We start from the raw sequence: 70,677 nt of genomic DNA, 5'->3' as shown, positions 1-70,677 counted from the left end.
CTTGCTTGCTTATTTTTTTAAAGTTTTATTTATTTGAAAGACAAAGTGATGCAGAGAGAGGGAGAGACAGAGAGTGTAACACACACACACAGATCTTCCATCTGCTGGGTTATTCCCCAAATGGCTGCAATGGCCAGGGCTGGCCTGGCAGAAACCAGCTTCATTTGGGTCTCATGTGAGTACAGTCTGGGTCTCATGTGGTCTTCATGTGAGTGCAGGGGCCCAAGCACTATGGTCACACACCACTGTCTTCCCAGGCCAATAGCAGAGAACTGGATTAAAAGTATATCATCAGGCCTGGCATGGTAGCCTAGCAGCTAAAGTCCTCATCTTGCAAGCTCCAGGATCCCATATGGGCGCCAGTTTGTGTTATGGATGCTCTACTTCCCATCCTGGTCCCTGCTTGTGGCCTGGGAAAGCAGTGGAGGACAGCCCAAAGCCTTGGAACCCTGCACCCATGTGAGATACCCAGAAGAAGCTCCTGGCTCCTAACTTTGGATCAGCTCAGCTCCGGCCATTGTGGCCACTTGGGAAGTGAACCAGTGGACAGAATATCTTTCTCTCTGTCTCCCTTTCTCCCTTTCTCTCTGTTTATCTGCCTTTCCAATTAAAATAAAAAAATGAATCTTTTTTTTAAAGCACATCATCTGGGACTCAAATAGATGCCCATATGGGATGCTGGCACTGCAGACGGCCTCTTGACCCAATATGCTGCAATGCAGCACCACTACCTCTGCCAAGTGAAATTTAAACTTACAAAATAAATTGAAGTCACCATGGAAATGAGTATAATAGAGAAGAATCTCAAGGATGTCTTGGCTTCTACCAAAATTAAGAGGTTGGCTGGAGGTGGGAATGTGAAATGAAATGGGGCCACAGAAGACTCAAAGGAAGCCATGACTGGTAGTAGGAGAGAAAACAAGAAAGTGAAGTGTCCTAGGAAGTAAGAGAAAGATGTTTCCAGAAGGACAGAGAGATGTCCTGTAAAATGTGAATTAAAAATCAGCCATTGGATTTAGCAACATAGAGCACATTGGCAAACTTGACAAGAGCCTTCCCTAGCAGTGGTGAGAGTGAACCAGAGAAGGAAAGAGAAGGAATCAGAGATGGCGAGTATGGATAATTCCCTCAAGGATTGTTACTATAGAAGGACAAAAAGAAACCAATGGGGAGTACCTGGCAAGGAAGATGGAGCCAACAGAAAGTTGTTCCTTTGTTGATTTGTTTCTGGTGAGAAAAATTAGAGTGCTTGCTCGGTGACCATAATGATCCACTTGACTGGAACAATTAATGTCTGAACAAAAAAGGAGAGATGTCAATGAGTTGTCCATGAGATGACAAAAAGTGGGGTCTAGAATAATAAGCAGAGAACCTTACATTTGAGTCACAATAGGCCAGTCCCAAGCACAGAGGTTAGAATGACTCTTCTCTGCAGTAGACAGCTCTTTATATGCATCACAGTGTATTATTATATATGTATGCATACCCATATATCAGTTAAGAGAATTTTTAAACGTTGGTATTGTAGGATCAAAGGAAGCCTTCATCATCCATTAGGTGGCATATTTCTCAGATTGGTGCCCCAGAAGACCACACTGAGGTATACACCCACTCCTAAGGCCCTTGGGCTATGAGAGTGCCCATTTTCCCACAGCTGAGGGAACTCACTCCTCTGCAGATGGTTTTCACTTGACTGAACCTGAGCCTGGGGTGCAAGCAATTGCCTTCATTTGCATTTCCATTCTATTGTTAATTGGTGACTCCAGAATCTTCCTTTTTGATTGTCTATTCCTATTCCCTACTGTTCCATTTTACTACTGGGTTTATTTTAGGAAGATTAATGGTGGACTTTGCCATACAGAAGTTTTTAATTTCTTCATCTTTTATGGTTTTTGGTTTTCATGACATTCTTAGTAAGGCCGTACCCACCCCAGGATTACTTTTAATACTTTTAGGGTTTCTTTCTTTCTTTCTTTCTTCCTTCCTTCCTTCCTTTCTTTCTTTCTTTCTTTCTCTCTCTCTCTCTCTCTCTCTCTCTCTCTCTCTCTCTTTCTTTCCATTACATTTCTGAGCCATCTGGAGTTTATTTCAGTGTAGAGAGGTAGGAAATCCATCCTGTTTTTCCAAATGGCCAGTATTCCATCATCTCTTGAATGATATACTTTTAATTAACCAATAAGAAATATCACCCTGATGGTACGCTGTATTTGCAATGAACTTTTATCCCTTCCTTCATGCACCCAGCAGATGTATCCTGGGTGCTTGCTCAGGCACTGCACCAGGTGCTTTGGTGGGAGAGTGAATGTGAGGTATGCTTCTAGCACCCAGAAGACAAGCAGGAGACAATTACTAAGTGCTGTGGAGGAAAGAGGTGGAAGAGACACTGTGTTGGGTCTCGGTAGTTAGGGACAACTCCCAATGTCTAAACTGGGATGAAGTGTAGTCAACCAGGGCAGGGGGATCTTGGTCAGCACTGAGATCCGGAGACAGAATGAGGCTCAAGTGGCAATCAGCAGCAGGTCCAATGTGGTTTCAGTATGATAGGAGCTTGGTGCCTGAAGAAAACGGAGCTAAGACAAGAGGGGAAAAAGAAGGAGCTTCAAACGGTATCCACATTCTCTATCCCAGAGAAGCTAGAGATAGCCTTGGCTGCTTTGCAGAAAGCAGGTGCATAGCAGCAAGAGTAGCCCTTGGGAGACCAGGAAGGAGGTGTCAGGGGAAGGGGATCAGGTTCCAAGTATATTCTGGAGATAGAGCTACAATAAGCACTCATTGAATGGTTGGATGTGGGAGGTATACTTTGATAAGAGAATATAAAGAACAAGGGAAGAGTAGGTTTACAGGGTGTCCAGTGGGGAAACAAGAATTGTGTTTCGACAGTTTTAGTTTGAACTAACTCTCAGTATTCCATGTGGTGCTTTCATGTAATAAGAGTTGCAACAGCAAACATTTGTTGAGCATATACCTTTCTATTCTATGCACTTGTCATGCCCTATCCTATATAATCTTGACACTAATCCATGAAGGCAAATGTTGGTAGATTCTCTTGTATTACATAAATGGTATTCTTTCCTGTACAGAAACCCAGACAAGGCAAGTATATTGCCTAAAGTTGTTCATCATCACAGCTAGAGCTTGCACCCAGATAATCCAGTACCAGAGTCTGTGCTCCTAACTGATAAATAGAGTGTCAGAGAAGCCAGTTTTTCCAGAAGGAGAGAGTGATTGACTAAGAGGTGAGTGAGTGCAGAGATGTCAACACTGGGTTAGGTAACATGGAGATCAGTGACAGGAGTGATTTTCAGGGAGTGGTAGTATTGAGGTTCTGATGGGTATGAGTTTATGGGAGATAAGAGTATGCATAGTGTGTCTGAACAACTCCTTAAGGAGTTTTGCTCAGTAGAGGGGCAGATAAATGGGAGATAACTGGAGAGGGTGGTGGGGTCAAGTGAGATTAATTTTTTAATGTTGATGGGAGTGCACCAAATGAAGAGAAATGGATAATTACAAAAATAGGACTACTTATGATGGGAAGAAGGAGCAGGAATTCATGTTGGTGCCATTATGCACATTTGAATTGTCTGGATTTGATACTGTGTCAGGTGGAGGTGACAGAGGACAAAGGGAGATCAGGATGCTGATAAGATAGTGGCTGCAGTGATGGGCTTTAATCTGAGCAGTGTGAAAAACAAAGAAAGGAAAGGGCAACTGGATGGAAAGAGAGTGGAGGAGTTGATAGCTAAGACAACCTCAAGACTGAGGAGCAGGTGTTGTTGAAGTAGTTGAGGAAGCCTGCTGGACAAAGAGGAGGTTACTGTGGAAAGAAATAGACTGTATTAGAGACGCTGAAGGTGATGGCAGAGTACAAGCTCTGTGTGTTGTAAAGAGGCAGATGCAGTGTAACTGACAGGATATTTGAAGAAGTCAAGGAGAAAAACCTGGGAAGCCTGATTCCCAGCCACGGATGCTGAAGTTACATACTCACTAGCCCACTCCACTACTATCATCCCATCTTCTCTATGATCTTCTCACACCCAGTGCAAAACCTGCCTATGTGGTGAATGGTGAGTATCAGAAGCCAGTTGGTACTTGAGTCTCAGAGGAGACAAAGTTTCTGTTCAATAGCAGACTAGTCTCTCCAGAGATAAGTGGATGTGGGTAAAGGAAAAGCCTTTCCTGGACAAGCCTGCAGCGGGGGTCGGGAAGGAGCATCCTTGGCGGAGGGAGTTTGGTCCCAACAAAGGTTGATGTGGAGAACTCCTTGGAACAAACTGAGCCCACACAGTAGCACTATCAACATGAGTAGAGTATATCTTCCTATGATGATGGATGCGTTCTATCTGTGCTGTTCAACACAGTAGCCACTAGACATATGGGGTAACTGAAACTTTGAAATGTGGCCAGTGTGACTAAGAAACTGAATTTCCAATATTATTTCATTAGGATCCATTAAATTTAAATAGCCACATGTGGCCAGAGGTACCTGCTTTAAACCAGTGTTAGTTCTGGGTTATGGAGGTGCAGTCCCCAAGGAATGAGATGAGACAGGTATGAACAGAAGAGGGAGTAAGAGCACCTGGCCCAATTCCAGAAAGTTGACAGCCATCTGAATCCACGGGTCTCTAAGTATAGGTTATCGGGGCCAAGTACAAATGAATAGGGGCCAACTGCCTCCTCCAGGCTAATCCAATCCTTTCTGATGGGAGCCAACCCCTCCTTCCTCACCGCCCCTCCCCCCATTGTGCTGAGAAGATGTAAATTTCAATCAAGGGGTACTTTTTGGCAATAGCAACTGGGGCAGAAGGTAAAGACAAAAGTAGCAGGTCTGACCTTGGAAGGTTAGAAACCCCAGTGTTACTCAGAGGATTGGGAGGGCAGCCCCTGAACTCTTTTCTGCTGTAGTCCATCAAGGGATGCCCCCTCCCCCTTGAGAAAAAAGACTTCTGGGAAAGACTAAAAAGAAACATACAGCGCAGCAGAGGTGAGTCGCAACAACCTGGTATGTCCCAGGTGAAGACGATATGGATTTGTATGTCAGCTTCCATGGTGGAGTATTTCCCAAGTGCAAGGACAAAGCTTGACCTAAAGGAGCAAAGTCACAACTCTGGGCACCCGACAGCCTCTCAGGTTGTTGCATTCAGCAAGGCCTTGTGTCCAAGTTCCTCTCCCTCAAAGCTTCACTTGCAGCCACACCTCCCTGCCAGTTCTCATAGGAGACCTCCCAGAACCCAGCAGCGACTGCAACCTCCCCATTTCTTGGGCAGACAACAGCTAGCACAGTGCCCTCTTAAGGGCCATGCTCACAATGCCCACTGGGCATCTGTCCTGTCAGAGAATCCAAGAGTCTGGACTGCTTCTGGGGCGGCAGCAGGGTCCTTAGCGAAAGGCCCCACTCAGGGGAGGCGCTCCCAGCTGAGGCCAGACAGTCTCTGGCTTCCCCTTACTGAGGACAGGCTCAGCTTTCTGTGCACCCCCTCATGGGCCAGCTGTGGCTGAGCTGAGCTCGGGGGATGAGGGGGCGCTGGGCAGAGAGCCCACTGTCTCCTCCTTATGACTTCCCTTCCTCCTCATCCCAGGAGCCTCCTTGCCGGCCAACTGTACTAAAACTCCGGAAAACCATGGCGGGGAGGTTTTCCAATTAGAACATTCTTTTTCCGATCTGTGGATGATTCTTAAAGCAGCAAAAAGCCATTCTTCAAGGCCTGTGGGGATCATCTGCCAGCAAGGCCTTGGCTCCACGTATACACCCGTGCTCTGCAGGCCTGCCTGAGATTGCCTCCCAGCCAAAGACAGAAGGCAGAGTGCGTGTTCTGGGGCATCAGGTCACACATAGCCAGACTGATAGCAAACAGCAGCAGATTCAAACATCTCCCATCCCCGCGCCCAGACTCCTGCAGCCCTTTATATCCAGCTGGGAATTGGCCCTTTGTGTGGGACAGGTATGTCCTCCACCAGACTGAGAGCCCGGTGCAGCACAAGGGGTCTGACTGGTGTCTGGGCAGGGTGAGGGTGACAGCATTTAGCAAGTGGGGAGGAGGTTTCTCAACAGACAAGGCTCACTGCCTAAGGGACTTGCTGTATATGCTGAGATGAAGCTGGCTGCCAGTGCAGAGGCCAAGCCAGGCTTGGCACTAGGTACAGCCTATCCTCGAGGCAGCCCCACCTGAGCCTTCTGCCCTCCGGAGGTCCACAAGGTGAGATAGCAGAACAGGCCCCTGGAGGGAGAGAAGGAAGGATGGGACAATGGTTTAAGCAAGAGACCAGCCCTCTCCACGCATGAATCTGAGCATGGGGCGCTCTCTCTCTTTCTCTCTCGGTATCCTTTTGGCCATTGGCTCAAGTGCGAAGTGAAAGGTGGGTTCTGGCGGGAGCTCATTGCCTGTGTCAGCTTTGGGGCTTCCAGCTTTCAGGGATGCCCCATGCTCTCCCCCTACCCTGGGAACACTTCAGCCACAGAAGCTCATCTGAGTCCCAGTCTCAGGCCTGCAGATGGCAAGGAGGCCTCCCCTGGAATTTGGAGCATTGCTAACCACTTTCTTTTCGATTGGTCATTTGTCTTCCTCCTGCTGCTTGCACCAATGTGGCCCCCTCAGCCCACAATCAGCACCTGCCACTCACTGCCTTTACATTCCCGGCCTCCATGTACTTTGAGTTCACCCAACTGAGAGTCAGCATCTGCACCCTCAGATAAGGGCCACGCTGAGTGCCTGCTTGTCAGGGGCGGATAAGACTTCCCAGTGCCTCAGGTGGAGGGCTTCAGAGAGCTTTGCTATAGCCAAGGAGGCTGACCAGCTGCAGCAGGGGAGATGAGAGAAAGACACGATCAGGTATGAGTAGAGCTCTGTTTGGAGGCAGCCTAGAACATAAGGGCTGTCACGGCGTGGGGGGCAGGAGAAGAGAGACATACGGTGGACAGTGCAGCAGCAGCTGAGAGTGAATGGGAGGTCACAGGGTGTTCCTAGGGAGGAAATGTCATTCCAAAGGGCTCGTGTTGTGCAGTATGCCACAGGGATTAGAGCACTTGGTGTATCTTGGCCCATGTGACTTGGGCATTTCTGATGCTAGAGGAAGCTGAAGAAGCAGCTTCAGGCAGGAGCCTAAATGCCCAACTGGAACGACTGGCTGCAGTCCTGGCAGCAAGTGGGCGTGGAAAGCATCGCGGGAAGATTCTGTTGGATCAGTGGGTAGGGTAGGGCAGGGCAGGGCAGTTACCGTTCAAGTTAAACTCGTTTGCAGGCAAGATCAGCTGCAGGGCCTGGCAGCTTGGCAGGGAGGGAGGAGCTGAGGAGCAGCTAGTCTCTTTGGCTACACAGCTGTCATGAAAGATCTGGTCTAGGCAGGGACTGAGTCACCTGGAACATGAGAAGAGCTGCAGGCCTGGGGCAGCCTGGCCCAGGGCAGCTCTCTCTGGCTGGCTGTGGCCTTGAATTCTCGCCCATGTTCCCTAGCTTCCCCCTGCTCCCAATGTAAAGCTGTGAAGCAAGCTTGCCGCAGCTCACTGGCGACCTTGCATGAGAAGTGCCCTCTGCTTGCTCACATGTGCATCTGATCCTTCACCATGGCCTCGACATCCTACCTGCTGAATGAAGCTAGGGAATATTGGCAGGAGCAGGAACTCAGAAAGGGAGTAGCACATGGCCTAGGTCACATAGTGACTATATTCAGGAACTCAGATGCCAAACCAAATCCATGGCTACCACTAGATACGCCTCTAAAATGGGTATTCACTGTCAGAAGCAGGAACATGTTTGGTGTGACAAAGACAAAGCAAAGCAACTTTATATGTAGCCTGTCTCCTAAGAATTCCCCTCATTGACAAATACCAAGAAGACAAGGATTCGGACAGATTCCTCTGATTGCTTGTGCTGCTTACTGTGCCCTTGCCACAGGTCAACAGCTACAATGTCAGATAGATGTCCTCTCTGGGAACTCCAGGCATGCACAGAAGGAAGTGCTTAACTCAACTGGGTGGTGGGGGAGTCCCAGGGACAAGCACCCCAAGGCGATGGGACCTGTGATGTATTCAGAAGGCAGGAGCAGCCAATGTGACTGTGATATGAACAGAGTGGCTGGACCTGCACAAACGGAGAGAGCGCACGTTAAGGACTTTGGCTTTTCTTCTGGACAGTGGACAGCCATGGCAGAGTTGGAGGCATGTCTTCACACTCATGCAAGTCAGCTGTTAAACTGTCCTGTGTGTGGAGACAGAGTGGGAAGGAAGGCAGACAAGAGGCAGGGAAGCCGGGTCTGCAGGATGTACAAAAGCACATGGATTTGAGGGCCACTGGACACGGGCAGGACTTTGAAGGAAGAGGACCCGGTGGCCCTTTTGTGCCAATCACGCTATCAGGCCTTTGCTGGTGGTGGTCCTTCGATGTTAAGAGGCTTGGGGACTGCTTGGTGCTGTTTGTATCCTAGCCCAATGCCTCGTACGCAGCAAGCAATGAAAAACCATGAATGCATGACAGGGCACAACCCGCATTGCCCTCGCAAGTCTGGTTGTGTTCACTTGCCCAGGAGTCGAGCCGGCAGCATTTGCCGTGCACGGTGGGCGCCCCAGATCCCACCGGGCTGACTTTCTCAGGGTGAGAGTTTTTCCTGCGCTCTTTCTTCTCCTTCCTCCCTGCTTCGGGGACTTCCTTGCATGATCTCAGCCGCCAGCCCCCCAGCCCCTCCCCGTCCCTGTCCCTGTCTGGGATCTCCATTTGTAAAATGGATCTAGGAACAGTAGTTCTCAACAGAATTAACCTAACAGCATCTGTGGAAGTCGTTGGCCGGGAGCCTGGGCCAGATCGCGTCCGGCGCGGGCAGGAACGCAACTAGGCAGTGGGGGCCTTCACGTGGCAGACGCGTCCCGGCCTGAGGCCCGCGAGCCCAGAAGAATTTGGAAGTGTTCCGCGGAGGCTGAGCTTAGTGGAGCTCGTGAGGGGAGCCCCGGCCTTGATTTCTCCCGCAGCCCCGCGGGGCGGAGTCGGGAAGGGGCGGGCGGGCTGAGGACACTGGCGGGAGAATGTGCGGAATGTGCCAGGCGCATCTACCTACTCTAGGAGAGGGCAGAGGAAAGGGGCCGGCCAAGGGGAGGGGCGAGGGGCGAGGCTCCGGGCGGCCGGAGAAAACCTGTTTGTTCTCCTGCGGGCGGAGCCCAGTCCGCGCCTTCTTGCCTCCCTGAGAGCTCCCCACTGAGCCTTGCGCCCTACGCCCGCCGCCCGGCCCGGCCGGGCGCTGCCCACCCGAGGGAGTCCGCAACCCGCACCCACCAGACCCTCTGCCTACCCCCACGAACCAGGCACCTGTGCCAGGTAGGGCTGTCGAGTCGCCGTCGAACGTGGTCAGGAGGGGAGGCATGGGGTGGGGGGGCTGGTGTGGGAAGCACCAGCTCTATGCCCAGCTGGGGACAAGTCAGGGTATCAGTTTCCCAAGCCTTAACTTTGAACCTGCTGCAAGCATCCCAGCTGGGGTGCCCCCAGGAAGGCAATGAGTGACATTTTCTGACTTTCATTGTGGGAAAAGACTAAGAGAGGCAGACAGAAGAGGCTAGCTGGCTCACTCAGGAGAGTGGCTTCTTGCTGGCTTGGTCCCCTTGTCCTTGCCCTTTCTATATTAATCCCCTTGGTTGCAGACCGGAAAGAATCGGGGAACCTAGATGCCTTGGCTTTCTCAGGCCCATCGTAGAGATGAGGAAGTTGAGGAACTGGCTCACCCTGAGGAGGCCCCGGGTGGCTTTGCCTCAGGCATGTGCTGGGCATCCGGCACTGTTTGGAAGGCTGGAGCAGCAGCTGCTCACACTCAGACAGAAGGCGCCGAATCAAGTGTCACTGTGGTGTTATCGCCCAGATCTGCAGTGTACCAGCTCTGTGGCTGGATTGTTTGGATGGGGGCAGGGGGAGCCAAGAGCCCTGTCCTCTTTGGAAAGGCAGAGCGATACCTTGCCTCAAAGAAAGGCCGAAAGCTCAGCTTCTCCAGTCTGCTCTGTTCCTTCCCTGCTGGAGTCCCTTGGGCAGCGCCATTGCTGCAAAGGTGATCAGGCCACCTCCCCCTGCCCCCCAACACAGGGATCGAGCTGGCAGAGGGCAGGAAGTAGGCCTACACTTGGTGAACCCCAAGAAAGCATCCTGCAGCCCATCGAACACTGTTTGAGGCCTCTGGCACCTGAAGTCAGTCTTGTCTTGGTGTAAGCCATGAGGGTTTCTGCTACACCTGCCTGCCCAGGTCAGTGGGCCTTCACAGGCAGAGGGCTCCATTTCTCTTCCCTCCTCCCCAGCTCACAGAGCTGCAGGTGGAGCAGGGACATTCTTCCTTCCCAGGACCTCTAGTATTCATCTGGAAAACCCAGAGCAGCTTAGAGGCCAGCACGTGCTTGCGCCTGCTTCCTCAGCCTGGAGTCGCTGTTGGCATCTTACCCCACAACCCTCCCGCCGGCGGGGGCTTTGTGCTCAGCTTCACACACATTGTTCTACAGCTCTGCTCATTTGTGAGTCAGATAGAGGCGGCCCAGGGCTGTCTAGGGTGCTGTGGCCCTGGTTGGCAGAAAATTTCCCCAGGAGTCCCTAGTCCTGGAACAGTGAAGCACCTCTAACTGGGGAAGGTCACTGAGGGCTTCCTAGAGGAGTGGGCTTCAAAGCAGGAGGAGCTCAGCAGCTTGCAGGTTAAGGCCATGCATCCTTTGGGATGGCAGACTGCCACCTCCTCCTAGTCTGCCTGAAAGAGTGAAGTGCCCTCTATGTATGTTGCATCCAGAGCCTGGCAATGAGGACTCAGAGAGAAGGACTCAGCTTGCCCCCTAGGAGTGGCAGGCAGCCCAGGACATGGCCAGACAGGCCACTTAGGAAGGTGCTGCTCTGCTCTCCGAATTGAAACAGTCCACCTCACTTCCTGCTCAGCTCAAGGCTGGCTTCCAGGCAAAGCCCCTTCCCCCATGAAGGCAGCGATTCCAGGGGCAGCCACTTTACCTCAACCTGCCTTTCGCCCTCTGCCTCTCTGTGCAGCGACCCTGCTGTGCCTGAGCTCCAGCTGGGCCCAGCACTGGGCTATTCACCTGGCCGTGGCAGGCATCGACTCCTGCTTCCTGAACTGTCCTCAGCTGTGTCCTGAGAAACTCTGTCAGCTGTGGCTCAACGCACTCTGGAGGCTCAAGCTGCCACAAGTGACTGATCCCTCAGGTCTGGCTCTTGCTTCAAGCCACAGGCCGTGAGGCACCAGGTCACATGTATCACGACTTTCCTTCTGCTTGCTGAGCCCCGAGGCTGCCCTGACTGCCTCTCCCCTGGGTGGCATGGGGCAGGACCAGTGCTGCTTCCCAGGGCTTCTGTGCTCTGGTGGCCCAGGCCTCAGGCTGTCATGATTGCGGCAGGAACAAAGGCTGTGCATTTGTCTCCACTAAGACAGCAGACACCTAACTGATGCCAGCAGAAAGACAGTGCACTAAGGAATCCATCCACCTGTGGGTGACGCTCTGAGGAGGCTGGCATTATTGCTTGCAAAGGCCAGAGAGCTAACTTGGGACTTATGAACTGGATGGAACATAAGTTGTCCACTCACTGTCTGTCGCTGTCTGCAGGGTATGTGGCAGGTGAGGCCGATATCCCTGCAGCTTGTTGCTTAAGAAAATAGCTCAGAGCTAGGCTCGTTCCCATCCCGGCTCAGCCACGGTTTACTTGCGTGAGCTACAGAACATCATATGTCACATCAGGCTGTGGTTTTCTTACCTGTTGCAGGGGCCAGAGCTTGCGCAAATCAAGTCAGGAGAAACTGCTACAGAGCCACAGTCCTGCAATACTCTGTCAAGAGAGAGTGGCTAGTGTGCCAAGGGGTGGGGTGGAAGCTGGCTTAGGAAGGAAAATGGCTGAAAACTTCCTGCAGGTGTGCACAGGAGCACGGGATGGCTGAGCACAGGGAAGCAGGAGGGGCAGGTCTGGGCAGAGAAAAGACTGGGAAGCAAAAGGAGAAGAGGCCCCATGGGTGTCGTTCTGCAAAGTCAAAAGTGCAGACTCAAACTTGGAGATGAGGAGGCAGGCAAGAATCTGCAGCTTAAGCAGATGTCCCGAGGGATGGGGCTTGCCAGATAGACCCAAAAGCCACTCCCCGAAAGTGGGCCTAGCCTTTTCCTCCTGGCAGCTGCTCACTGCCTAGTTCCAGATGGAGCCGGGGACTCGGTACCTACCGAATGATCCCTCTTCCTGCACAGCTGCCCTGTGGGCCACTGCCCAGGCGCTCTGAGAGGGAACTGTCCCCTGAGCCAGGACGCCAGATGGCCCTTGAGACCGGGGTGTGCATGCCCCAGAGTGTTGCTAGGGGCTGCTGGTGGGCCCAGGCCTCCTCTGATTCTTGTGATGGTTGGCTTGGCATGCTGCTTTCTGATGACTAGGTCAGTTTCCCCAAGAGCTTTATGTGGCCAAGGATTGCCATGGAGAGGGCTGGCACAAGGATTTCAATCACAGGGATGGGCCTCCTGGTAAAAATGCGCATGCCAGGCAGTGCTATGTTCAGCCTGAAAACCAAGACTTGACTCGCCACTTCTGCCCAAGAACTCCTACTCATTGTTTCATTCTTTAGGGCCTCCTTGGGAAAATGTAGTGCTCATGCATGTGCGTGTGCACGTGGGGGCGAGTCCAGCAGGGCTGCTCGCCTCCAGGCTCCTGACTGGCTCCCCAGGCCCCGGGCTGACTGGTGGCTTCCCATGACTGCTTGATGCACAGAACAAAATGTGGCCTTGGGCAACTACTCTCTCTTCTCTGGACTAACATCTTTTTTTCCCAAAGTGGGGTTAGTGATAGAAGTTCGAGTCCAGCTGAGGGAATTTGAAGCTGAGAGATACAGAGAGAAGAGAAACAAGTGAGGCTGCAGAGGCTCTGGGAGGAGAGGAGACCAAGGTTTTGTCTGGGAGCAGGACGGGGAGAAGTTGGGTGGTTTGTTTTGTCCCCCTGAGCCTTGCTAATTATCACTGTAAGTAGAACAAAAGCAGTTCGCTTTGGCTTTTGCTGGCCAGTGGCAAGTGGGACTGCCTTTCTGGGCCTGGTCCTACTCTGGCCAAGGGTGTGGGATATTGTAAGGAAGAGAGACAAAGAGAGTTGGAGATGGAGAAGTGATCCTTGCACTTCTTTGGACCTCACTAGGTACCTTTTCTGCAGTTAGGGCAGCATCTCTATGTGACGCACTGGCTTATGACCTTGGTGCCCAGGCAACTGGTGATTGGTGGGAGAAGAGGATGTTGGAGGGCCCTGTGGGGAGTGCCCCATGCCTCCTCCTGCTACAACTGGGAAGTGATACTCTGATCAGCTCACTCAGGTGCCTCTTGCTGGGGAATCTGTTTGGAGGGAAAGGGCTTATGTGTCCTGCTGTCTCTAGCATGGTGGTTCCCTCGCAGCCCCTGTTATCCACACAGAGATGCCTCAGAGGGCCTTGCCCAGGAGCCCTCACAACCTTGCATTCGTAGTCCCCCCTGAAGTAGTCCCATCCTGCTGAGCACCCCCTTGAATCAGCCCTCTGAGAGTCTGAAAATGAGCATGCGGAGAGCATGGAGGACTCCTGAGGCCTCAGTGGTGGTAGGTGGCTCCAGGACACCTTTCCCTACTGGGGGTTCCAGCTCCCCACTGTCTGTCTCCCAGGGCTCCTCCAGCCCTGATGCGCAGGAGTCTGGATTCTGGGGTAGTGAGGGCAGAATGGGGGGAGGAGAACTCACAGACTTTCATGTAGAAATCATTTACCTGTAAAGCACATTTACAAATATCACCCCCCAGGCGCTCTTTCCAGCTTGCATTTTTTCCCTCTGCAATATAAGTCTCTTCCAAGTCTTTTGTTTCCATCCTGTGAGCCTTCTTCCAGGCAGAAGCCTCCGGGTCTGGAGCATCACTGGCAGATTTTGCATGCTCTAGAGAGAGGGGCCGAGCCTGGGGCTCCTGGGACCAGTGGGGTACGTGGCCGACAGAGGGGCTCGGATGCAATCCAGCTGTTGCTGGGCTGTGGCTCTGGCAGGCCCAGCCCTGCTAGAAGTCTCTAAATCACCTTTGAAGGGTTCCTTTCCCCTGCTCTGCTTGAGGACCCTGCGTGTCCTGGCATCCACTGCAGCCAGTTATGAAACTGCAGAGCCAAAGGCTGGGATTCAGAGTGTCCTGATTCCCGAGACCTGGCTGCAGGAGAGTGCGTCAGAAACTGGGCCAGTGCAGTGTTCCAACCTTTTTGGCCCAGTGAATCAGGCTGGCTGCTTGAGTGCTGGCTTGAACGCCTTAGGACTTGGACAGTGTGTGCCTTGAGAAAGAATTGGATGGGGCACCTAGGCACAAGATGGATGTCATACTCTCTGACTCAGAGCATTCCCCAGCCCCCTACACTCCAGGCCTGCGCAGCCTGTGGATCCTGCCGATGTGTCCCTGCTCTTCCTGTTGCAGTCTCCAAGGCAAAGGTGCTCCACAACCAGGGCTCAACAGCTACCCACAAGGGGCACCGCGTGGAGCCTTGTGCCAGTAGCAGTGAGCAGAGGACTTGTGCCAAAGGCCATACCTTCACCAACACAGTCACGGAGCATTGTGGCATGCCCCCTTCCCCTGGCTGTCATCAGGTTGAGTTGCAATATAACGAAGGCTACAAAGGCTCCAATTGAGGGAGCTACCTGCACAGGCTGGGCTTTGGGGTCGTGGGAAATGGTAAACAGTTAGGATCTCCCTTGCAGAATGTTTTTGTTCATTGGTGGGCAACCAAGGTCCGGTGGCAGAGCTGGGATTAGAATAGTTGCTTTCCCACAGACCAGCTGTCTTCTTGGAGACTCCTGGCAGTGCAAAGACCCCAGTCAGCCAGGTCCATCCGTCTGTATGAACAAGTTTTTGGGAGACAAGGCTAAGGTCCTGGTTTTTGCCAATTTCGTTATGACCAAATGCGAGCATTCAGGTGCTTTCTGGAAAAGAACTGATCCCCAGCCGTATTCTGTTAGTGCCCTTGGTGCTACAACCGCATGTAAAAAGAGCTTTCCTAAAATGCGGTCTGAGGTTAGCCTGGCAATCAGCCCCTGCAATGGGCAGTTCCAGTATTAATGGCTTCATGCAGATGTCACTTGTCATGTCTGTATTTGCTCGTCAGGCTTAGCTGTGCAGACGATTCATCTCTGGGCAGGAAGTGCTCGCCTGCTACCAGAACATAGTCCCCAACACTCCTGCTCTTGCCTTACATCTTGTCCACATGAATCAACGTTTGGTGCTCCTGGAAAGTGAAGCTAAAGGTTAAAGGTGTTTTGATCCTCTTCCATCCCAGTATACCCAAGAAGGAGTGCCTTGTCTGGCATCTAGAACTCCCTTCTGCACAATTTGAGAGCCATCCTCTTCCCCTGCCTCCCAGGATGGGGAAAGGCAAGCACCCAGCCCACAATCTCCTTTCCTAGAGCAATGTCTTGCCCAAGAAAACCCATACTGGGGGCTTTGGCTAAGCTGGATGCCTTGTAGGAAGGTCCAATTTCTCCACTCCAAGTTCCTGGAGGAGGCCAGCCTTTTCTTGCTGTAGCAGTGGAAGCTGAGAGGGAGGGATGCTGCAATCTTGGCATGGACTGCCATGGAGACTTGGTCTAGAAGAGCATGGTCCCTGTGTTGAGCCACCTGGCCTTAATCCCCAGACACACTTTCCCCGTCTCCTGTGGCTTTCTCTTACTTTCACATTCAGTGTCATGTGACCAAGAATAGTATTAGGCTGTGTCCCTGAGCCTGGAGTGGTGGGATTTACAGGTTTATCTGGAAGGTGCCTCCCTTGGGGAGTCAGGCAATGCAAGAGTTCCAAAAAACTGCTTCTGGCTTGGCCCTGGAGACAGAGCAAATCCTTGTGGAGCAATACAGTACTCCCGTTTCCATCCCCTTGCACCAGCCAACCATCTGCATCATCATCTGCTGACCTCGCTGCTCCCACTAGTATGTGGCACTCTTCGTCCATCAGCTCCTCCACTCCCGGCTCAGCTCTCGCTCTGATCCCACTCACTGACAGCCTAGGAGGGCACCAGGCTTGCTGTGGTTGGAAACACAGACTCCTTGAAGCCTCACTGAATTCACAGAACTTCTCAGGACCAGGGGCCCCTTGCCTTAATGGTTCATGGGCAGCCCTGAGGAGCTGCAGTTGCCAGAGGAAGGTGGGGAAACAGCACGCCCATTGGCATTCTGAAGCCATCTCAGCCTTGAGAAAGCCTGTCCTCATCTCCCTGACTGCCAGGGACACTTCCCCTAATTGCCCTGCTTGGTAACTCTCTCCCATCTGCCCTCAAGAGACACCTGCAGGGTAATGGAAGAGAAAGAAACAAAGGGTGGAGGGCCCAGAGGGTGGGCTGGGGTGTCTGCACAGTGCCTGAGGTGCTTTGGCCCGCTCAGGAGGACTAGGACTAGGTGCTGCGCTTCCCTGTGACAGGCTCATGTTGCCTTTGCTTGGAGTTGGCCCGTGGAGGGATACCGTATGGTTGAATCACATATGATGAGGCTCCAGGGATATACCAGAAAGTTCATGTTAGATGGAAGGCATCAGGTAAACCCAAGTAAACTGGCAGCCAGGCTAGGCCCTAAGTGGTGTTATATGGCAGTTCTCCAAGAACCATTTCCAATCAAGGTGGAAATGGGGTCATGGCACTGACAGCGCCACAGAGATGCCATCCTGGTTAGAAATGCACACTTTGGGCCATCTGGGGGATGAAGACACCATCAGCATCAGGACACCCAGAGTGTGGAATGTGGACAATTCCAGGCAGAGGTTCATGCTCTAGTCTGGGAATATTCTGGCAGACAAGAAGACTTAGACACACAAAGCAAGTTGTCATAACCATGTGAGGCTGTTGACGGAAAAGGGGCAGAGACGTGAACAGAGGCCTCATCAGTGTTGCCTCTCAGAGTGGGCAGCTTCTTTGGCTTATTAGGGCTAATAGCATAGGCTGGCCTCATAGACTTTGCAAGCAAAAGGTCCTTAGTGCCACTCCCACCGGGAGTTGCCAATGGAACATTTGCTGTCCACTTTCTCCTGCATCCTAGCAGTTGTTGCCTTTCTGCTGTCTCTAGAACTTTTTTCTGAATCTTGAATCTCAGGCACAAACTCTAAGATATCACAGAATTTGAGGACTGTGGGGCTGGGTGGGCTTCTCTCCTGAGCTCAGGGTCACAAACCAGGTGCCCTGTGGCTGGACTGAGTCTGAAGCATCTTTCCACTGGTGAGGAAGGATTGACAGCTAAGACCAAGTGTCCCACTTAGAAGGAGGCAACAGAGCTGGCTGCAGGGAGTGCATCATTTTGTGTGGGGCTCCCAGGGCCATCAGGGTCACCAGGGTTCTGATCCCTAAGAGTGTTGCCTTGGGCTGCAGTGGGCTATCACGGCACAGGGATCACAGGTGTAGGCTCCAGAGCCCTGCTAGCTGGACTGTGCACAGAGGATGCTCCATGAAGAAGACAATTCCCTTGTATTTCTCAGGCACCATTGAAGGATCAAGACCAGGTGAACATTTTAGCACCTGAGATTTTGTTCAGGCTGGATAGAGTCCGGTAGGGGCACAGGAAGACTCAGAGAGGCTCATACACAGGCCCTGGAAGCTTTGTCCAAGTCCATTCCAATCCTACTTATCACTGCCCCCAAAAAGCCAGTGAAAGCAAGTTATAGGGCGATGGTCCTTTGTTAAGGGCTGCATGATTGCTGCTTGAATGGATGGAAGAAAATGTGTGCATAAAGACGACTTGAAGCATTAAATTGTTGCCAGACTTTCATCCTCATACTCAGCCTTGGCATGCTCCTTGGCCCATCAGTGTTTTCCTCTTGTGAGCTCTTCCCTAGGCCATATTGCAGTGAGGGGAGGAAATGCTGACCATGGGCTTACCCTTTAGAGACTTGTCCTCCGCCAAGCTTCTCACCAGCAGCACCTGGTCACTACTCAGGAAATCCTGCCTCCCCTCAACTATTGAAAAAACATTTATCAGGCAGATCAGATTTATGAAGAGAAGGAGAGACAAAGATCATCCATCCACTGGTTTGCTTTCCAAGTGACCACAACGGCCGGAGCTGAGCTGATCTGAATCCAGGAGCCAAGAGCTTCTTCCAGGTCTCTCACATGGATGCAGGGTCCCAAGGACTTGCATCATCCTCTGCTGCTTTCCCAGGCCACAAGCAGAGAGCTGGATGGAAGTGGAGCAGCAGGGGTTAGCCAATTGAGCTATTACGCCAACCCCCAGGAAACTGCCTTCTGAGTGATCCATAGCAAGACCTTTGTAGATCACTAAGGCTGGTGGACCAGCAGGTCCTGTGTGGGTCAGCAGATCCTGGGTCTGTGCTTGGCTATGGGACTTAGACTGGGGGAGCACCCATAGGAGCAGTAGTGGCTAGCTGGCCTGGGCCTTGAGGGAGAGGTAGGAGAGCTGGGGTGGCATTCAAGGTGGGGGGACTGACAAAGGTACTAGGAGTCTCAGGCACACAATCTTTTTGCTGACACTGAGGGGGCTAGGGAGAACAGAGCCTGGACCAGATCAGTGTGTCTCTGGTCTTAGAAGCAATGGGAAGCCCGGACAAGCTGAGTGAAGCATGCGGACTGATGCAGTCAAGTGGAATTAGGGGCTGCTGACTGATGCTGGAAGGAGGCGGGAGAAGAAATGCAATTTGACTTTGGAAATAAAGCCATGCCTGAGGCCGAAGAGCTGATGTGGAAATAGCAGCCTTGCTCTTAACATGGGGGTCCTTACTATCTATGTAGGGCTCTCTACAGGATCCCAGAAATGTTCCCACCAAACTTTGCTCTTGTTCACTCTGGGCTCTTGCACGTGCCACCCCACCTTGGCTCAGGAGTTACTGGTGGCCCTTCTGCCTCTGCCATCCTACGTAGGTATGAGTCCTAATTTGAAAAATGGCTTCTTTGGTTCTGATGTGGCGGGGAGCTTCTATGGAATGTGGGTGTTAGGTATGCTCAGGGGAAACTGATACATTACTAGGATGGAGTTAGCTTCCCAAACTATGGATAAACTTCACTTGCTTGCCCAGTTCGTGTGTGCAAGGGGATGGCTCCAGTCCCTGAGGCCCAGGGCCTTGGAAAGGAATATATCTTTGATGTGCTTGTACAAGATAAATTATACCACCAAGTATGGTTTAGCAAAATTACAAGGAACTTAAAGGCCAAATGGTAGGGGATCCTTTCTTGCAGGCAAGGCTTCAAGGCACAAAGCAGATGAGGGACTCCTGTGAGGTCTCCCAGGGAGTGCTCAGGCTACTCCTGTCGGCCCACAGGCACTAATTCTCTCCATGTGCCCCACACATGGGGCCACCCCAGAGGTGGCCAAGGCCACAGCTGGATCTACAAGACCCTATAGGATCACGGATAGGATTAGCTGTGCTCAGCAGGACTCTGATGGGGCTCCTATCCACAGTGATGAGGTGTCTTCCTGGCGAATGGCGGCCTCAGGCCACCTGGGCTACTCGGAGGTTGCAGTTTATTGGAGAGCCAGCTGTTGCTGGTGACCGGGAATTTCATTCATGCCCAACCCCTTCCCCTGCCCATTCCAGTGTGCCCTTGACTACAGAAGGATGTTCAGGTCCTGACAGCTAGCAGCTGGACTCAGACAGGCCCAGGGGTGCAAGGCCTGGAAGAGAGAGTCTGCCTCACCCTGGGACCAGGTCAGCACAACTCAGGGTCCTGCTCACACACTGAGCCATCAGCTCTTCTTTTGAGGTCTAAGGAGCTGGTCAGTGAGCAGACTCCTAACCTGTGCCTTCTGTCTCCCACACTCTCACCCTAGCCGTCCCTCTGCAGAGATGGCCTTGATGGTGCTGTGTAAGCCTCGGAGAGCAGCATGATCTCTCTTTAATCAGCCCCAGCTATGGATCCAAGTGGAGGCAGGGGGGATAGCAGAGCCCGTGGCAGGTGTGGTACAGGCTAGCAATGGGCACCCTTACCATGATGTCCTGGTGTGCTCCTAGAAGGCTCCTGGGAAATGCCAGCGGGCCCCTGCTCTTTACTTCAAGACAGATCAGCTACACACCATCAGGCCATTCTTCTGCTTGACTGGGGACTGCCAAATAGCCCCCTCCCAGCACAAGGAAATGGAAAGGCCCTGCTCCATGGTCTGGTGAGCTTTGCTGTGCCAGGTGGTACTAGGCTCAGTACACATTCTGTCCTCACAGCCACCCTGAAAGGTGCACTTCCATAGTCCCATTTTATAAACAAGGAAACTGAGACAGCTCCGAGTGCTCAGCTGACCTAGCCAGTTTCTAAGGGATGCAAATTAACTCCAGAACAACAAGTCCCCAGCACCCACTTTCCCTGTTACCAGCTTCCTCTACTCCCCGGCCTTGGGGCCAGAGTCTGGTCATTAGCACTCTTCAGGAGGTTCATGTTCTGCCCATGAATTCCATGTTCTCCGGGTGTGCAGCCCTGGGCAGACATGTGGGTGGAGACTTGGCTGGGCCAGATCCAGCGACTGCTTGTTCCCTGGCACCTTTCCACTGGCCAGGATTTCACCAATTTTTGTCCCTGGTCTTGGCATGCCAGGACCTACATAGTGACTCCATGAAGTGACAAGCTTTGCCCGCCCTTGTTGCTAGGAGCGCCGTTGATACCACAGAGGAGGGATCTGCAACATAAGGACCATGAGTATCTCAGCTCTCAGAGGCAACACAAAAGGTGAGGCCCGGGCTTCAAGCGTGTCTGCCACCTTGTAGGCCTACCTGACGGGAGCCACGGGCACTGTCTGGGTGGCCACGGGAGAGCAGCATGTTGGGAGGTATCAGGGTCCTCGGGCTTACTTTCTGAGGCTGCTTGACCTTGGCCCTGCCAGGGAAGCCTCTGCCACCAGGCGAGGAGGAACGCAATAACGTGCTCAGGCAGATGAAAGTGCGAACTACACTGAAGGGTGACAAGAGCTGGATCACCAAGCACGATGAATCGGAGGGTCGCAACATGTAAGTCCAAGAGGTCTGGGGGGATGATGGGGAGGCTAGGGCCCAGCCATACCCAAGGCTGCTGAGGGACTTCCACCACTCAGTGCTCAGCTAGGCCATGTGCTCACACAGCAGCTGCGGAATGCAGAGGATAGGTCCCAGGGTGGCCCATGCACATGTGGGGATGAATCAGAGAAGAGAAAGGAGAGACTTGGAAGGCGCCCTGGAAGAGGGAAGCCATGGAGTAGCAGGTGGCAGGGAACCTGGGAACCATTCTTGAAGGACCTCTATTTTGTTCCAGTGAGCTGCCCTCATGCCGGACTCGTGCCACTTCCTTTTCATCAGCTGGGGAGATGTCAAAGGCCAGGTAAGACGTACTGTCCAGTGGCTGGCATCCAGGATCTCTCTTGCAGCAGGAGGCCGTGGAGGGAGGCCATGTTGCACAGGGGCTTGGAGCGTCTGCCGTGAATCGTTTGAAATGCACAGGAATGGTGGGGAAAAGAGCATAGGAGTGCCTAGGTCCAGGCTGCTAGTCATGTCATGTGGCCGTGGGGAGAGCTGGCTTCCCTGCTGGGTCTGTACAGCTCCGACTTCACCTGGGATCCACATTATCATGGAGAGGAAGACTACTATTCTGAAAGCCCCTCCCCCCGCTCCACAGGGTCTCCAAGGTGCTTAGAGTTCCACATGAATTCACCTCTGCAGTTACTCTTGACTGCTGAGCACACTCAGTGACCAGCAGGCCAGGAAGTCTCATGTGTGTGCTGCAGGTGTCCTCCAATGAACAGCAGACTTTGACAGATGACCAAAGGAGCCTGGCTTCTTTTATTTCAAAGACTTTTCTGTACCAGTGTCTAGGGCACTGTAAACTGTAGGCACATCCTACTTTAGTCTGTGCTCCAAACAGTTGGCTGTTGGTGGTAGGTGCAGTGCAAGGGCTTCTCGGGGGCCAGTAGCGGTGGTGGCAGCAGCTGGAAGGGAAGCGAAGGGAAGGTGCCTTGTCACGCTAGGCTTTTGCTTGGAGATGCACTGGGAAAGCACTTGCTAAGGCACTGAGTCAGGGCCAGAGCTGGGCTCCCTTGAGGTCTACATAGCGCCTTCCAGGGGACCCAGCCAGGAGCCACAGTCAGCCTCTGCTATGTACCTAAAATGGGGGACATGACTTTTCTCTGTTGGGACTCCCTCCAAGCATTCCAGCAACTCAGTCACCTGCAGGAGGCTATATCCTGTTAAGGACAGAGTCTGTGGAGATGGACAAATACTAGCCAGGGCTCCGCATGGCCCTTAGACCCAACATCTTCTGTTCCAGCCTAAAACTTTTCTATGGCTGGGTAGAGGGACTGTCCATCCTGAGTCCTTCTCACCTCACTCAACTGTAATGAAGACTCCTTGAAATACCCTAAATCGCCTGCCTGCCCCCAAGCCTAGAAATCAGAACTCTGACCATCACTTGCCAACAGCTCTGTGTTTGGTGTTCTTGGCCTTCCCCTGTGAGTCCTCTGAGCCACCTCCATTGCTGCCAAACAGGAAGCCCCTGCTCCCAGTGCTTAATGCCTTCCAGCTAACTAAGCAAGCCAGGGCCATATTCTTTGGTGGCAAACTTCCTTCAAGACTTGCAATGTGAACCTCTAAGGGGCTAAAAGAGGGAAAGCTGTAGAGGAGTAGGAAGGAACTAGCAGCTGGACCCTTCTGAGCTTTCTTCTGCCTGCCAAGACATTTAAGCAGGGATCTTCCAGGCTGAACAAGTTCAACCCTGAGAATAGAGCTTGTCTTGGGGAATTGTGGGATTCACCAAGGCCGTGGGAAGTCCAACCTTGGAGCCACTGCCTCTGGAGCAAACACCCAGCTGTGTACCACAACCTCCCTGAATAACTGTCGTCAATGAGGGCATGCTAGACCTGCTCACCAAGGAGTCAGCCATGGGCACTTCCCCCAGGAAGCACAAAACAGGCAGAGCAGGGCAAGCAGCTGGGTTAAGGGCGTGGGAGTTCCTGGACTACTGTCAACCCACCTCCTTTTCTGTAAGTGCAGATGGGATAAAGCAGGGCAACCTGAGCCCTCCAATGCAGCCCCATTTCTCTTTCCACCTCTTCCCTTGGTAGGCTTCCAAACACAAGGGCACCCACTGGCTACATCATCCGGTAAGTGATCACAGGACTCTGTCTGCCTTTCCATGTTCCCCCATCCCCTGTGTCTCAGCCCCTCACAAGCATCTTCTGGGGTCTCTTCTAGGGGAGTGTTCACCAAGCCCATAGACAGCTCATCCCAGCCCCAGCAGCACTTCTCCAAGCCCAACGGAGCTCCGAAAAGGTGTGTCTATTGGGTGCTGTCCAGCCAGGCAGGGGAGAGGTGTGCAGACCTAGCACAGGCTCCTAACAGATGAAGGAATTTGCCTGTCAAGGGGTGGAGGTGGCAGCTCACCTCCTGCATGGGCCAGTGCAGGACCATCCAGGAAAAATGAGATTCAGTGGGATGCAGTTCAGCTGCATGGCAGGGCCTGCAGGCCTTCAGGTTGATTTGTGAGTTCTGGGGCCAATCCTCTCGCTCTGGTCATTGAGACAGAGAAGAACCTGGGAGGGCCTGTGTCCAGAGTCCCCTGTGTCTGACAGCTGACCCTCTGGACTTGTGGATGGCGTTGAACTATGTACCGTAGCCGACTTTTTTCCCAGAAGGCCCAGGCAGTATACTATGTTAGCACCTGGCATGAGGCTGAACCTGCATACCCAGCACAACAAAAATGTTGGGTGGGGGGCGGGGAAGGGGCTGGGAGAAGGGAAGCAAAGACACAGGCAGGAGCCCACCACACCATCACCTTGTTGTTTGGCTGTGTCTGCTTCATGGCCGCAGGGTGGCACAGCTCACGGTGCATGACAGGGCTGAAAGCACAGGGAAGAGAGGCTGAGCTGTGCAGGCAGACCTGGAAGGCTGAGAGCAGCAGGTGAGCCTATTGAAACTGTTTGCCTCTCCAGTGATGCTGCTCTGGTGAAAGCAGCTTCTGCTGCCTCTGGCCGTGCCCCCTCCTCTGGCTATAAGATGACCACCGAGGATTACAAGAAGCTGTGAGTATGCATCCCAGCCCCAGTTCGTTCCTTCTTGTAAGGAACAAGCCCAAGCACTGAGCACAAGCACACCAGAGTCAGCTGGCTACTCCCCTCCCATCATGGGCCAAGGACTGGCCTGGCCTGACCCAGCAGGGAGTGACAAGGCCCAGAACATCAGATGGCCATGCTGACTACCCTTGTGACCTGAGGGCCTGCAGGAAGCTTATAGAAGCAGCCCTACCGGTTTGCAAAAAGGGTTAGGGAGTCGTGGCTCTGGCTGGCTGCTTCCGGGACGCCTGTGCTGCGTTCTTGACCTCAGGATCTCTGGATGCTATGGATCCGGGTAGCCTGTCAGGATGGCATCCTGTGCCTGAACCTTGGCCCCTTCTTAAATAGGAACCTTTGGGGTTTTTTCTGGCTTACCTCTTGAGGTGCCTCTCAAAGCCCTCCCCTTGGCGTTCTGAGGGAGGGGAGCTTTGCACACACACATGAGATGTATATGCAGATATCAGCTATGCCACATCTTTCTATCACATGCCCTGCATCATCCGTGCCATGGAGTGCCTGGGACCTCTTTCTGGGGAAGCAGGATCTCAGCAGGGAGGGAGTGGAGCTGGTTCTGCGGGTGGCAACACCCATGTGTAGTGGTGGTGGTGAAAGTCAGGCTGCTGGGGTAGTGGCAGCTCGGCCTGGAACCATGGGGGTGGTGGGGAAAAATGTGTCCTTACCACCTCCCCCACCCCACTCCTGCCCCACCAGGGCGCCCTACAACGTTAGACGCAGCTCAGCATCAGGAGTTGCTGAAGAAGAGGAGGTCCCTTTCTCTGCAGATGAACAGAAACGGAGGTAACAGGGCTCTGGGCACCCCCGCAGGCACCATGGGTGCCCTGCTTTCTCATCTCTCCCCCTTTCCCTGGCAAGTCTTGTTACTCCTGGGACTGCTACAGATGCAAGTACCATTTGTTTCTCCCCTTTGCCTCTCTGCCACCCTGTACCAAGGGACCAGGGCAGCACGTAGGCCCTGCAGACCTAAAGATCTGCCCTTGCTGTGTCTGCAGTCTAAACATCTACTGATTCATCTTTGGCTCAGGAAGCACAGTTACCTTATCCCCACCCCCGCAGTTCCCTTGGCAACCCTAGAAGCCTCCTAAGAGGAGAGCCCTCCATGCCATGGGTTGCCAGGCTTGGGCAGATACATCCAAGAATCAGGAGCCCTGGAGCTACCTGGCATTGAATTTCTGTCCCACCACTGAGCCTGTGTGTGTTCTGGGGTAAGACATTAATGTTCCTCAGCCTCAAATTCTTCATCTGTAGGTCATCGAGATGCTAGCACCAATTTTCCTGGGTTGGCAAGAAGAGTATACCCCATGCTGACCTTCTTTAGTTGCTATCTTTCTCTTGACTAGTACTTGGAGCAGGTGCAAACCTGACTTCCTTCCCCTTGACTGCCTCAGGAGAGCCTGAGTCATCTTTAGCATGTACTCATATCTAGCTTGATCCCCACCAGTGTCCCTATCCCGTGTCACCCCAGATCAGAGGCTGCCAGCAGTGTGTTGAGGAAGACGGCCTCACGAGAACACTCTTATGTCCTGTCAGCTGCCAAGAAGAGCAGTGGGTAAGGTATATGGTACAGGGTCCCGGCTGGGCCACTAGCTGGCTCCATGTTGTGGGACAGCTGCTCTTTCCTTAATACTCCAGTCTTTTCTGGCTGGTGAAAGCATTAGTTGAAGGACCTACCCCATTGGTCCTCCTAGCCTGACCTTCTGGGAGTCTTAGCTACATGTTCCAGAAAACAGAGAGGCCTAGCTCTTGCCATCACGGCAGGAAAGGTGCTGGGGATGGGAGAGAGGCCTGGGACTTTCTGAGGCACCATAGTCAGGGTTCCATTTGTTCACGGGCTCTGCCCAATCTGTCACTGTTCTGCATCCTTTTTCACAGCCCTACCCAAGACACACAGGCACCATTTATCGCCAAGAGGTAAGTGTCACCAAGGGGAGTTTTTGGCTGGTAATGAATAAGGCCTCTTGTCAGCCATGGGGTAATGTGGGCATTGGTGAGAGAAGGGGGAACGGTGGGCCTGCTGTCTGCAGCCAGAGGTGCCCAGAGGGCTCGGCTGCAGCTGGGCCACCGGCGGGCTGTGGTGGTGTGTGTTGAGGCAGCTGTGGCTCATGCTCCCATTTCGCTGGGTTCTAACAAGGAGCTGTTTCTCAATCCTTCCTTCTGTCCCACCACAGAAAGCTGCTCCACAGACTCGTCATCAGGAGCTTTCCTTCCATCAGCTGGGGAGCCTCTGGAGTTAGTCTCAGCCCCATAAAATATCTTTATGCTTCTTGCCCCACTCTCTGCTCTCACCTAGGAGCATGACAAGAGACACGAAGACAAATTCCTGTGGGAGTTGATTATGACATTATAGATGGGCGCTAAATGATGCGTGCAGTTTAAAAGGAATTGATCAGGATGTCATCACACTTCAGCCAAGTGAGGAAGGAGTGTCATTGGCTGAGGAAAATATTGGAGAAATTACACAGAAGAAACTACTAGAGAGTTGGATTTTGGGAGCATTGGTCTCGGTGATGAGGTAGCACAGCAAGCTGAGGTCTGCAAAGCAAGGAAGAGACAAATGTTCCAGACAGAGGGCCAAGCCAGTGCAAAGGCATGAAGCTTAACATGCTGGAAGATCAGAAAGACTGACTGGATGACGCTGACCCGGGGTGGCGGCAGCACAAAGCGGACACAGGGACAGCTGTGTTCTCCATGGCCGTGTTAGCTTCCAGTAGCTGCTGTCACAAGGAAGCTCAAAATACCAGATCTGGCTGCTTTTGAGATGTTGGGCAGAGCAGGAGGCTGAGCTCAAAGCGTTGGCAGGGTCGGGTCCTTCTGGGGCTCCTAGTAAAGGAACTGCCCCGGGACTCTCTCCCAGCTGGCAATCCTGCTCAAAAGGACGCCAGTCATTGGATTTAGGACCCACCTCAATCTGGTAGGATGTCATCCGTCATTACCTGTGCAAAGATGATTCTCTCCATGTTCTCAGGATGCCTCAAGTGGGGATTAGCACATGTCTGTATATACAGGGTTTTATGGTCTGATACCGCCTAGGCATTGCTGCCCTTCCAATTTTGGTCATGACTAGGTAAAAATAAGGGTGACTGGAACACAGTTGTTATATCTAGGAGGTGGGCACATGTGCACTGTAGATGCTTTGGACAGAGGGATGAGTCATTGCTCAGGTGGGAGAGAGTGAGGACGCATAAGATTGCTGCATGAACTTCCACATGGCTCGTGGTTTAAAACTTAGGGTTTGTTTACTTTTGGAATTTTCCATCATACATTTTTGGACCACAGTTAGCTGAAACTACGCAAAAGTCAGACTGTGGATAAAAGGCACTGTTATATTTCTAAATAAGGGCATAGTCTCAGATTCCCTGGGGACATTAACTTTGGGGTACACTGTTTACCTCAGTACACTGCTTGTCGTCATCTGGAGTTTCTGATTCCCCAGCCTGGGTCACCTTCCTGACCTTGACCTTGAAGTGCTGGACCACTTAGCCACCGCAGGAAGCAAAGCCTTAGAAGGCCAGCAAGCTCCTGGACAACCAGGAAGACCACTCAGGCCATTTCTTTTCTTGCCTACAGGGTTGAAGTGGTGGATGAGGACAGGCCTTCTGAGAAGAGTCAGAGAGCATCAGCGCCTGCAAGGCCTCTCCCTGGCATGAGCAGGTAATCAACCTCCTTGGCAGGCACTTTTCCAGCTGGAGCTCACGGCCCATGCCCCCTTGTGTCCAGTGACAGGATGAAGCATACAAATCGGCAAGTACCCAACTTACTAAATGTGCTAGGATTGAAAGGAGTAAAACAATGTGGCCTCCAGGGAGACAGTACTTGGTTCTTATCTGCTTAGTACTTATCTGGGTCACCTTAACCCTTGCACCACTGAGCCTGGTAGCAGCACAACACCTGGAGAGAAAGGAGCAGCACTGGAGCTTGAGCAGGCCAGCTGCCACAATGTTGGCTGCTGTTGGTAGGCTTGCTCGTGGCACCACTGTAACTTGGCCAAGTTCAACCTGGCAGTGAAGGAGGCTTTGTGCCACTCACAGCTGCCTTCTTTGCCAGGATCAAAGTGTCTCGAGCGATTTGGACTGAATGCACGCTGAGTGTGCCCAGTCCTGTGGGGAACCAGGAGGCCAGGTGGGTACTGTCAACAGGGCCTACCAGCCAGGAAGGGTCTGCCAGGTGACAGACTGGACAGGCTGCGTGCTGATGATCTCACTTGAGGCAAGACCTTGATTGGCCCTGGTTTCCGAGCCCAGGGTATTCAAGAAGATAGCAGTGCTCTGTTTTCATGGGAGGAAGAGAGATCTATACCTGCTTATGATTGGTGCTGAATGGTGCTCAGCACTGGAGGCAGCACCAGCATCTTTGTTGCGGATGTTTAAAGCACCGGACTGCTCTGAGAGCTTTGCCCAGACCCAGGTCTGCGAAGAGCTACACCAGTGTGACACCAGAAGAGCAGGGTGTCTGGCCCTGTAGCTCACGTCTCAGGCTCCAGGGGCTGTCCTGAGTCTCCTGATGCCATTGGGACCTCAAACTTTTCCACTGTCGTCCGCAGACCTGTGACTCCATCCTCTTGATCCTCAAGCAGCCTTTGTTGTTAAGACCCTCTGAAGTTATGCAAAGGAAGATCTGACAGATCTCTACAAGGCAGCATCTAGCAGATTCGTTGGTGGTTGGGATATGGGGGCAAGGGACGTTATGACAAAGGGTTGTACGTTGGGCAGCTTAAACAATAGAAATGTATTCCCTCCCAGTTATGGAGGTTGCAATTCAGAGCTGCAGGCATATGGCTTCCTCTCTCCGTGTCCTCACAGGGGCTTCCCTGGGAGTACACCTGTGTCTTGATGTTTTCTTCCCATAACAACATTAGTCACATTGTATTAGCCATCTTTTATTTTTTTTTTTTACATTTATTTTGTTTTTATTAGAAAATCAGATAGACAGAGAGGAAGCTCTCCCATCCATTGATTCACTCCCCAAGTGGCCACAGCGGCCGCAGCTGTGCCCATCCGAAGCAGGAGCCAGGAGCCTCTTCTGGGTCTGCCATGCTGGTGCAGGGTCACAAAGGCTTTGGGCCGTCCTCGACTGTTTTCCCAGAACACAAGCAGGGAGCTGGATGGGAAGGAGGGCCACCAGGACACGACCGGCACCCATATGGGATCCTGGTGCATGCAAGATGAGAACTTTAGCCACTAGGCTACCACATCGGGCCCATTTTAGCGATCTTTTATTAAAAGATTTATTTCTTTTTTATTGGAAGGTCATATATACAGAGAGGAGGAGAGACAGAGAGGAAGACCTTCCATCCGTTGACTCACTTCCCAAGTGAGAACAACGGCCGGTGCTGACCCAATCCGAAGCCAGGAGCCAGGAGCTCTTCCAGGTCTCCCACATGAGTGCAGGGTCCCAAGGCCCTGGGCCGTCCTCGACTGCTTTCCCAGGCCACAAGCAGGGAGCTGGATGGGAAGTGGAGCCGCTGGGATTAGAACCGCGCCCATGTGGGATCCTTGCGCGTACAAGGCGAGGACTTCAGTCATTAGGCCACCGTGCAAGGCCCTGCAATCTTATTTTTAACTGCATCACCTCTTTAAAGGACCTGTTTCTGAATCCCATCATATTCTGAGGTTCTAGGGATTGGTCTTTCAACACAATTCTTCAGGGACACAAACAGTATATGTCTTTCATTGCATCTTGCTTTTAAAATTTTTTTTTAAAATGCTATAAGTGGTTTCAAATACTTTTTAAGTAACAATGTAGGAGAATTATGTTGTGTTCTGTTTTGGGTTAAAATGGCATTTTAACATTTATTCCAGAATTCCGGTGGATATATTTTTAAAATATTTATTGCTCTTTATTGGAAAAGCAGATTTACAGAGAAGGAGAGACAGAGGGAAAGATGTTCAGTTCACTGGTTTACTCCCCAAATGGCCACAATAGCCACAGCTGAGCCGATCTGAAGCCAGGAACCAGGAGCTTTTTCCAGGTCTCCCACATGGGTGCAGGGTCCCAAGGCTTTGGGCTGTCCTCGACTGCTTTCCCAGGCCACAGGCAGGGAGCTGGATGGGAGGTAGAGCAGCAGGAACACGAACTGGCCCCCTTATGCTAGGCGAGGACATTAGCCTCTAGGCTACCACCCTGGCCCTCCTGTTGCTAGTTAATACATATCATTTGGCTATCACAATAAGGTGGCTGTCATAACAAAGTACAGTCGACCCTCCAGAAATGGGTTCCATACATGTAGATTAAATCAACTGCAGATAAGAAAAAATGGAGAAATTGTATATATACTGAATATTATAGCATTCTTGTTATGATTCTCTAGACAGAGCAATGCAACAGCTGTTTGCAAAGCACTTGTACTGGGTATTGTGAGCCATCTGGTGATGACCTAAAGTACGTGTGAGGACGTCTGTTGGTTCTTTGCAAATGCTATGCCATTTTGTATAAGGGAACCCTGGGAACAGCATTCTTCAGATACTGAGGAGTGACTGCACCACAAATTGGGGGTTTAAAACAACAGAAATATTATTTCCCTTTTCTGGTTCCTTTTGGGTCAAGGTTCCTCCTGGGCTATGAGGGCAGGATGCTCAGTGACCATGATGAGGGCGTGGCTCAGCAGTGGCCATCTTCCCTGGGTGTTTATGCACTCTCCTTCCTGTGCGTGTGCCTCCATGTCCCAATGTTCCCTTTGCACGGTGACGCCTGTCACACTGGGCTGGGGTCTGCCCTAATGACCCCACTTGAATTTGATCAGCTGTGGAAAGGCCCTTCCTCAAAATATGGTCACACTCAGGTACTGGGGGTTAGAAGTTCAGCTTGTCATGTGGGCAAGGGGTGGAGGAGACACAATTCAACAAAAAGCAGGAGCTGACCAAGGAAGAGGCTTGAAAATGACAGCCTGGAGCAGTTGCATGGCTTGAAAGATCAGGACTCAGGGGCTTGGGAAGAGGTGGCAGTTACCTTAGGCCTTGGTGCCTGAGTGTCTTGCCTGTAGAGCCATGGTCTGCTTTGAGTGCCCAAGAAGGTAACCTGTACATTTCCAAGGGAGCAAATGAAAATGGCCTGCAATTGGATGGAACCAGCTGCAGCACTGAGAGAGAAGGGCAAAGTAAGCAATGCTTATTTTGTTAAGTTAGCAAGGCACTCCAAAATTTGGGGGTTGGGGAACACATGAACTGCCTGGAGTTCTCAGCCTGGGAAAAACAAACATGGGGACCAAGGCTACCGCTTTGGGGTCTTTAAAGAGCTCCTATGCTTAGGACAGGAAACAAAATTGAGTTTCCTATGTGGCCCTGAGGAATGGAAGCAGGACCAGACAGTGTTGTACACACTGGCATCTCACAAGTCCCACCTTGCCGGAAGTGTGCCATAGAGGCTGGTCACGATGGCTGGAGACAGGGGTTCGAATTCCCAGTAAGAGGCTCACTTTGAAGGTTTATGTAGCTTTTGCTCCTGCAGATCTTGCAGCCACAAAATACTTGAAAGCCATCCAGGTTGCTTCCAGGTGAGGTGCTGGCTAATTTTGGTCCTCAGGATCCTTTTCTTCTGAACCCACCCCATTAGCAGTTGCACCAGGCTTGGCATCCACCATCAGTACCTCTTCCCGCATTTGCTGACTCCCTGGCTGTGTGAGGAGCGTGGCTGATGCGGAGCGGTAATTCAGCCTAACTCTACCTCTCTTGGGAAAGGGTGGGATGGGCGAATATCATAACCCTGCCCCTTCCCAAGTCCTGGTCATGCCCTGGCCACTAACTACAGCCAAAAGGGCAGCTGTTGCTAACTCCCATCCATCTGCAAACTGAGATACCCCCTTTAAAACTGGTCCTACCTGAACACTTCTCTGGTCAGGTTCCTTTGGTTCTCTGTCTCTGTAGATAGAAAAGCGCACCCTGGCAACGTAACTGGGGAGCAGTGACTAAAAGCCAAAATCCTGTCTTTACTGGGTGTATGATCTTGAGCAAAGTCTAAAGTACGGAGAGCAATAACACCTGCTTTGAAAGGCTGTCCCGATTCTAAGTGGAATAATACATTGAAAGTACAGTCCTAGGCACTGGTATCCTGGGGCCTGCAGGCCCCTCTTCAAAGGCAAGGAGGGACCAACATTGCCATCTGCTGGCCCTCTGGGGAAATGGGACTGAGGACAGTGAGAAGACATTGCCTCCTACCACAGCTCCTCTCCACTTGCATTGCCTCAGCTCACAGCTGCCACGCTGGACATTTCCTCACCAGTCATCTTGGCGTTGGGATTCAGAACACATTCAGTGATTTTCAAGGGTGTGCAACCTTCCACCGTTCCTAGCCTCCAGCATTTATCAGCCCAGCTGAAAACTGAACTGGATTGGACTATACTTCTCTGTGGTTGAAGGTCTTAGGAAGTAGTGAAGCTGGTGGTGGGGGCGCGTTATCAGGGAGGACATGCTGCAAAATTTCTTAGAATTAATGAGGGGACTTCAAAAAGTTTGTGAAAAATGGTATTAGAAAACAACCTTATTTTGGTGTCCCCAAATTTGAAATCAATGTATGTTTTTTTCTATAATATCCATTCTCTCTGAACTTCTTTTCTTTGAATTTTCTTTTCTTTCAAGATTTATTTATTTATTTATTTATTTATTTATTTATTTTTTGCAAAGGCAGATATACAGACAGGAGGAGAGACAGAGAGGAAGATCTTCCATCCAATGATTCACTCCCTAAGTGACCGCAACAGCTGGTGCTGCGCCGACCCAAAGCCAGGAACCTCTTCCAGGTCTCCCACGTGGGTTCAGAGTCCCAATGCTTTGGGCCGTCCTCGACTGCTTTCCCAGGCCACAAGCAGGAGCTGGATGGGAAGTGGAGCTGCTGGGATTAGAATCGGCACCCACATGGAATCCCGGTGCGAGCAAGGCGAGGACTTTAACTACCACACTATCGTGCTGGGCCCATTTTTTAAAAAAATTTAACTGTGCAGCAGTGTTCCCACGTGTGTTTCATTCTCCGAATGCACGCAGTGCTCAGGGCTGGGTCTGGCTGTTGTTGGAATCTGGGGACTCAGTCTAGGTCTGCCAGGTGGGTAGGACAGGAATCCGCTCACTGGAGTCAGGAGCATGGGACTGGAACCTGAGCTGACCCTCTGATATGTTAGATGGCCATGGTAACTGCTATGCTGCCCGCATTCTCCTCAATGAGGTTCCTGAAGATTCTTTGTAATTGTTTGTTGGGGTTGCTGTAATGTGTTATCTAAAAACTGGAGGTTAAAGTACCTGTATTTATTCTTTCACAGTTGTAGACTCTGTGAGGCCATGATCAAAGTACTGGCATGGCTGTGGTCCCTCTCAAGGCTCTGAGGGAGAACCTGTTCCATGCCTTTCCCTTAGTTTCTGTTCCCGAAAGTCGTCAGTGTTCTTATGGCGTGCGATCGTATTACCCTAATCTCTGCCTTGGTCTTCACATGGCTGTCTTGCCTCTGTATGTCTCCCTGGATCCAAATTTCCCTCCAGGACACCTGGATGGGGGCTCACCCAACTGCAGTGTTGATCTCATCTTACTTTGGTTAAATTTGTCATACATCTCAGGGGTTTGAAAAGACACAACCCAACCCCTGAATAGGTGCCATCTGAGCTTAGTCTTTAAGAAGGGGATTGATTACTCGGGGGAACACAAAGGAGAAGGAAATAGTGAGAGAGGGGCAATAGCTTGGGCAGTCACAGGGACTTGGTAACATGTTCCCTTTCCTCACTGACACAACCAGAAATGCCAGTGAGAAAATCGGTTTCACTTACCTGTTAACATCTCCAAGGGACTACATGCTTTTAGTGAGGTAGAGTGGGCCCAAAGTAAGAGACTTTGTGCTGTCATACATGACACTGCAATCAATACCAAGGTCATCATCATGATCCAAGTCAAGACTGGCTTTCAAGGGGGATAGGGCTCAGGGGGACAGCCTTTCCCAAGGAGGAGGCAAGGGAACAGAGTGAGTAAGCTGCTGCCCCAGTCCTCCATGCCTTCCTGGTCTAGGCTGAAGGCAGCCACCAGCTGAAGAGCTGTCACCGAACTAGCTGCCTCACTGCCTCACTACCTTCACCCTTGCTCATCAATCCTTCCTCCCCTGGGACTGCTGAATGGCTTTCCCAAAGAACCAGCCACATTGCGTGAGACCCCCAAGGCCTCCATCCGCAAGACCAGGTCTGCTGTTAGTATTTAAGACATCTCCTGTGGGTGCGAGGACTTACAACATGACTCGGACTGGCTCCCAAAGGGGAACTTGGGCTTCCCTGCACAGACCGAGGAAGATCTGGTGTAGGAGCTCTAGTTTCTCTGCAGTCCCGGACAACACCTTGCACAAATCTGATAGGTGTCAGGGTCTGCAGCAGGGCAGCACATCAGACACAGTCCAGAGTGGCCTGCCTGGGAGTACTGCATTGCTCCTAGCCCCACGCTCACCACCCCCGCCATGAGCTTCAGTTCTTGGATGCCTAGGCACATCCCCTCAGAATCTGGTCTGTCACTTTCCTCGGCATCTCATGCCCATGAATCCTCATCTGCTCATGAGCTCTGAATCCCTGTCGGCCTCACACACAACCCCATGGGTGGCAGCTCCCATGGGACATCAGCGCTGAGAGATCACATTTCTACCCGGAAGTCTCCTTCATATGCCTGAGGTGAAGTTGGGCTCAAGCTGGGACCGGGAGGCTAGTGCCCCTCACCCTATATTGTCTGTGTTGTGGAGCACCAAGAGGGCTCCACATCAAAGAAAAAACGAGAACAAATGGTGTGAAGTGGTGGGAGGCAATGGGTCTGGGTGTCCCAGTGTGCTAGGTAGAGGCTACAGAGGAAGCGTTAGATGCCCAGCGTGCATGGAGCAGGAGAAGGCCTTCTCACCAGTAATTCCCGGGTCTCTCCTTTGGCCTGCAGTTCAAGAGGTAAGGAGATTCTTTGCCTGCAGCTCATGACACTCAGGCCAGGACTCTGCCTGGTAGCCCCAGACTTGGAGGACATGAGGTATGGTGGCCTTGCTGCTGTCTTGCCCCCTCCACAGCCTGGGAGCTAGTTCTCCCATTGTATGGCTAACAAGGTGGGTTGGAGACATGGGTTGCCTGGGGTCTCTGCTTCTGTTACAGAGCACATGCTTTGGGCTATGCGAGGTAGGCTCAGCCTTGGAGACCACCCACCATAAGCTGCATTGTCTGTCCAGCGGGGGATAAGGGCAGGCACAGATGCGAGTGTGAGCCTGGTCATCTGTGCTGACCACGCTGTAGCGTGCCAGCAGCTCTCAGGTGTGACAGCTCAGCCTTGAGCATCCCTGAAGCTAAGACTGGTCAGCCATAGTAGTAGGGGGTACCAGGTATGCAGCACCCACTTAAGTCACTGGACAATTGCTGTGCCAGAATGATGTGGTCCATGAGGTGCAGAGCAGAATTCTTGGATCACCCCCCACAGTCCACTATGCTGGTTCCTGACCGGTCCTTCTGACTCCTCCTTGAACCCCACTTTCCTTTCCGTGTATTTTTTCTTCGAGATGTTTTCATCACTACAGCCCTCTCTGGTGTGGGTCTCCACTATCACTTGGCCAGCTGTCCGCAGCCTTTTTCTACTTTCTTGTCTCCACACTGCCTCTTCCTGGAAGGCGGAAGTCGTGAAGAACAATGTCATTCCTTTTGCCCACTCAAATTCTGCAGTCCGGACTTAGTACCTTAACAGATGAAGCCTTGGACAGACTGGTGCACTCTTAGCCTTAGGTTCTGCCTCCCTGGACTTCTCCCTGAAGGCCATGGACTATTCCCTGGATGTCTTTTCCCCTGTGTGCTGTTTGGTCTCACTACAAAAGCCCTCTGTTCTGCGATTCCTTTCTTGCCCATGTTTCTTTTCCACCTCACAATCATCCATTCAGACTCTGAGTATCTATAGAGCAGAGCCAGTGTTGTTTACATTCTCTCTGCATCCTAGCACAAGCATTGGCTCAGAATATGAGTGCAAGAGTCTTTGTTGCTGCAATGATCTGGAGTCACCCAATGTGATGGGTATGATATGGCAACATTGGAAGCTGTTTCCTTAGCTTCTCTGAGATGATTAGTTAGTCTCTGAAAAATGGGTTGAGAGCAAGTTAAGACAAGTCGATAGCAGGCAGGTGCACTTACTGCAGGCAGGTGCACTTACTCCTGCCTTACAACTTTTTGCCTAATAACCCACTATACTCACTCATAGGCTTAGGGGGCAAGGGAGCATTACCAGACACACTTCATATTTATTGATGAATAAATGATAAGGTTTATTTGTAGACAGCCAAGAAAAAGAGGAAAAGATGAGGAGACCTGGAAAGTGCAGAGAACGGGATAGGCAGTGGAGGGACAAGGAAGGACAGGTGGCAAGGAAGTGGGCTGAGATGATGACGTGACTGTTAATGTTGTATTTGACAATGATCTCGAACAGAACAGAGGGGCTGCACTAGGATGGTAGGATCAGCCCTATACTGTGATAGAATAGATTCCAAAGCTCTGAAGTTACACTGTCTGGGAAATCCTAGTTCTTTTCTTGCTCACACTCTGTTCCTCAATGTACTTGTTTAGAAAATCGGCACGGATAACAATGTGCCCATGGCATGAACGTGATGTGAAGAGGTGAAGCATGTAAAATCATCAGAACAGACTATTCCTCCAGTCAGTTATTGGTAATAAGGTTTTATGAATGGTCTAATACATTAATGGCAGGTTATAAGCTCCTTGGGATCAGCTGGCATCTGAAGATGATATAACTGCGCCTACCTAAGCAGTTGGGAGACTATCATACACTTAACTTATACATGTTTCCTTTATAGGTCATCTTCATGTGACAAAGGGACCCTTCAACCCAGGGAGCCCGGATACTTGGCTGGTGAGCAGGACTCCAAGGGCCCGGACATAGACTCTGGGAGGTAAGTCTGTCTAGGGAGCATGCTTCATCCTGAGAATTCAGAACCCACATGCACCCACCGGAAAGGCATCTGTGGCTCTTGGTCCAGGCTCAGTGGATGGAGCTGAGACCAGGATTGTCCTGTTCCAACTATGGTATCTGGTGCCCATCGCCTTGCAAATCTGCAATGGCTGTCTGTTGAAGGAATGAATCCATGAGGCCCAGAGAGGACAAGTCCTGCCAAGACCTCTCAGGAACCAGTTGCAGAGCAGACCCAAACAATAGGCCAGATCATTGCCCCACACTGAGTTTCTTTCGTTGACCTGAATCTGCTACACTCAATGTGCTGTTACTGCAGGACATAGCAATCTGCCAATGGCCAGGGCAAAGCAAGGGCAGGAGGAGGTCAGAGGATAATGGGATCTGTTAGTCAATAATGAATAAGAGCCGACAGATACAACCTGGGTTTGAGTCCTAGCTCCATTTTTAATTTCAGCTTCTTGCTACTGTGCAACCTGGGAATGAAGCAAGTGGTGACTCAAAAATTTGGGTCTCTGCCACCCACGTGAGACACAGGTTGAATTCCAAGCTCCTGGCTTCTTCCTGGTCCAACCCAGGCTACTGAGGAGTTGACCAGTGGATGAGGTCCTCTCCTTCCCTCTTCCCCTTCTCTCTTCTCTCCCCTCTCCTCTCCTTCTTCATCCCTTCCCCCTTCGCTTGTGCTCTCCTCTCCCTCTTCTCCTCCCCTTCTCATCTCTTTTCCTCTCCTCTCCCCTCAACCTATCCTTCCTCCTCCTCCCGTCTCCTCTCCTCCTTCCCCTCTCCTCTCTTTTCCTCACCTCGCCTCGCCTCGCCTCTCCTTACCTCTCCTCTCCTGTCACCTCTTTCATTCTCTCAACTCCTCTCCCTTCCCCTCTTCTCTTTCCATCCCTCTTTCTCCCTTTCAAATAAAATAAATTTAAAAATATAAAGAAGGCACTGACCCATCTTCTTAATGTATAACACTGAAACCTCCAGCCAGGCTCTGAACAACAGGAATATGGAAGGGGATCCCACATGGCTGAGTGATGACTCTGATTCCTGTCACTTGTTAGTGGCCCCTTGCTTTGTTGGCCGTTTGCACTTTAGTGTAGTACTCTCCTCATGAGCTACCACTTTGCTGTGTTTTCCAGATCCACTCTTGTTTCAGCCCATCACATTTGCAAAAAAACACAGAAATATTTAGTGCCAGAGTCTACTGAGCTTGCTTAAGTCCTGGGCACAGCTGTGTAGGGTGGCAGTCATGGACCTGTGTTTCCAGTCCTGGATGCCTTTTCCCTAGACATTCAAAGTCAATAAATACTTCTTTTCCCCCTGAATAGGCCGACTGCCCAGTTGAATGAAAACACCATGGGATCTGGAACTCCAAGGTCCTTGCCTGGAACAGATGATATCAGTTCTGAAAGAGGAGGGTGAGCTGTCTTGGGGAGGTGGATTCGGTCATATTCCTGGTGACAGCTCAGGGCTAAGTTGCCCAACTAGTTGTGCTGCTGGGGGTGGGACACTAGTCAGTTCCTGGGCTCCTGTCTACTGCTTTGCCCATGCTCCCTACCACATCCTTTGTCCTTTGTCCTTGGGTTTTCCACTGCTTCTTGGACTTGCCAGAGCTTGAGATGGGTTCCTTCTTCTACCTGCTGCCACTGGCTCTTGAGCTCTACTAGAGTAGGTGCAAGGCTTCGCCCACAGCTGGAGTCACAACCTCCATATGGAGCTAGTATTCGGCAGGTAGAACGAGTGAAGTGTGTGAAGGGACGAACTAATTGAATGAAGCACAAATTGGTGCCTTACTTTTTGCCTGGGCCCCAAGGACCAGCTAGGAGGCCCTTTGGTTTTGCTTTCTTCTTTCTCTTCCAGAAGCCCCAAGGTCTCCTTTTTCCTGCCTCACTCCCCTCTCTGGCCACTTTTTATTTTTTAAGATGTCTGCCGTGAGTACAGGATGGAATAATATGGGTGCACATGTTATAGATTTTCTTTTTTTCTCCCATTTTTTTCTTTATTTTTGGCAAACTTTACATAGTTAATTAGGACACAAAGGTTCAAGGGCTACAGGAAAGTGGGTAAGACCATTGTTTTCACACTAATATCATCATTTTCCCCCTGTATCTGGGGTTAGGGGAGAAACAAAGGGAGAAGCCCCACCCAGCCTCCCACCCATCCCAGGTCCCCGATGTGGGGCATGCTCCGAGGGTCCTGCTCGAGTGGTTTCGATAGTTCACCAGTTCTGAACCGCTGCTCTGGCCACTTTTAAAATTTTTTTTTTTAATTGTTATTAACACTGTATTATGTGATACAGTTTTATAAGCACTGGGGATTCTCCCCACCCCTCCCACACCCCTCCCCCCATAGTGGATTCCTCCACCTTGCTGCATAACCTCAGTTCAAGTTCAGTTGAGATTCCTTCATTGCAAGCATATACCTAGCATAAAGTCCAGCATCTTATTGTCCAGATAAGTTCAGTGTCTGGCCACATTTAATATGAGATTCAGTGAAGGGAAAAGCAGCAGCCCCAGTTCTGCTCTGGGCTCCTGGGCTTGGGTGGACTCAAGGCTGCTTTCGCAGCTGTGCCCAAAGGATTCCGAGTCATCTTTGGGTAGCAAGGTTGCATGTACAGATGCTCCTGCAGATTGTTTGGCTGCAAATTCTGCTAGGACCCTCAGGACTCAGAGCAGATGAATGGGTGCATGTCTGCAGATTGCTATAACTGCAACATACCAGCCCCCTAGCCCCTTCCCAAAGCCCTCCTCTCTCCAAAGTCTAGCTGCTTGCACTTCTCCAAGCCCATCAGGAGCCTCATCCCCTCCCTAACTCTACTAGTGTCATCTGCTTCCCAGATCCAGAGCCTTGATGTCTAGATCCAGCCTCTACAACCACTGTCTCTGAGCAGCTCCAAGGAAGGGTCATGGGAGCGGATTCGGTCCTTGGGGCTTCCACCAGAAGGAAGAACTATGCTACAAGTCCTTGCTTTCTCCTAGGCTTCCTTAAAGTGAAGTCAAGTCTCTCTATAACATGTAATCTGAAGACTCTTCTAGATTTTGCTGATTTTGTTTAGTTCAGCAAGTGTCTTATTCAAGTGGAGGGCACACAGGCTTATGCAGCTAATGGAGTGTCCTGTTCATGTCAGCCTGTTTTACATAGACAGTGAAGCTTAGCCTTGAGAAGGCTGAAGGTGCTCCTCCCACAAAATCTGTATCAACTGGGTGGAGACAGAGGAGCTGTCCAAATGGTCACATGGCCCTTTGACACAGGAAGGTGTTACTATATGTACAGTTCAGACATTATCCAAAGTTCTTGGCATCTATGTATTCACTTACTCTTTTCAGTATACTTATGAAGCAGATATGATGACTCTTATTCCCTAATTCACTGATGATGAAATTAAAGTCCAAAAGAAGTCAGGTAATATGCCTGGGAGGCAGCAAAGCCAGAAGCATGACCTCAAGTACTATGCTACACTGTCCCAGGTATCAGGATGCCCTGGCATTTCAGTAGTAATGAACCTAGACCATGCCTGGTGTCCTTCCATAGCCTGGGATTAGCTGCTGGCCTCATCCCTTTCCTGGAAGATCAAGAGGTGGATAGTGGCAGCTCTCCATCCTGCAAGCCTGGACCACTGCCTGTAAGGTAAGAGCGGGGCAATTTCCCCATGATCTTTCTGTTGTCAGACAGTCTGCAGGGTCAGTCTCAGCCCCAGCACTCTAGGAGTCCCCTTAACACTTGCCAGCTCCAGGCCTTCTTCCAATCAGGAGGCCACAGCAGGACAGGAAAGCCTGGGAGGGACCCAGCCTGGAGTTGGACCTACCTATCCAGTGCAGAGAAAAGGGACAGGTGATAAGCTTTCTGGTCCAGACAGTCTAGCATCACCCTACATTGACTCAAGCTGAGGTGAACAGTAGAGGGGGCTGGAAGGAGGGAGTGGAATAGTGATAGAGGGGAGGGCTCAGGCAGGCAGAGCTTGGAAACAGATCCTGCTACCAGGGAATATATGGCAGGAAACTGGGAAGAACAGGGTCCCCGGAGGCACAAAATTCTGATGGGAATCAGTTGAATATTCCAAGGATTCTTCCCTGTTTCATCTACCAGTTCACCAGTGGGAATGGCCATTCTTTTTCCGTGGGGGCGTGGCACATCTGGTAACCCTGAGGTGTCAGTCAGGCAAAGATTGTGGAGTCCGCAGCCAGGAACAGACTGCCCTAGGGATCCAAAGTTGGTCAAGGAGCAGTGACTAGTTTTGAACTCAGGTGCTAAGGTCATGTCCAAGATTGACATGACATTGTCATACACAGTGGCATTTGTGTAAAGAGTGAGAAGGCTAACTTCACTGACAGATGCGACTCCCCCTTCCTGTGAGAAAGCAGCCAGGCAGGTGAGGCCCTGGGCCTTTGCTCTGAGGCTTCCTCCCTCAGCTCCGGTGCCACCTTGACCACTTCCGTCCTGGATGAGAGGAATGACATTCCAGCAGACCTGGAGGCCACAAAAGGGTAAGGCGTCAATGCAGGGCTGAGGTTCTGGAGCAAACAACGGCAGCGTGGGTGTGCAGCAGCCTTCGTCTTGGGAAGGCAATGTCAGTGGAGCCTGTGACCTTGGTCTAATGCACATGGAGAGGGCAGCAGCCCCAGCTGGAACCTTCAGACCTTTGCCTCGGAGCGCAGAGAGCTTACCATTTAACTTTGTTGTCTCCGTGATCAAGAAGGGTCACTCTGAGTCAGCAACAACTTGGGCAGTACCTTTCCTGTGGTGAAGCATGGCCCACACGAACAAGAGACAGCTCTGCTCGCAACAAGCGTGCTGCCTGGATGTGCAAGCACAGGCCGGTTCAAATCGTCCCAACACATAATGCCTTGAATGTCCTCCAGGCAGAGGGAGCAGAGGGAGTCAGATAAACAAAGGGTGGAAAACTGTGCTGTTTCCTGGCACTGCACATAGCTGGGTGTTCCCAGTGATGGAGTCCTGAGAGAAAAGCGGTGGAGGAGGATTTTGCACAAAGTAGGTAGGGGCCAACTGTCCTGCTCTGCTGTGTTACCTTGCAGGCATAGACTGTGTGCGCAGTACTCTGCAGCCTCTCATAGGGTACTTTCCAGTTTTTCAAGGTTGATGCAGAATTACAACAAGGAACATAGGGCTGCAGCTTGGATCTTTGTGCTTCCTGGGAGAGCGGAGGAAATAGCCAGGGTGGTCAGATAGAGTGCTGATGCTGAGGAGAGCAGAGCAGGAGACACTGGGGTGAACAAAGAAAACAGGGGAAGACGGCTGCAGTCAAGGACCCAAAACCTGAATAGCTGCAGTGGAAATGTACTTAGTGTGTCCCAAGGCCTGTGATTATTGGAGCCTACGTGGTAAGAGAGATTGCAGAGAGGGCTGGGCATTGGTCAGGCATGATAAGCAAGTTGGATCTTATTTGAAGTGTCAAGCCAAAGAAAAGCATGGCGTAGGATTGCTTTCAGCAAATGTACCAGTGATGGAGTCCTGGTATGTTTCTGTGTTCACATGTTCCAAATGTTTGTTTAAAAAAAAAAAAGGTATTGCAAAGGCAGATTTACAGAGAGAAAGGGACGTAGAGAAAGATGCTCTGTCTGCTAGTTCACTCCCGCAAGTGGCTGCAACAGCCAGAGCTGAACCAATCCGAAGCGGGGAGTCAGGAGCCTCTTCCAGGTTTCCCATGCAGGTGCAAGGTCCCAAAGCATTGCGCCATCTTCAACTGCTTTCCCAGGCCACAGGCAGGGAGCTGGAAGGGAGGTGGAGCTGCCAGGACTAGAACCAGCACCTATATGGGATCCCAGCGTGTACAAGGCTAGGATTTTAGCCACTGAGCCATCATGTCAAGCTCCAAGTTTGTTTGTTTGTTTCTTAAACTTAAATCAGCTACTGGAGGGTGAGGTGTAATGTGCCAGATGTTGTACAGTCTTCCAAGCAAATCCGTGAGATGCAGTTTCCACAGCATTACAGGTGTTAGTGCTCAGTCCCAAAGCCAGCTTGAACTACTTTCCTATGATATTAAGTTTGCAAAAAATGAATGCAAAGTTTCTCAACCACATTTCGTCACATGTCTGGTTGCACTTGAAAAGTTAGCTGGGAACTATTGGCAGAAAAAAAAAAAAAAACACTTCCTGAGCCCCAAGTGGAGCTTTGCACTTAATTTGTCTCGGGTCACTTCCACAATCTATGTCTCTTTAAAAGCTCCTCATTTTTTTTTCAAGAGCCATTGTTTTAGGGTAATGGGTTTGAACCAGGGGCGTCTTGCAGGCTTGCTCCCTCCCCTGGGGCATAGCTAACAGTATCTGGTGACTTTGTTAGTAGTCACAACTGGAAGGGGAAAGTACTGCTGGATTCTAAAGGGTACATACAGCCCAGGGATCTGCTGAAAAGCCTACCAGACCACCCAGTGATGCCCCTCTCCTGCCTACACACACACACACACACACACGCACACGCACACACACACACGCAATTACAGGTCTCAATGTTCCTGCTCTGCAGGGTTCACGATCTGTTCAGGAAGAGAGCTCCCAATGGCCTCCAGCGGTCTGGGCAGCGTATACGAAACCTGTGCAACGTGTGCGGCAGCGCGGATCAGTGCCATCTCGGGCGACCATAACCGCGTCTGCGCCTTGGCCAGCCTGAGGCTGTAGTTGCCAGGATCACAGACGCCCAAACCAGCGTACGGCTGTCGGGAGTGCGCTTGCGCACGCCGCCATGTCCTGCCTGCACGAGCTCTGGCCGCAGTGATTCTGGAGAAATGCGACCTTTCGCTAAGCGAAATGGCGGTGCAGAATGAGATCCGCCACAGCCATCTTCTCCGGCGGCCGTACACATAACGGACGCTAGGTGGCGCGCCAGGACCACAAATGGGCCTAGCCGCGTATCGCGGCCCCTCCCTGAGGATTCTGTATTAGTCTTCTCCCTTCAAGGCATAAAGAGCTGAGGCGGTGCTGCTGACCTTGGGATGACTGTGAGTGGAAGTCGCCGGTCACCCAGGCCCTGGCTGCAGAACAGCACATTGCCTGTAAGGAGTTGAAGGAGACTTCTGCGTTGCTAGTTTGTCCGGGGGCCTTAGAGCTGATGTGACTTGAGTGCTGGTCTTCACATCTGTGCAGGAGCACAAGGTGTGGGATGCAGGGAGGGAAACTGGAGCCTGCAGCCACGATTTCCCCTGCATCACTGTGGTGAGCAGCTGTGACAGCAATGCCAGAGGACACGGAGAGTAAAGTCCCGTGGAGCCCTAGAAACTTAGTCTCGCCAGGTTGTAAGGCAGTTTTATTTTAAGTGATTCAACCTTCAGGGATTCATCTTTACACTGATTTAGCCTTGCTTTATCACGTGCACAGAGCCAAGCAGTGTAATACAGTGCCTGATAGCGAAGACTGGTGCTGGAGTTCAAATTCAAGTTCTGTTACTAATTGTGGCTTCTCATTTTCACTGGGCTTTGATTTCTTGGTGTGTGGAATAGTGGGACTCGTAGCCCGTGCCCAGGAGGGTTGCTGTTAGCTTTAAACGGGCTTACATATAAAGCATGTAAGACATTTGCTCTCACAGAGTGCTGGGTCAATGTCAAGATCCAGCTGTGTAAGTGAAGAAGGCCGGACTTCCCCTCTAAAGCGTAGGCAGCTGTTTTCCTTGTCAGGCTGCAACGGAGCGGTGGGAATGTACTGCTCTTTCTCAGGTACCAGCAGTGGCCTCGCGACCTGGGGTAGGACAGAACTCTGATCCAATTCTAGGCACAGCGACGTCAGAATGCCTTCTCTGTGTGTCACAGGCAGAGGGAGAGGCAGCACGGGGCGGCGTTTGTCCTCTACTTCCTGGGGAGGGTCACCTCCACTGGCCTGCAGTCCTGGTAGGGCCCAGGGATGCTCAGAGTTTGGGGATGGTGATGGGAGAGTGCAGTGCAGGCATGCTGTGAGGCCAGGAAAGACCCCCAAACAGCTACTCTCTCCTTGCTGGCTTCACAGGCGAGTTGAGTTGCCGCTATCACACATAGGGGCTGCCTGGTGTTCCTCAGCAAGCAGACAGCAGTGGCACTGGAGTTCTCTGAAGAGGACCCAAACGGCTTCCCCGCGGTGGAGCCCACAGCTTGGCTCTGTGGCTCAGCGCCAGGAGTGCAAGTCGCCCCGGGCCTCTGGGCGGTGGCAGCTGCTGTGCGATGGGTGGCTGCGGCCAGTCCCGGGCGCAGTCTGCACACGTGTGTTCATTCTTCCTCAGCGCTGTGGCTGGTGGTGCAGAGAGCAGCGCGGCCAGCCAGGTGGCAGAAGATGGGCAGGAGCAACCTGCAGCTCTGGGAAGTGGCCAGGGAGACACAGCTGCAGCCACTCAGCCGGCGGTCCAGCCCAGCATGCTGGAGCAGCAGAGCCCCGGAGCGCCCGACAAGCTGCCTGCACCTGAGGGCTGTGCCAGCAGGTAAGGGCCAAGGGGCGCTGTGCTCCTGTCTCAAGGAGACCGGGTTTGCTTGGTTTTTGTTTTTTGTTTTGTTTTGTTTGTTTTTGTTTTTGGGGGGGTTGGCAAGGGCTGCATCTCGGCTGCAAAGTGGTGTTCCTCCCTCTGCATGCTAAATGTGACCCACTGTACAGCCAGGGAGCTGGAAAAGCACTGACAGCGTCTAAGAAATATTAAATGGTAAAACTCAGATAAAAGAGTAAATAAAGGTAGGCAGCTCTTTGCAAACAACTAGGGTTCCAGATGTGGGGGAAAGGTAGAGTTCAGAAAGAGAGATCTTCCATCTGCTGGTTCACTCCCCAAGTGGCCACAATAGCCAGAGCTGAGCCGATTCGAAGCTGGGAGCCAGGAGCCTCTTCCGGGTTTCCCATGTGGGTGCAGGTTCCAAGGCTTTGGGCCGTCCTCCACTGCTTTCCCAGGCCACAGGCAGGGAGCTGGATGAGAAGCAGGGCCACCAGGATTAGAACTGCGCCCATATGGGATCCTGGCACGATCAAAGAACTTTAGCCACCAAGCTATGGCACTGGGTCCTAAGTATTTGTTTTAAAGGATTTATTTTTATTGGAAAGTGAGATTTACAGAGAGAAGGAGACAGAAAGAGCTTCTGTCTACTGGTTCATTCCCTCAGTAGCCGCAAGAACTGCAGCTGAGCCAATCCAAAGCCAGGAGCCTCTTCACAGTCTCCAACATGGGTGCAGGGTCCCAAGGCTTTGAGCCATCCTTTGCTGCTTTCCTAGGCCACAGGCAGGGAGCTGGATGGGAAGTGGAGCAGCTGGGACATGAACAGGTGCCCGTATGGGATCCAGAGGCATGCAAGGCAAGGACTTTAGCCACTATTTTAAATGGGATGTTTAGCTGATAAACTCTCGCCCCTGTTTCCACGCTACTATTGTCTCTACTTAGATAACATCCTAGATGGTACTTAGTGACACCCTAAGTGCAGAGACGGTCACGGATCAAGTTTAGCAATGGGGAGGAGGGCAAAAAGGGAAGTTCTGCTCTGCCACGTGTTAACTGCAAGTGGTCCACAACCCAGTTTTGTCATCTGTAAAACTGAGATGAAAATGACATAAATTCATAGCAATATTCTCTATCTGAAAACAAAAAAGATGACATTCTAACTCGGGCAACAATGCGTCCACAACAAAGCTTGTGTATCAGCGACTGCATACACACGGCGGGATACTGCGTGCCTAGCACAGCTTAAGACCATCGTTACTGCGCCTGCGCACGCCGCCATTTGCTACAACCATCAGCTAGGACCGCCTTGCCCGCTGAGAAACTAGACCATCAACAAACAAAATGGTTATGCCGGGCGTGATGGGCCTCGACTTCGCTTCTTCTGCTGTTTTGCTCACAGCGACCGCCAGGTGGTGAGCGAGGATCACAAATGATCATCGACTGCTCCTCTCGGCCCCGCCCTGCGAATTTGGGGATCTGGTGGCATCTTTGAAATGTAGAAAATGTAGCCACCACCATAGACTTGCTGCGCAGCTCTCTCTTCTAGGCGAGGGAGAAACCACACAGGGAGGCGCCTTCTGCGCCGGGCTAAGTTGTCAGAATTTGTACAGCACTGGAGAACTGAGGTCTTTTTAACTGGGCAGGTGCACTGGAGCTGCATGACGATTGGAGGAGGGGCTGGCAGTGGGCGGGGAGTGAGGGGTTATAGAAAAGAAGTCCACTGTTTCCCCAGCTAAGGGAAGAGTGGCTTTTAACATTCATTGACGTCGTCAAGTGTGCTTTGCCTTTTTCGGCAAGCACAGAGCACACCACGGAACGGCTTCCCCGCGGTGGAGCCCACAGCTTGGCTCTGTGGCTCAGCGCCAGGAATGCAAGTCGCCCCGGGCCTCTGGGCGGTGGCAGCCGCTGTGCGATGGGTGGCTGCGGCCAGTCCCGGGCGCAGTCTGCACACGTGTGTTCATTCTTCCTCAGCGCTGTGGCTGGTGGTGCAGAGAGCAGCGCGGCCAGCCAGGTGGCAGAAGATGGGCAGGAGCAACCTGCAGCTCTGGGAAGTGGCCAGGGAGACACAGCTGCAGCCACTCAGCCGGCGGTCCAGCCCAGCATGCTGGAGCAGCAGAGCCCCGGAGCGCCCGACAAGCTGCCTGCACCTGAGGGCTGTGCCAGCAGGTAAGGGCCAAGGGGCGCTGTGCTCCTGTCTCAAGGAGACCGGGTTTTCCACCAGTGGCTGCGAGGCAGGACAAGCCCACAGGCTCTAGGCATGCCCACTGGCCTCCGCAGGCATGAGTGTTATAAAGAGCCACAGGTCTGAGTTAAGTTTCAGCTGTGGGCATTGCATCAAGTCTGTGAGCCCATGCGTGGCCCAGGGAAAGGGAAGAGCCCATGCTTCGAGGGAAGTGCATTTTTGTGGCCTCTGAGCGCTGACATCACAAGGCGCTGGTGAATGCTTCTGCTGCCACCGTGACTGGAGAGCTGTGCAAGAGCAGCGTCTGGCCAGTGATTCACCGCCACCACAGTTGGGCTGTGGTTACAAGAAACTGGCAGCAGTAGCTGAGGAAGCAGGGGTGAGAGCAAGGGGCCGAGAAGGGCCTGGCAGCATTACAGTCCTGTAATGTGTTTTCTGGGGCCCATCCCCACCAAATCAAATATTTATTGTACCTGTGCAAAATTTCCAATTTGAAACCTAACAAATTTGTCTGATCGTGGATCACATCTTAAAATACCTGAGTTTTGAAAATCTAGTTTGAAAACAACTATTTATTTATTTGACAGGAAGAGAGGGAGCGGTGGATTGATTCTTTTCCATCCACTTGTTCACTCCCCAAATGGCTACAGTAGCCAGGGTGGTACCAAGCAAAGCCAAGAGCGTCTTCCAGCTCTCACAAGCGGGTGTATGGGTCCATTGGACATGGACCATGGACATCCCCCACTGATTTCCATCCAGATTGGAAGTGGAATAGTCAGCACTTGAACCAATGCCAGTACCGGATGCTGGTGTTGCAAGTGGCAGCTTTATTTGCTATGCCACAATGCTGTCCTTGAAAATGTATTTTCACAAGCAAGTTACGCATAAAACTGCATGATATTGAACCATTCCATCAATTCTCATCTGCAAAGGTAACATGTGGTCTCATCTGCAATCTGCTACCTGTGGTGCCAGCATGTACTATGGGTGCTGTTTCATGTCCCGTCTGCTCCACTTGCCAATCCAGGTCCTTGTTTATGGCCTGGGAAACCAGTAAAGGGCAGCCTAAGTCCTTGGGACCTTGTATCCATGTGGGAGATCTGGAAGAAGTTTCTGGTTCTTGGTTTTGGACTGGCTCAGCTCCAGCCATTTGGGGAGTGAACCAGTGGATGGGAGATCTCACTATTTCTCACTATTTCTCCTTTTCTTTGCAAAATGTGCCTTTCAAATAAAAAATGAATCTTTTATAAATGAATATGTAAAAGCACCTTAAAGATAGCTTTATTTAGAGACAGTTGGAGTTGTTGGATCAGATCCAGTGTAGTCTCTGTGAGGGCTGTGCGGCTGTGTGTTTATGTGAGCAGACCAGGCTGGAAGAGAGAATGTCTGCACTTGCTGACATGTGTCCCATCTCTGCCTGATGCACTTCACCTCCAACTCCATGATGTGACTTTCTGGCTCTCAGATTCAGTCTTGATCCCTGGAGCCCACTTTGCATCAGTACAGCTTGGCAGGATTCCTGCATCTCTGACACTTCCTGATAGGCCTTTTGTTGTTCTGGTGATGATGTTCCCTTACCTGCCTCTTGATATCTCTGGGTTCCAGGAAGTGGCCCACCAGGGGTTAGAGCCTGGAGAGTCAGAGCCCAGTACCTGTATTGTTAGCCACTGAACTATGGAAACTGCGTGAGAACAGAAAACCGTGGGTGCTGTGATAGAGAGGAACCCAGGCCGAGGCTGGGAGCTGAGCTGAGGAGGCGGCAGGGGCTGAGTTTCATAGGGTCTGGCAGGTGAGGAAGAAGAGGTCATTAGGAAGGAGGTGGGATGTTAGCACACAAGGGAAAAGGGTTATCAGAGGGCTTCTTTATTCTCACTGCAACCCTGGGGGTTTCCTCCTGCACCCTTGCAGTTCTGCTCTCCCTGGACTCACCAGCTGGATGTGGATCTGAGGATGCCCGACCCTTGCCAGGTTCCCATCGCCTTCCTCTCAAAAATCGCTGCTCTTGTTCCTTGGCTCTGCAACTCCTGTTCTGTCTCTCCAGGTTCCTGGGGGGCTTCTCTGAAGCCCCATGGTATCTGTCAGAATCATAGGGTAGTACAGCAATAGACAAGTGGTGATTGAGTGGGTGGAGGCAAGCTGTCTACCTAGCACATGGTGGAGGTAGGGGGTAGATCCTCAGGCCAGCCTTCCCAGAGCAAGAAATAATTTTGTCTGTAAAGGACTGAGAGAGTGTAGGATGTCCAGGTGGGCTTCACGGCACTCATTACAGCTCGTGCTTGAGCTGCATGTGATAGGACGTAGATTAACACTATGAGGCAGGGAGCCAGGTGGCTTCTGGGTCATAAATTGTTCTTCTCTTCTCCCTCCTCACTCATAAACTAGCTAGTGTCTTGGGTGCTGGAGGCTCTGGCAAGAGAGTGAAGGAAAAGATGAAGCTTGAATCATCACAGAGCTAAGTTAATTGTTCCTAGTGCAGGCCTGAGAATGTGAAAGGTTGGGCAGATGTGAGCTGGGAAGTACAGAGGGGTGGACTGACAGAATGGGCAGCTGTAGGATCTTAGGGTATAGGGTTTGTGGCTGGGGGAGGCACATGAATGCCAGTGGAAGACTCGGCCAAAGAAAGGCTTTGTAAGATGCCTCAGAGGGCAGTTTCCAAGCCAGCACCTGAATGTTATAACTAAGTCATGGACCTGTCCATTTCCTGCTCTGGTGGTAGCACCTGCCTTCCAGAATGTGCTCATCCAACGTCCCATTTCACCAACATGTGCATTCATTTAGCCCTCTGCCCTTGGCCTTGCCTTCTTCAGAGTGTTCACTGCAAAGTGGGAGTTCAGGAGGCTGGTCTTAGTAAGGCACTGTCCTATCCAGTGAGGAAGTGAGCAAGGCTGTGCTTCTTTATTGCTGGCTGCTCTGTAACTGCACTCAAGTGGAGTTGCAGAGGCCGAGGTCTGGCTGCAGTCCAGAGTTCTCAGCCGATATGGCAAGTTTGGGATCTGACCACTGACAGGTGCTGTGCCTTGAACTACGTTTCTACACGCCTAGCATAGGTTTTCTCACATTCCATGAGTTGATCATGGTAGGCATCATTCCCCAAACACTGGCATTCTTTGAAATGCCTTCAAGGTGCAGGTTTGGGATTAGAACCCCAAATCCAGCTTGGCTCTGTAAGAGGTCAGTTATCCATTTTAGCCCAAACCCCTCTCCATTCCCCCACAGAATGCAAAGCCCTTCAAGTTGCCTGGTCTCTTTTACCACCCCTGACACTTGTGAGCAGCCATATTTTTATGTGCCAGCTCCTCCCAGTGAACCAGACTCCAAGTCAGCCATGTAAGAAGGGATATCTGGCTTCTTGGGAAGTGTTTTCTTACTAGAGGTGTTCCCTAGTCCTCCTTAGAGGTAAATAACTTAACTTCCTTGTATTGCCCCCTCAACTCCCTGCAGCTTATTAGCCAAGGAGCCACAGAGTGCAATCTTAATGCCTCTGGTGTAAACTCCCTATTTTTTTCAGGCCTTTGGGGAAGGCACCAGAGAATGAGGGCAGCAGTCCAGGGTATAGGACAGGAGGACATCCTAGGCTTAGAGAGAGGAAAAAGAAGATACCTTTTTCTAGGACTCTCCAAACAAGTGGACATCCGCCCTAGGCCTCCTCAAGAGCATCTTCAAGTTGTTTCTGACAACTTCCCTCAGTCCTGGACCCTTCCTGTGGGCTAGGCCCGGTCCCATGCGTTCCTGTAGTATATCTCTTTCTGTTCTGCTGTGCTCCTTCCACAGCCAAGGAGTGGTCTTCGTGAAGGAGTACATGGATGCGAGCGAACTGTCTTCTGGAAAGCAGGCATCTTCACGCTATGGCAGGTAAGAGCAAGTCTCAGGACATCCATGGCATGACCTTTTGCTGGGCTCCATATTGTCCTCACTCCTGTGTCACCAGTATCTTGTGTAATCTGGTTCAAGATTGGTTCCAGGTAATTGTTGAGTGAGTGTGTAATGCAATTATATATTGGTGTGATTTATGCATGGTAGGGTACTTTTGGGTTGTCCGTTTATGGTTAACTCATCTCGTACTCCATTTATAATGCCACCTTTTTTTCTACCCATTTTGTTGTTGTTGTTGTTGAAAGATATGTTTAGCTATCTGAAAGCTCAGGTTACAGAAACAGAGGGAGAGATCTTACATCCAGTAGTTTGCTCCCTGGATGGTCATAATGACTGCAATTAGGTGACGCCAAAGCCAGAAGCCAGAGGCTTCATCTGGGTCTCTCACATGGGTATAGAAGCTCAAGCATTCAAGACACCCTCTGCTGCTTTCCCAGGCAGCAGAGGACAGCCCAAGTGTTTGGGCTCCACTGCCCATGTGGGAACTCAGATGGTGCTCCTGATTTCAGCCTGGCTTATCCCCAGCTGATGTTGCCATTTAGGAAGTGAGCCAGCAGATGGGAGATCTCTGTTTCTTTCTGCCACTCTGCAATTCAAATACATAAATCTTCAAAAAGTTTTGTAATTAATGATCAGACTCCCATGACTAAATTCATTGTGCAATTGAACTAAACATTCCATCAAAATGTTTCTTTTAAAGTGGACTTTATTTGTAATGTAATGAGGAATTCTTAGGCCATTTTGTTTAACTATAAGCATACTTTTCAGAAGGAACTAGGATCTGGGTAGATATCCTGGCTTACCCCTTCTCGGCAGTGTACATTAGCAGTTTTGACTACCTCTCAGATAGTTGATTGCCCTTCCCTGAGCAATGTGGGTCCTTGTATACACAACTTCCACAATCTCTGCTTAGGCTGGAATCCTATATGGGCATCAGTTTGAGTCCTATCTGCTCTACTTCTGATCCAGCTGCCAGCTAATGCAACTGGAAAACCAGCAGAATGGACCACGTGCTTGGGTCCTGCACCCAAATGGGAAACCTGGAAGAAGTTCCTGGCTCCTGGCCATTGAGGTCATTTGGAGAGTAAATTAACAGATGGAAGATCTTTATATGTGTATCCCTCCATTTCTCTCTCTCTCCCTCTGCCTTTTAAATGATTTTTAAAGATCATTTTTAAAAAAGGATGCACTTGCATGCATATATTATGTGCACAAAAATAGCTGAGCTCCAATGGATCATGCTAAGAGATTTGAGACAGAGTTGGACTGAATGTGGGAGTATTGTGTGTGTGTGTGTGTGTGTGTGTGTGTGTGTGTGTGACAGGACAGGTTTTCAAAGGTACTGATTTTTAAACATTTTTATTAGAGGACACAGAGAAAGAGAGAGAGAGAGAGAGAGAAATCATACATTCAGTAGTTCATTACCCAAATGGCTAGAACAGCCAGGGATAGGCCAGGCTGAAACCCAAAACCAGGAACTCCATCTGAATCACCCACATGGGTGGCAGGCACTCAGATATTTAAGCCATTACCTGCTGCCTTCTGGGGTTTGCATTAGCAGGACACTGGATCAGAATCAGTGAGACTGGGACTTGAACCAGGCACTTCAATATGGAATGCAGGCATCCCAAACAGTGATTTCATCACCTCAGTACATGCCCACCCTTAGCAATATTGCTGTTGAGAGAGTGAATTCTGGGTCAGCATGAGGATGGCAGGGATGAACCCCAGATGCCTATGGTAATCAGATTGGTTACACCATTGCTGCTCCTATTATAAACAGATTCATTCAACTGGAAGATGGTATCACTGATTTAGCCTGTAGGGTCAGGGCAAGCAGGTGCTATGAGAAGCTGCTATCTGATGGGGATAAGCAGAGTTGATTCTCAGAGACAAAAGCAGAAACCTCAGAAGTGGAGAGATGCTCAACCCAGAATTTCAGCATCAAATCTGAGCAGGCTATCTAGGTGGCATTAGGGCAGTGTGGGTCCAAGAATATAGGAGCAGAGAGGGCAGGGCTTAATGTCCCAGGCATGAAGAGAGGGCTGTTAAAAACAGGGGACTAGGGCCTGGCACGGTGACCTAGCGACTAAAGTCCTCGCCTTTAACGTGCTGGGATCCCATATGGGCACCGGTTCAAAACCCGGCAGCTCCACTTCCCATCCAGCTCCCTGCTTGTGGCCTGGAAAAGCACGGCCCAAAGCCTTGGGACCCTGCACCCGCGTGGGAGACCTGGAGGAAGTTCCTGGATTCTGGCTTTGGATCGGCATAGCACCAGCCGTTGTGGTCACTTGGGGAGTGAATCATCAGATGGAAGATCTTCCTCTCTGTCTCTCCTCCTCTCTGTATATCTGACTTTCCAATAAAAATAAAATAAATCTTTAAAAAAATAGAAAAAACAGGGGACTAGATAAAACATACAAGGGCATATCTCCTGAGGGAGAGGACCTTGGTTTTCTGATCTAAAGGGAGCAGACACTGGCAAAGATGCTAGGCAGGGGGTCAGGAGACAAGTTGCCTTGAATAAGGCCAGGTCAAAATACTCCTGTGTACTATGTATAATGACCGGAGCAAAGATTCATGCCTCATTTTGGAAATGGTGCAAAAGTTGACATCAGACTGAGAACCAATCTGAACCACAGTTCTGCTGCTAGTGGCACACCACAAAAATGATAGACTGGGGATCCTGATGGCACTCCTTATCTGGCTGTGTCATAGCAGAAAGCTGTGGGCCTGCCTCACTGCTGGGTTTTGGTTTTCATTTTGCAGAATAACTGGAGGGATCTGTACTTACTGCAGTCAGGAGATCCAAGACTGTCCCAAGATTACGCTCGAGCACCTTGGTATCTGCTGCCACGAGTACTGCTTCAAGGTAAGTCCCAGACTCAGACTGTAGGAGAGGCTTGGTCTCTCTGTACGCTTGCACATGACCATGGAGGCTTCATAGATGTGGGAGGTTAATGCACTCTCAAGTTCAAGGAGGGTAATGAGTATTTGGTGATTTCATGTGTCTAGAACGGGAGAGAAAAGCTGATTTCTAGGGAAAGGCTGTTCCCAACACAGCTAGCAAGTACACAGGCTCAAAACATCAGCATAGACCATTGTGAGTGAAATGACCTTAGTGAGGAGGGTGAATGATCAGAAACAAGCTTAGAGATACCTGGGTTTATCATGTAGGGTTTGGAGGGCACAGAGCTTAGGTTTTACTTCAAACACAACTAGAACCTACTAGGAGAATAGTGAGATCTGATTCACGCTTATTAAAGAAAGGATTCCTTTAATAAGGAGAGATAGTGGCACGAGTGAGCAGGCTGTTCCAGTAGATCTGGCTAGAGAAAAGGTCATGCGACTAGGGAATCAGCGGTAGTGGGGCCAAAATGGCTGGATGGGGAGAAGTTTTTGAAAATAATGGTGACAGATTGTGGGCAATAAGAGAATGAATGAAATGAAAGGTGCTCCCATGGTTTAGGGCTTAAGCCATCAAGTGAAAAATAGTGATGGGATTTGCTGCTCTGAAAGAAGCTAAAGGGGAGCAGACTTGGGCATATTTTCAAGAGATGCCTTGGGGAGAGCCAAGTGTGGAGGTCACATAGCAAGTTGTATGTGTGAATTTGGCCCCCAGGGAGAGTCCAGGGGTTGGAGTTCTCTGGGTGCATTTCCCAAAAATATTGGGTGGGGGCGGGGAGAGATGACTTCATTTAGGCTGTGAGAAGGTGGAGAGGAGGGCTGAGTGAGTCTTATGCCCTTTCTAGCATCTTGAGATTGGGAAGGACAAGAGAAGTCTACACAGGAATCTGAAAGTCATGGAGAGGGTGCTGCTGCAGAAGCCCAGTGGTATAATTTCTTCAGAAGGCTGCAGTAGTCATCCTGAGACTACTCTATGGTTGCCAAGAGATCCTACAGGATGAGGTCTGGAAAATGACTGCTAAATTTTTGCAGCATGGTGGTCACTGAGCTCAGTAAGCACAGTCTTGGTGGAGCAGTGGTGACCAAAGTCTGGCTGGAGTGGATTTCAGAGACCCTGGGATGTGTGGACATGAAGCGAGCGGCTCTGGACAACCTTCTAGTAAAGCATAATAAGTGGATAGTGCGGGGTCGGGAAAGATACTGCAGCATGTATTCAGGCTGATGGTTTTGATCCAGTGACAAACTGACAGTGCAGGACCACAGTGACCTTATACAGCACACATGGCATTTGCTAGTTCGCATGTAGCAGGGACAGGAGGCACTGGGTGTGTAGATTGTGTACAGGGAAGGTTCTGATTGGTCATAAAAAATGAGCAATGTTTTTAGTAGTTGCCTCTGTTACTTTTTTTAAAGATATATTTTGTCTTTTTTTTTTGAAAGGCAGATTTATAGCAAGAAGGAGAGAGGGAAAGAGAGAGAGAGAGAGAGAGAGAGAGAGAGAGAGAGAGAGAGAGAGAGAGAGAGAGAGATCCTATTCGCTGGTTCATTCTCCAAGTGGCTGCAATGGCCGGAGCTGAGCCAATCTGAAGCCAGGAGCTTTTTCCAGGTCTCCCACATGGGTGCAGGGTCCCAAGGCTTTGGGCCGTCCTCCACTGCTTTCCCAGGCCACAGGCAGGGAGCTGGATGGGAAGCGGGGCTGCCAGGATTAGAACCGGTGCACATATGGGATCCTGGCGCCTGCAAGATGACGATTTAACTGCTAGACCATTGCTCTGTTTTCTTGTTCAGTGCAATTGGGAAGAGAGGGAAGTTTGAGGTGAGAATATGAAGTACTGCCTCTGAGAGTGTGAAGGTGGGTGGGCCAGAGGAAACTGGACACTGTGAAGTTCCCATTTGGGGGTGAGTGTTCGTGAATTCCTACTGGGACTGGGAAGCAGGGGTATGTGGTATTCTTCAGACTTCTCAGTGCTGGGAGGGAAGCAGCAGAGGGGTATGGCTATGGCTTGCATTTACTAGGGTAGGAACTTGGCCAGCTGAGTGAGAGTGAGGCTAAGTGTGAAGGAAGAGTAAAACATTATGATAAGAAGGGAGAAGATAGTTGGGGACAGTGCTGTGCTATAATGCGTTAAGCTGCTACCTGTGATGCCAGCATTCCACGGGGGCTGTGATTGAAGTCCTGGCTGTTGTGCTTCAAGTCCAGCTCTCTGCAAATACACCAGAGAAAGCAACAGAGAATAGCCCAAGTGTTTGGGCTTCTGCACTCATGTGGGAAATCGGGAAGAAGCTCTTGACTCCTGGCTTTGGCTGGCCTAGCTCCAGCCTTAGAAATATTTGGGGAGAGAACCAGCAGATGAAAGATCTATCACATTGTCTCTCTTATTTTCTCTCTGTAATTCTGCCAAATAAATAAACAAACAAATAAATAGATTTATTTTTTAGAAGACAGGGTAAGAGGGTATCATTTGAGGGCCAGTTATGTTTTTGTAGAGGGCCATTTTATGCACTCTAAAAACCATGATAGGTGATGTGACAGGGAATCTTTTTCCTTTTATTAGTTGATTCACAGGAGAAATCCTAGAAGCTTTTGCAGACCTGTGAGCTATATTCTTAATTATAGAGCATGCCTATGAAACACTAAGTTGGGGAATCCTGATGCTTAAGTGCATCTGGGGAACTCAGAGTGGGTAGCAGCCATGCAAAGACTTTGTGAGGAAGAGCAGTCTGAAATTAACGGTGAAGGGAGCGTGAGCTGAATGCTGGGCAAAGGCAGCTGGTATCTTCCATCTATCCCGTCATGTGGGAATAGGAGGCTGGGGCCTGCAAGAGGAGTTGGCCGGAAACTCAGGAATCTTTTTAAAATATTAATTTAATTTTATTTGGTGAGACAGAGCTACAGAGAGGACACACACATACAGAGAGAGACAGAGAGACAGAGAGACAAAGAGACAGGGACAGAGAGAGGTATCTCCCACCTACTGGTTAACTGCCCAGATAGCCACATCGCCGGATCCAAAGCTAGGAGCCCGGAGCTGCTTCCAGATCTTCTACATTGGTGCAGGGGCCCAAGGACCTGGACCAGACCATATTCTGCTGTTTTCACAATCCTTAAGCAGGGAGTTGTATGGGAAATGGAACAGCTGGGACCCAAACTAGTCCTCATATGGGATGCTGGTGCCACAGGTTGAAGCTTAGCCTACTGTGCCATATCATCAGCCTTCAAAGTCAGTGATTTCAAGCTTACTGATGGGGACTCACATAAGGAATGGGAGAGCCCAGGGTGTGTGTCCCAGATTATGACATCAAAGCCAGTGATATCTCAGCTACATTCTGCTACTTTCCAGTGAAGGGTGCCATGTTGCTCCAGTGTACCTGGGTAAAATGTTTCTTCAGTTATCTTAGTTGCAGATTTTTCTCACCTTTATTAGGCTGGCATAACTTTTTGTATTATTACACTTAGGAAGAAAGGAGACTTCCATGGCTGTAGCATCATAGCAACCTTTTGGGGTCCTAATTCTTCACCACATATAATACTTTGCAAATCCATATGCTTTTGATTTTTGTGCATCTAGAAGTGACTCCATAAATGGATCAGCACATAAGCCTACCATGTGCAGGTTCAATTACTGGGTCACAATAACTAACGTGATAGAGTTACTAACACATGAGTCAGAGAGCTCATTAATTTACAGTAAGAAATGAAAGTGCTAGGAGGTATATGTGTCATGGCATAGTGAGTTAAGCTGCAACTTAGCATGCCACATCCCATGTCAGAGTGCCTGGAATTGAATCCCACCTCCACATGCAATTCAGCTTCCTGCTAATGTGCACCCTCTGGAAGGCAGCAGGTGATGGCTCGAGTAGGTGGGTCCCTGCTCACCCCTCCTATATGAGACATGAACAGAGTTTCGCCTCCTGGTTTCAGCTTGACCCAACCCTGGATGTTGAGAACATTTGGAGAGTGAGCCAGCAAACTGAAGATCTTCCTCTCTCCACCCACACTGCATCTTTTTTGCTCACTCAATTTGCTTTGCTTTTCAAATACATAAAAAGGGGCTGGGCACAGTAGCCTAGCAGCTAAAGTCCTTGCCTTGCATGCGCCAGGATCCCATATGGATACTGGTTCAAATCCAGCAGCCCATTTCCCATCCCATTCCCTGCTTGTAGCCTGGGAAAGCAGTGGAGGACGGCCCAAAGCCTTGGGACCCTGCATCCATGTGGGAAACCTGGAAGAGGCTCTGGGCTCCTGGCTTCAGGTTGGTGCAATTCTGGCTGTTGTGGCCACTTGTGGAGTGAATCATCAGATAGATCTTACTCTCTGTCTCTCCTGCTCTCTGTATTTCTGACTTTCCAATAAAAATAAAATAAATCTTCTAAAAATACATAAAAAGAATGCATGCATCTTGCTGTGGTAAAAGTTATCACAAGGGACCCAGAGGAGCCTGGCATCCATTTTCTGGCCTTCTTGACACCCTGAGAGCTCAGTGTGAGGCACAGAGAGGGCTGGAGATCCTGACACACAGATATTCCTGTGCTCCTTTTATTCAAGACTGTCCACAGACCCCATGGCCCCACCTCCCAGCCGTGTGTGTGTGTCGGGGGGCAGGACATGTCCACTGGTGGCATTCCTGGGGAGGCAAATGTGAAAGTCCTAAGATTGGAGGGGCTGGATTGCTAAAATAGCCTTTCCTTTAGTGTGACTTTCCCGTTAGCTTCCATTAGTCCTAAGAGTAATCATGTATGCCTTCTATAACAAGAGTGACTGCCAACACTTCCTGAGCCATTTATCTTATACCTGGTGCTTGACGGAGTGCTCCATGTGGCTTGTGTCTCTGAATCCAAGGTTACTAAGTAGTGGAGTCAAACCCAGGCTGTACTCGAAAACCAGTTCCAGGTAGTTTCTGTGAGGTTTTTAAGTTGTTATTTTGTCTTGATTTTTAAGTTCAAATTTTGATCTTGTTTCTTAACATTTTTTTTTTTTTTTGATCAGGAAGACTAGGGTGTGCTGTCAGCTCATGGCATATGCCTACTCATCTTCCTAATCCACTCATTCATTGCTGCTTCCATTTGCACATTGACGTTCAACTTTGCTTTTCAGTGTGGGATTTGCAGTAAACCGATGGGTGACCTCCTGGATCAGATCTTTGTTCACCATGACACCATCCACTGTGGGAAGTGTTATGAGAAGCTCTTCTAGCACAATGCTGGCACCTGATGGGTAAGCAATCAAGAAACTCATTAGGGAGGAGAAATGTTCCTGGGTCTCCAACTCCCCTCCTCCCCCTTCCCACCAGGGACTCTGCAATTGTAGGAATTATCACTCTTTCACTCAAGAAGTACTTCTACCTAGCACCTCAGCTGAGCCCTCCAACTGGCTTCTGAGGCTGGCCAGGCCTCTGTGGGTAGCCCCATTTTGTGTCAAATTATACACTTAGAAAAGGTAAAGGCTTGAAGAAATTGCTAGTCAATTTAGGGTGCAATAGTGACTTTTCCCAAGGTCTTCAGATTGCATGTGCTGGGATCCCATGTGGATACTGGTTCTAATTTGATCTAGATCTAGGTCTACTGTGCGGTTGTGCTTCGCATGTCATTGCTCACTTAACTTTAGTAAAAGAAGCCTCAAGGCCATATTATCAAAAGTGCTAAAGAAAAAGTGGCATGCTAATGGCCAGGGGCACTGCCCCAGGTGTGCCCAAAGACCAGGATGTTTTTCTTGAAGCAATGACAATGGAAAGCCAAGAGACTGTCCTTGCTGCATGCCATGAGGCTGTGAGGCTGTGCCCCATGACTGGATGTGTGCTTCTAGTTTCACGGTGTCTCTTGTTTTCTTACAGCCCCTCCATGCTAATCAGAAACTCCTGACTTCCGGACAAGTTTAGCTGTCCCAAGTTGCTGATTCCTGTTTCTGCACTTCTTCCCTGCATTTGATTTCTTCATAATTTTATTGTTAAGCTGAATTAGCTTATGTCTATTATCATATCTTAATGACATTACAATAATTACTCGTGTGTATACTTTTTCCAGCTTAGAAAGCACTTTACATCCACAGTCTCATTTCAGGTTTGATCAAAGGATGGAATAGGAATTCCATCTTGGCGTTTTTCTATGCAGATTGACATTCTAATGAGATTAGCATTCCTGATAGGTTAGGCATATGCAAAAGGTAGGGAGGGGTTCAATTTCTCCTGACTCCTTTGATGCTTCTGAAGAATAGGTCGACAATCCCTGCTGGGTAAATCGCAGGCACTGGACACCAGGGATTAAAAGTTTGTTGCTATATGTTATATAGCCAGCTACATGTGTGTTTCAAATTTTCAATTTTAAAGTACTTGCTTTTGATTGGGTTACACGGCTGATTTTAATTGCTTTCTTCCCATGTTTCAGCATATTTGAGTCTTACTTGCAGGTGTATGAATATGTTTTACAAAGTTTGCACAATTAGGTTTATATTTTATGGGATATAAATAAGGAGGCTACTTACCAAATGGAGATCTCTGTTTGAATTTTAATAGCATATTAATGCTTTTAGCCTAAATTCTTACTGCCTGAGTTTTATGCAGAAGTCTTCTGTAGTGGATTCTAGGGTGTATATGTGCTAGAAGGACTAAGGAGGGCGAGAAACAACATCTCACACGCATTATCGTGGAAGGATGGCGTTAATCTTCATCGCAACCCGGGGAGGCACTGGGCCTCTGGGAGGCACTGGGCCTCTGGGAGGCGGGCATGTCTCCTGCAAAACCATTGCTGAATTGCTTTGAAGCCCATGTTTTTTTCTGGAGCAGTAATCACAACAGTAAGCTGTGATTCAGTGTTTGCTATAGGCCAAGCACTGTGTGGGGCATACTTAACAACTGACAGGCAATCTTGCCCCATCAGGCCTCCCCCCAGGCATCCTTCTCCACGTACACCCACTGAATATGAACCTGTTCCCTGGTCTCTAGCCCAACATGGAATTTGGCACACGGTAGGCACTAACACATAGGGGTTAAGTGAATGATTTAGAGAGAAGGAAAAGTCACTCTGTTGAAAGATACCACCTATGAGTGCAGGCCCAGATGATGGACTACAAGGTAGGTAAAGAGACCCAAGATAAGTTGCTTTGCCCATCTCACAGGTACAGTGTGTCCTTAGGTGGTTTTCAGAACCAGCATGCAAGACACTGAAAGAGCTTGCAAAAATTAGATGCAATTGATGTTGCTATAAAACAGCCTCTTACATGTCTAAAAGAGCTCATATATCAGCAGACTTAAGGAAGAAGAATGGCTGAATTATATTTTTCTCTTTTTTATTGCTTGGTGTATCTAATCATACTTGCTTAATCCATATTAATGTACACGGTTATAATAAATGATAAGATATTATACATGTCAATACTGAGGTTTCCTTTTTAAAAGCATAATAACTCAGTGTATTCTGCTGTGTGCTCTCTTTACTCCTAAGAAAGCCATTCTCTGTGTGGAAGAAAACACATAGTTAGGGCCTAGCTCAATGTCCCAGTGGCTAAATTCTTGCCTTGCATGCACTGGGATTCCACAGGGGTTCCAGTTTGTGTCCTTGCTGCTCCACTTCCAATTTTAGTATATGTGCTGCCAAAGTGAGCAATCCACTTCCCTTCCAGTTCCCTGCTGGTGGCCTGGAAAAGCAGTAGAGGATGATAAAAAGTCTTGGGACCCTGTACACTATGTTGGAGACCTGGAAGAAGTTCCTGGCTCCTAGCTTCAGATGGGCTCAGCCCCAGTCACTGTGGCCACTTGGGGAGTGAACCAGCGGATGGAATATCTTTCTGTCTCTCCTTCTCTCTATAAAGCTGCCTTTCCCAGATGGCAGCAGTGGCTAGGAGCATCCTGTGGGTGCTTCCTCGATGTGGGTGGAGGGGCCTAAGTAACTGGGACATCTTCTGCTACTTTCCCCAGGCACATTAACAGGGAGCTGGACCAGAAGCAGAGCAACTGGTACTTGGGAGTTGAACAAGTGTGCTTATGGGATGCTGACATCACAGGTGGTGACTTAACCAGCTGTGCTGGCCCCAAAATTACAACTTTTAATATCATGGTGTTTAATATTCATCAAGCTACATTTTTGCAGCAAACAGACTAACATGAGTTACTGGGGCTCAGATCATGTGGTAGGGAACATTTATGAGGCTGTCCCAGTTATACCATAACCCAGCAGTTTCCAGAATTTCTAGTCTTTGTATGTTCTTCATTTCCACCATTGTGCAAGCCATCTTCTTTTTCATGAGCCACCATCATAGGGCCAGTAATGTGCGTGTCTCCCAAGAGCGAGATCAGAAAACTCTTCAGTTAATACCATCATGCCAGCATTCAAAATACCAGGTCACCTACATGCCTCTCAATATTTTGGTACCCTGTGGTTTTTGGTTATAGGATTAGAATGAAGACCTGTACTCATACAGCCTTGTGTATTATCATCTCCAAACTTCTGGACATGAAATTTTGCAGACCTTCAGCCAATTCTGTTATGTGTCCCCTTTAATACAATGGGTCATGTTCCCTTCTGCTCAAAATGGATAGTGCCCTGCATTGTGCCACAGTGACTTCCATAACCATGACTCAGGAGCAAGACACTGCAGGACACACTGGCACGAACTAGATGTAGTACATCTTGATGAAGAATATTGTATTCATTAGGGTCCTTCCTTCTCTTCACTATCATTGCAGACAGTTGAGGTACCTAGTCATTGTTGCACAGTTACAATGACCAGAAACTCAGTCTCTGAAAATTCTATTTGTGGGACTGGTACTAGGACAAAGTAAGAAAACTGAAGGGAAAGCATCAAAAGATGACCCTGGTCCTTGAGCCCTGCCCCTCATGAGGGAGACCTCATTGAAGTTCCTGGCTTCAGATCACTTCAGCTCTGGCTGTTGGGCCACTTGCCAAGTGAATAAGTGGATGAAAGATCTTTCTGTCTCCTTCTGTAAATATGCCTTTCCAATAAAAATAAATAAATCTGGGTCCAGCACGGTACTCTAGGAACTAAAGTCCTTGCCTTGTTTGTACTGGGATCCTATATGGGTGCCAGTTTATGTCCTGGCTGCTCCACTTCCCATCCAGTTCCCTGCCTGTGGCCTGGGAAAGCAGTCAAGGACAGCCCAAAGCTTTGGGACCCTGCACCTGTGTGAGAGGCCCAGAAGAGGCTCCTGGCTCCTGGTCAGACTGGCGCAGCTCTGGCTGTTGCAGCCACTAGGGGAGTGAACCAATCGACAGAAGATCTTCTTCTCTGTCTCTCCTCCTCTCTATGTGACTTTCCAGTTAAAATAAATCTTAAAAAAGTAAAAAATAAAATAAAATAAATCTTTAACAAATAAATAAATCTTTAAAAAAAATGAATTCTTCAACTGAGTTAAAGCTAATTCCCTCTGTTGCCCACTGGTGGTCTCTGATCTTTCTCATATTGTCAGCCCCCAAAATAGATGTAACTACTTTAATTGTCTTGTGATGAACCTTTCTTACATGTGAACAGTCCTGGTTCTTTGCCCCCTCCTTGTCAGCAAGCATGATTGCGCATCTCTCAGAGGTGCCACAGATGCACATAAGAACATATTTGTCTACAGTTTTACCATCTTCTCATTAAGGCAGCCTGCAAACTATTGAGTCATCATTCTTCCTATCAATTGATGTGCACTCTCCAAAAATCCAAGTTTTGATGGAACCCATGGACAAAAAAGGCTGATAGCAACACAAAAGCTGTGGCTCTCAGAAAATGTCTCACTGAGCAGAGCCCTTGGTGGCGTTGAGTGTGCTTTCTTGTCCCACCCACTCTGAGAAGGAAATGGGCCTGGGATGGTGAATCTGTTTGAGCAGGTCAGGGGAAGGGGGAAAGAAAAAAGTTTACATTACTCTCTGGAGAATACTGAGGGTGGGAGTGGTGTGACCCTCAGGGGTCTCCGTCCTACCTAGACTCTGCTCCTGTCTCTTACAGGAGGAGAGCTGATTTCAAGTGTCTGTTCTGCTCTAGACTACCCAGTGGTCACCTCTGCCACAGAGGCCTGCAATGTGATGGCCCCACGACATTTTCACCTCTGTGGCAAGTAAGCATCCCCAACACAGCTGCTACAACTGGTGGCATGCGGAGTCCAGGAGCCCAGACACACTTGGACATGATTGGAGTTCAGGTAGTTCCAGCCTTCTCTGGAGATTGGCCAATCCGAAGCCAGGAGCCAGGGGCTCTCCTGCGTCTCCAACACAGGTGCAGGGTCCCAAGGCTTTGGGCCGTCCTCCACTGCTTTCCCAGGCCACAGGCAGGGAGCTGGATGGGAAGCGGGGCTGCCGGGACTAGAACCGGGGACCATATGGGATCCTGGGCACGTGTAAGCCAAGGACTTTAGCCACTACACTATTGCACCAGGCCCTAACAAGCCATATGTTAAGGATTGAGGAGCAGAACAGTTTTAGGAGGGGCGTGCAGAGAAATCTTCACTTCTCCTTGCTCTCTGTCTATCTGATCTAATTTTGGGAGCTCCAGAGTGACCCTGATGATCATTGCAAGGGAGGGTGGGGACCCAAAATTGGAACTAAGTAAGGACCAGTGAAAGCTCCTCTCCCAGGTCCCGAAGGAAGTTTACTGTTCTTCTGTTTCTGAGGACTGCTCAGGGTTTCTGGCTGTTTTTCTGATGACATTAGATCCTGTGAGGAAGCATCTGGGCTTCTTCCATCCTGCGTGGGAGGTCCGATAGGGAATGGTTGACCTCAGAGTTCTCAGCCTACAAGGGCACTCCAATTCCCTGTGGTCTCCTTGGCAGTTGGTGCCCGTACTGATAGTCCTTGGTGAGGATATGGCAGTCTCCAGGTTTGGGATACAAGCCTCCTCCTGTCCTCCTGCTCCACTCTGGGGTCCCCCTCTGCTCTGTGCATATGACCTCCTGTTAAGAGGCTGTCAGGATCGTTTTTGGATCCCACTGTATGTCTTTATAGTTTTTGCTAATGGCTAATGCAGATTCACATCTGCTGTCTGTAAATTACCTGTTACAATCTTGATGGATTATACTTAACATCTTCCTCACACACTCTAAGAAGGTGGAAGATTTCTCTGCTGTTACACTCATGTTTTCCAACTGTGTTTTCTACAGTGCTAAAGGTCTTATGGTATATTTGGCAACCTTTGTGCATGAATGGATGAGGTGGAAGAGGGAGAAGCCATTGGCTCCCATGGAGTTAGCAAATAGAGAACCATTAGCTCCTGTGTTTGAACTGTTCTCACAGATACTGCCAGCATATTGGCATTTGAGACTTGGGAGCTTGCTGTGTGTGTTCGTGCTCCTGTACTTTCGTGCCCCGTATCATGCACGCTTAGACAAGTGTGCAGATGTCTTCAGTATGTCTGCGCACAGGCCATTTCCACAACCTTCAAGATGAGGTCGCAACGATTGTTGGGAAATCCCATTGTTGGTGAAATGGCAATCTAAGACGAAACAATCTATGGTAGTGCTTCTTTCATGGCCATGCCCATACTGGTCGCCAGGTGGCGCGACAGGATTATAAATGAGTTTTAGTACTCATTTCTGCACCACCTTCAGTGTCCTGTCTTGCTTGCCCTTCCCCCTCATAGTGTGGTGGACAGGGGTAGTTGTCCTGGATGATGGCAGAAGTTTAGACCTTGGCCACGGGAGGACGTAATGCGGTTCCCCTAAGGAGTCAAAGGACATTTCTCTGACTAGTTTGTTAGTGGTCTTACCCCTCCTGCCGCCTAAATGCTGGACACTGGTTTTCAGAGCTAGCCACAGGTAGGTGCTTTGGATATTCACTCCATTCCTGATAGCCTGCTCTGATGATGTAGTTACTTTCCAAAGATGCCACCATCCAATACCATTACATTAGACGATGAGATTTAAAGATAGGAATTTGGGATAGGGGACACAAATACTCCATATCAGGAGTGCATAGTTAATTCATCCCTGGAATCTTGCCCCACAATTATTTTGTCTTCTATTTCATAAAGTTCATTTCTTCTTCCTAAAGTCAGGCCTTCTTTGCATCTCATTGGAATCAGGCTCATCCTGTCTCAGTTTCTTACTAACATGCAGTGTGTTTCTTTAACTTGGTGGATTCCTCAACTGTGCATTTAATGGTTGATCTCACCCCTTATAAGAGATCCTGATTAGCCTGCTCTGCCCCTTGGTCTCTGTGACCCTTGCGCCTTGTTAGACGTTGCAGGTTTTTTTGTTTGTTTGTTTGTTTAAATAACACTTGATCTGGCTGGTGTGTGTGTGTGCCAGTCTCTTAACTACACAGCCTGCTTCCTTGCTTCCTGGCTTCCTCCAGATGTTCCTGGGTTCTTTGTGCTTTACTACTTGTGACTGTCATACATAAGCCACCCATTCAATTTGCATTAGAATGTGCATAGACCATTTAGTAGATTAGCAGTGGCCGTTAGTGTCATACATGAGGCATTTCTTAGACTGGGGGATGGGTGAAAGAGAATGCCTATCTCCTAGCTGTAGTTAAATTTCCTTGCCAAAATATGGGGTAAAACTGAATTTGTTTAAGGGAATTTAGAAGTTAGTAACATGCAAGCTGTACACTTTGATTTATTTGTGCTATTGTAATAAAATATCTGAGATTGGGTGATTTATGAAGAGCAGAGATTTATGTCTCATGGTTCTGGAAGCTAAAAAGTCAAATGGTGAATGGTGGAAGAGCAAAAGGAGTTGAGCACTTATGGTCGAGAAGTGGAAGGCGGAGAATCCAATGATCTTTCTATAGTGGCTTTGAAAATTTGTTCTTGGAGGCACAGCCTGTGTGACCTAAACACGTTTCAACACCATTGCACGGGGGATTAAGCTTCCAACACAAATTTAGCAGTCACTTTCAGATCATAGTTAGTATCTTCACAACACAATAGACAAGGCAGCAGAAATAGAGTATATACAGTATATACATACATACAGTATAAATAAGGTAAACAGCAATCATCAACAGAGAAGGATGATTTTCAAATGGTACAAGAATATGTAACTACACAGAAAGAAAACCATGTAGATCCTTAACACAAACCATGCTCCAAAACTTATGTCAAGAGGGTTGAAGGATGAATGTGAAATGTGTGTGTGTATATATATATGTATATAGACAATAGGATGCTGGACTGTCTGTCATTGTCCATTTCTGCAATGTCAGGATACAGTAAAATAGCAGAATGATGGACTTATGATTGCTTATGAAGGACTATACTACTGAAATAATATGGGGGAAATCAGTTAGAATTTAAGGGCGGAGTAAGGGAAATCCTAGAGCCTATCGAATTGTATCATAAAGTCAAAAATAAGATAGAAAAAGAAGAAAAAAAAAGTGAAGGAAGAAAATAAATGAAAAAAATACTAACAAATGAAATACCAACTAATACTTATATCTTTCCTGGGTAAGGAGGGAGGAATTTTAAAAGCAGTGAAATAAATTACAGATTAAAATCTCAATACATTTAACAGCACAAAAATAGAAGATCTTTACATTAGGGGTCATAAACAAAGTAAGTGTCAAGTATAGCAAAACATTATAAGAACTATAATGGACTAAAGGCTAATATATGAATCACTCCTAATCTGTTTACACATAGAAACTGTCAAGCAGCTATGTTGGATGATTGATAGATACAGACCAGTCACCACAGAAAAACTACAAATAGTATTATTAGGTCCTGGGATTAGTCACCAAACAAATATGAAGAAAGAGAGGATCATTTCCCATTTTTTTAAAGATTTATTATTATTATTATTATTATTATTATTATTATTATTATTATTATTATTGGAAAGGCGGATATACAGAGAGGAGAGACAGAGAGGAAGATCTTCTGTCTGATGATTCACTCCCCAAGTGAGCGCAACGGCCGGTGCTATGCCGATCCGAAGCCAGGAGCCTCTTCCGGGTTTCCCACATGGGTACAGGGTCCCAAAGCTTTGGGCCGTCCTCGACTGCTTTCCCCTGGCCACAGGTAGGGAGCTGGAAGGGAAGCGGGGCTGCCGGGATAGAACCGGCGCCCATATGGGATCCTGGGCGTGTGAGGCGAGGACCTTAACCACTTGTGCCACCGCGCCAGGCCCCCATTTTCCATTTTTTAAAAGAAGCAATTAAAACATTAATTTGAGTGGGAAAAAAGGTATAGCTGAACAGTAGAGCAAGCATCAATTCTTATTTTGCAAGCACTGAGATGAACAGCAGGACTTGAACTGTTGCCTTGAGTTCTCAGAAGAGCCCCCAGAAAGGCACATGAACACTGTAATGACCTCACTCCCCTAGTGAGGACACTGGGCACACAAACTTGTTGAGATCTGGGCAGCTCTTTGGTGGAGGCACTGGAACCCCATCCCAGATTGGCTGACCCCACAACTCTGGCTCTGGAAACAGTCAAAGGACTCTCAGACATGCTTATGCCGACAGCCTTTAGAAACATAGCTGGGAGATGTGTAATATGTAGCTAAGAATATCAGTCCCTGGAAACAGCTGGAGGACAGGACAGGCAATGACAGTTCATGGTAACCACTACCATCTCAATGAAGAATGCATGTTGCTTCTGTGAAAAAAGAAACAACTAAAACAGTGTCAGTGCCTTGAAAGCTCCAAAGAAGTGAACTGAAAGAATGCCTGCTACATGTTCATGGTGACTGCCTGCATGCACGTGGGGACATGGTGGCTGTGTACTTCCCACATCTTTCTCCTAAAGTGTCTTCAGTATCCCAAGCTTTTGAATAGAGGCCAGGGCCCATCACCAATTCCTGCATGTTCCTAGTTGGGTTTGTGGTTAGCTCTGATTGGGCTAGGGGGTGAGCCCTGTACCAGGCAAGGTTGGGATGTCTCTCAGGTATCTCTTGGAAGTCATACCTTGTCCCTAACCTGCTAGTGGCATTTGTCTGTGCTCACTGTCCAGCTCTGTTATCCAAGAGAACTCATCTCACATGTGGTGCCTTAGGCAACACCTGATAGCATGGGACAGAGCAAGTCCTGGTAAGGGGGCTATGTTAGTTATTTAAGAACACTAGAGTTCTTAGAGTTCTTGTGTTATTATGCCAGCTAATTCCCGTAGCCTGGTTCTTTTTACCATGAGCCAGAAACACCAGATGCAACCAGGCACTTTAGGAGGTTTATTCCAGTGGGGCAGGAACGGATGGAGGTGGTGGGAAGAGCAGTGAGGAGAAGGGAACATGGAGGCAGCTCCAGCAGGGCAGTAACAGGACTGAGGTAGTAACAGGACCGAGATGGTGGTAGGGCGGGCAAGGGAAGGCCAGGTATAGATACATGGGGCTCATTACATTCAGGTGAGCCCGCAAGGTGCAGGCGGGCAGGATTGGGAGGGATTGAAGACAGGTGCCAGAGGATTGGTGCCTGCAAATGAATGTCTGATGATAATTGGTAAGTGGGTGGGGTTGAGGAAGGGACTGGGAGATGGGGGATGAGATTCTCAGGTGATACCGGATTGTCTGATTGATGAACAGGTGGACTGGTGCACATTTCATGAGCCATGAAGAAGAGAAAATGGCTCTGGGTCCAGGGTGGCAGGGTCTTAATGACGACCTTCAAATCGCTCCTTACAGGCTAAGCCAAAATGGAGCTGACCCTGCCCTTCCTCATAAAAGCCCCTCAGATTCTAGAGACATGGGCTGTAGTTTCAGCTATGCCTGGCCTTGTACACATTGCCCTGCCCATGCCTGCTATCTGGTGGTTTGGCTGCTCTTCGGCCATCAGAATCACAAGATTCATGGGAGGAGGCAGGGGTCCAAGTGTGTGTGCGCAAGGGTTCTGACAGGTAAGACTTTCTCCTTTTATATAATTCTAATTGCCTGGTAAAGTTTAAATAGGAAGGTGCAAAGGGGCTCTTTAGAATCTTCTGGTTGAAGTGGGGATCTAGAATGTGTGGGGAAAGGTCAGAATGAGACTGTACCGGAAGACAGGAAATTCCCCTCCTGCAGGTCTACTGGCATCTGATCACAACTCAGTGACTCCTCTGACTACCTTCGGTCACAGAGTGCATGTGGTCCTACAGGGCAGGCCCAGCTAAGGCCCCAGATAAGTGGCAGCCACCACCCACAGCACATTTTAGACCCTGGTGGCTGCAGCTGGGCTGTGCATGCAGTCTTGGACCTCCTAATTACCCCTGTCAGTGGGGCCACAGGGCTTAGAAAAAAGAGCACCTATACTGTGGTTGATTTGCTCTTGGTGTTCCAGGATGGTGCTTTCTTGACCCAGAGCCAAGCATATTACCTGCAGTTGGAGAAGTTAAATCTTGTCTCTTGATGACCCTAGGATGGGCCTACACTCCCATACACCATGGCTTCTCTAAGCTGCTTCTCCATCTACAGCTTCTGCATTTGCTGCAGTCAATAGGTAGGTGACTGAGGACTAGTGGGACATGGGAGAGAAGGAATGCTTCAGACGTAATGGAGAGGATATAATACTAAGGCAGGGAAACACCTAGATTTCATTTCTGGAAAAAGCTGGTATACCTCTCTCTCTCTCTCTCTCTCT

General features: G+C 49.9%; 1 protein-coding gene across 1 annotated transcript; it reads left to right on the top strand.

The window, feature by feature from the left end:
* The first annotated feature begins 20,568 nt into the window (after positions 1–20,568).
* On the top strand, positions 20,569–61,560 carry ZNF185 (zinc finger protein 185 with LIM domain). Its single transcript, XM_041000034.1, has 20 exons — positions 20,569–20,602; positions 20,757–20,880; positions 21,161–21,226; positions 22,962–23,000; positions 23,092–23,169; positions 23,829–23,918; positions 24,660–24,746; positions 25,432–25,515; positions 25,839–25,877; positions 27,534–27,617; positions 28,011–28,085; positions 36,742–36,837; positions 40,380–40,475; positions 45,048–45,242; positions 47,037–47,405; positions 50,638–50,748; positions 51,193–51,273; positions 54,064–54,166; positions 59,297–59,416; positions 60,033–61,560. The coding sequence occupies exons 1-19, from the start codon at positions 20,569–20,571 to the stop codon at positions 59,393–59,395; spliced, it is 1,950 nt and encodes a 649-aa protein (XP_040855968.1). The 3' UTR covers positions 59,396–59,416; positions 60,033–61,560.
* The last annotated feature ends 9,117 nt before the right edge of the window (positions 61,561–70,677 follow it).

The sequence above is a fragment of the Ochotona curzoniae genome, unplaced genomic scaffold (genome assembly GCF_017591425.1).
Source record: "Ochotona curzoniae isolate NIBS_2020 unplaced genomic scaffold, NIBS_Ocur_1.0 scaffold_1852, whole genome shotgun sequence".
Classification (NCBI taxonomy): Eukaryota; Metazoa; Chordata; class Mammalia; order Lagomorpha; family Ochotonidae; genus Ochotona; species Ochotona curzoniae.
Note: the sequence above shows the minus strand (reverse complement) of the source record. Positions and strands in the feature narration are given on the sequence as shown.

What these genes read in the sequence shown, in the direction of transcription:
- ZNF185 (XM_041000034.1), top strand. Translation starts at nt 20,569, where the DNA reads ATGAGTATCTCAGCTCTCAGAGGCAACACAAAAG. An exon ending in GCACCATTTATCGCCAAGAG is followed by an intron (nt 25,878 to 27,533) that starts GTAAGTGTCACC and finishes TCTTGCCTACAG; the next exon opens with GGTTGAAGTGGTGGATGAGG. An exon ending in CCTCTCCCTGGCATGAGCAG is followed by an intron (nt 27,618 to 28,010) that starts GTAATCAACCTC and finishes CTTCTTTGCCAG; the next exon opens with GATCAAAGTGTCTCGAGCGA.